Source organism: Saccopteryx bilineata, chromosome 6 (genome assembly GCF_036850765.1).
Source record: "Saccopteryx bilineata isolate mSacBil1 chromosome 6, mSacBil1_pri_phased_curated, whole genome shotgun sequence".
Taxonomy (NCBI): Eukaryota; Metazoa; Chordata; class Mammalia; order Chiroptera; family Emballonuridae; genus Saccopteryx; species Saccopteryx bilineata.
In genome coordinates, this window is record NC_089495.1 from 149,642,466 (window position 1) to 149,714,554 (window position 72,089).

Genomic DNA, 72,089 nt, shown 5'->3' on the forward strand with positions numbered 1-72,089 from the left:
TGACAGGAATTTCAAGAAAGTAGGTTGAAATACACAATTCCTCTGAAGTCTCAACCTGGAACTGGCCCACAACCACTCTTACCTACACTCCATTAGCCCATACAAGTCTTATCTCCACTGGATGGGAAAATCTACTTCACTCACATAACTAACTGGTACTGCAAAGCCACATGGGAAAGGACATAGACATGGAAATCTAATACAGGGGACAGGAAGAACTGCAAATAATGACTATGTCGACCATGGGCTTCACTTAACACGATGCTTTTCAAAGCAAATTGATTCTCAGGTCCCTCAGAATGATGTTCTAGATCACAGCAAACAATGGCACATAGGTCAATACTCCTGCCCTCCGTTTCTGTATGTCCTGCCAACTAAGAACAGTTTTTATATCTTTAACTGATGAGAGAAAAACAGTCAAAAGAATAATGTTGCAGGCCCTGGCCGGTTGGCTCAGCGGTAGAGCGTCGGCCTGGTGTGCGGGGTACCCAGGTTCGATTCCCGGACAGGGCACACAGGAGAGGCACCCATTTGCTTCTCCACCCCCACCCCCTCCTTCCTCTCTGTCTCTCTCTTCCCCTCCCGCAGCCAAGGCTCCATTGGAGCAAAGATGGCCCGGGCACTGGGGATGGCTCCTTGGCCTCTGCCCCAGGTGCTAGAGTGGCTCTGGTCGCAGCAGAGCGATGCCCCGGAGGAGCAGAGCATCGCCCCCTGGTGGGCAGAGCGTCACCCCTGGTGGGCGTGCTGGGTGGATCCCAGTCGGGCGCATGCGGGAGTCTGTCTGACTGTCTCTCCCTGTTTCCAGCTTCAGAAAAATACAAAAAAAAAAAAAAGAATAATGTTGCATTGGGACACATTAAAATTATATGTTATATGATATTCGAATATCAATGTCTGTGAACAAATTCATCTGTCCACTATCTAAGCCACTTTTGCATGGCAAGAGCTGAGTGGAGTAGTTACAACAGAGATCATCTGGCCTGCAAAGTATTCACTAGCAGACCCTTTAAAGGAAAAAGTTTGCTGACCCTTGGTTTAGATCACTGCTGTCCAAGAGAAAAATAATGTAAGCCACTTATGTAATTTTGTGTTTCTACTAGGCACCTTATAATGTTATGATTTATAATAAGAAATATATATATTTGGTTTTCATCTCATTTCTGGCACAGAGCTTCTGAAACCATTGGCTTTCCTACCTAGTAAGAGTCTGAGAGCAAGAAAGGTGTTTGGTATTCATAACAAGCCACTTTCAACCAAAACTTAGTTTATGTTAATGAGGTGATGTTGGGAAAGCATTAAAGGGTGGAGGCTGACATCCAAGGGAACCAACCATGTTGTTAGAGGGTTGGAGTGTTCAGCCCCCAGACCTCCAGAGCAAGGAAGGGGATTGGAGACTGAATTGATCGCCTCTGACCCATGATTTAATCAATGGTGCCTATGTAATGGGATGGGGTTTGGAGAGCTTCCAGGTTACTGAGCATGTGGGAACTCGGGGGCGCAGTCAGAGAGCACGGGTATTCCTTACCCCTCCCATATACATGCCCCCTGCATCTCTTCGGTCTGGCTGCTCCTGAGTTCGATCTTTCTATAGTGACCTGGTGGTCTAGTAAGTAAAATGTTTCTCTGAGTTCTGTGTGCCACATCAGAAAAGTAAGCAAACCCAAGGAAGGGGGTCATGGAAGCCTCTGATTTGCGGCTCATCAGTTATAAGCACAGGTAACAACCTGGACTTGTGATTGGCATCTGAAGTGAGGGCCTTCTTGTGGAACTGCGCACTTGACCTGTGGGATCTCATGTTATCTCTGTGTAGACAGAGTCAGAGTTGACTTAATCTGTGGTGCACTCAGCTGGTGCCAGAGAATTGCTTGGTGGTGTAGGAAAAACCGCTATCAGAATCACACATATTAAAAAAGCAAAAAGAAGCAGGGAAAATTAATTGTAATAATATATCTATTAAATCAAATATATCTAAAGTAGTACATTATAAAAAGTTATTAATGAGAGACTGTTCACTCTTTCCTCACACTGAGTCTATAAAATCCAATGTGCATTTTATACTCACAATACAGCTCATTTCAGACTAATCACATTTCAAGTGATCAATAGCCATATGTGGCTGGTGGGAACCACACAGGAAAGCAAACATACAGACCACTTTTATCTCCCCATTGAGAAGCCTAATCCTGTTTTCTTTTTACACATCTCTTCTTAAATCAACATATTCCAAGTAATCTCTTGGCTTGAATGACTACAGAACGTCTATCTACAGCCAACATTATGCCATCGTGTGCCTTCAAAAGAGCCCTACCCACAGCAGATGCTCAAAAAATGTTTTGGGGGATAAATAAAAATATGTGAATGAATGATGTTCTTGTCCATATCATGTTGCTGGAGTCATTCTCTGGCTTCGCACTGTGTTGGCTTCCTGCCCCGCTAATGAAAGAGTCTTCTCCATAATTGTTGATGACCAGGTGTCTCCCTATTAGAACAACTATTGTGCAAATAACAACTATGAACTGTGAAAAACACTTGTAAAAGAGCAAACATAAAGTTATCAAAAACAAAAGGAAACTTAAAGACCACATGGCACAGGGTTAATTCGCCATTTTTACATTTCTTTTAACATGCAGGCAGACTTCAGTCAACAGCAAGTGGGGTGGCTAAAACGTGGTAGAATTCTCACAATCGTACTGGCCTATAGGACCAGAGGTCAGAATTTGGGTGCCAAATTCTGCTGGAAAGAGAAGAGTAACCCAGAAGAGAATGAGCCAAAGAGGAAGTCCTCTATACCAGTGATTTTCAACCTTTTTTTTTTTCATGGCACAAACACACACTAATTACTAAGATCAGTGCCCCTGACTAAATACAACCATTTTTATCTCATGGCACAAATAAATTAGTTACTAAAGAAACAGAGGTCAGGGCCCCTTTTTCTAAATTCTGCCCAAATCTCTGGCTGTCCCTTAAACAGCATATATGCGAGATAGACATGAAGATGCCCATTTGGGACTGAAAGAACTGGGCAGAGAATTGTACCGCTGCCTACAATCATGGAGACAGAATATTCCCAAGTGTCTATAATGCATCATTTAGAATGCTCTGGATACAACCCAAAATGACTAGACACTTCACTCCTCCATATCTTACTGGAGTACTCCTTCAAGACCCAAAGCAAATACCAATTCTATTAAGAAGCTCTTCCTACCCTTCCTCTTCAGCCCAGCCTCTGGATCCAGGGCATTCCTCTCCATCACAGTATGACTCACCATTCTGAGTAATTTACTACTGTATTAAGCTCTCTCCCTCATTAGACTGTGAGCTACACAAAGGTAGGAACCTGATCTTGTTCTTCCTGACTTGCCCAGGGCTGAACCCCAAACTAACTGTCAAACAAATGTGTCTTTCTGGGCATGGTAGCACGTGCCTATAGTCCCTCCCTATACTCGAGAGGCTGAGGCGGGAGGATCGCTTGAGCCCAGGAGTTCTGGGCTGTAGTGCACTATGCCGATCGGGTGTCCGTACTAAGTTCGGTATCAATATGGTGACCTCCCGGGAGCGGGGGACCACCAGGTTGCCTAAGGAGGGGTGAACCAGCCCAGGTCAGAAACGGAGCAGGTCAAACAAATGTGTCTTGCATGGAAGAAGGGAAGGAAGGAGAGACATATTTTTCTGAAAATTAAAGGTCTAAAAATAAATGGTATTGTCTTAATTTTATTGAATATACTGGGGTGACTTTAGTTAATAAAATTATATAGGTTTCAGGTGCACAACTGTATAATACATCATCTGTCTATTCCATTGTGTGTTCACCACCCCAAATCAAAAATCTTATAAAAATCCTTCTGACCTAGATTCAAGCTTTATGTAATTCTCACAAGGCTAGAGTTTTAAGTAACAATAACAGCTCTTCACATTTCTGTACCATCTATAATTTACACAGCACTGAACATAATCTTACTTGATCCCTTTGACAACCCAATTATGCATTTTTATTACCCCAATATTACAGATGAGAAGTGCAACAATCAAAAACATTGACTTTCCTACGATCTCTGGCATCTAACTAAAAATGAACAAAACTTTGACCTGAACCTAGAACTTTGCATTTAAGGTTTGTTTTGTTTGCTTGTTCACTACAGATAAGCACTGAGGGTAGAATAAGCTCACCTTCTCCTAGTGTGGGTGCAGCCTCAGGGCTTCACTCCCCCCGACTGCCAGCCTTCACCCGGGCTGCACACCCTACCCAGCCTACTGGGTGTGCCAGGGCTGGGGGCTCCAGAGGCTCTGACACACCAGCTCCTGGCTGAACTTCAAGACCCAACTCTACTTCATGGGGCCAGTACTGTTCTCGGGCTCAGTTGTACAGGACTAGCTGCTCGTTTCCTCTGAGTCCTGCCACCCGGCTCTGCATTTGAGACTCGCATAGGAGACCTCGTGGAGGATGGACTGTGAGGTGAGTCTTTGGATGGTTAAGTGTATAGACAGAGAGGAATGTGCAAAGTGCTTACCGCAAGATTCTGTAAAACAAAATTGCCCAGGCAGGAAAGTCCACAGTTTATCTTCAGGTTTTATCAAGACTGGCACAAGAAGGGCTCTTGTGGGTTAAAGAAGCCCCGCCTCCACTAGGGCCTCTTTCTCTCCAAACATGGGTCTGCCCCTCACCTGGGACATGAACCTGAACATGGCTGTACATCCCACGGTCAGCTTTGGGGGACAAGAGGGATGTCTGCAGCTGTCAAATCAAAGGGAGAGAAAGTCTCTGAGATTATCCGGTCAGCCTGACCCCACCCACGAGCAACACACTCTCAGGGACATCTACACACGTGTTTGCTAGGGGCCCACTGGTGAACAACAGGTTCCACCTGATTCTTCACAAAGCAACTTGAAACAGCCGTTCATTTTTGGAAAATTCCGATCTGTGCCCTGGGACCTGCCTGAATCAGAATCACTGTGGGTAGTTTTTAAAAATAGATTTCTCCCCATTTCTCTTGTGGTAATAATTCTTATTCCCTAGGTATAAAATGGATTGTTAAAAAAAAATGACTCCCAGACAAGCTCTGTACCAGACAAGCTCAATAAAAATGACCTAGGGAGGAGTCCTTTTAAAAACTCTCCCGGTGTGTCCTCAGCAAAGAGGGTTGGGAGAAATGAATTGCAAAATTCTCATTTCCAGCCCAAATCTCCACCTGGCCCCTCGGCCTGTCTACCCCTGTGCTGCCCCCTGCCGCCGCCAGAGCTTCCGGGGTTTCTCCTTAAGACACCGCTCAATGTTTGAAAAATAAAAGCCATCATTTTCCCCTAAGTCTTTTCTTTTCAAGACTAAAAGGAATATCACAGCAAGAAAACGAGTGATTTGCCTGCTAGGAGCCTCCAGAAATTAGTCTCAAAATAGTATTTGCTTCAGGGACTTTTTTCTTATCATTACTCAGAAACAAAGTCTTGCCAGAGTAGAGAAAATTCAACCTGATTTGTTCCACCTATGTATCAATGTATTCAAAATGCTGAGGAATTTCTTTCCTGAGAGCAGTTTTGTCATGGCAAAGATGGAAGTTCTTCAGGCAAACCCACGAGTGCTCTCAGGATTGGGGCCCCTGGCTCCTCTGGGGCCCGTGCTTCAGAGGCCGCCCTGAGCAGGGGTGCGGTACAACCAGGAGAGATGCCGAGCCAAGCTGCTCTCAGGATTGGGGCCCCTGGCTCCTCTGGGGCCCGTGCTTCAGAGGCCGCCCTGAGCAGGGGTGCGGTACAACCAGGAGAGATGCCGAGCCAAGCTGCTCTCAGGATTGGGGCCCCTGGCTCCTCTGGGGCCCATGCTTCAGAGGCCGCCCTGAGCAGGGGTGCGGTGCAACCAGGAGAGATGCCGAGCTGAGCTTCGTGGGGCAGGCTGCGGGTCGGGGGAGGGGGATCACCTGCAGGTTCACGTCCTGGGAACCCCCTGGGAGCGAAGACCGAGGACCCTCAAGCAGAGCCTGGTCTGTGAGTCAGCCAGTGCCCAGAAGGGAAGACTGGAAAGGCACAGTCACCCGGGCGCGATAGTACAACATAAAAAGAGGTGCTCCCAGCTTAGACTGGGTTTATCTCTTCATTGCCCCGGTGTTGGTCAGGTGAGTCCTAGGCGGGAAGTAGGCTTCCCACTGTGCAGCCCCTGTGGGGGCCAACTGCATCTCTTCACTACAAGTTGGTGTTTCAGCAGGGCCTCAACATGCAATGTGGGAAAAATAGAGAGAGGACTCAGGAGGTCACCAAACCTAGCTAATGTTCATCTCTCCTTGGTAGAGCTGGTTGGTTCAGAAATGCTAGGCCTCAAAATTGTGTTGTTGCCTGAGAGAGAAGAGGAAAGGGACAGGGTAAGGATTCTTGCCACGGGCATGTGTACCTGTCACCTAATACTTCCACAGCACTCAGAACGCTTTCTCATGCTTTGCCCCACGTTAGTGTCTAACAATCCAGTTCTATAAACAAGGTAGCTACCGTTATTCCATTTTACAGACAAGAAAGTTGAGGTTCAAGATTTATATTACTGCTGCAGGAGGTAAGCACAAGTTTCAGCTTGCTACCTCCTAATCTGAGACTCTTTCCAAAAGACCTTCTTCCCACAGGCTGAGGGACCACCTACCAGAGCACACTGGGACCCAGAAGCCTCTGTCCTCACCATTATAGAGACCTATTTCTTTATTATTATTAATTGAGAAGTGGGGAGTCAGAGATAGACTTCCACATGCACCCTGGCTGGGATCCACCCAGCAAGCCTCCTACCCTGCGATGCTCTGCCCCTCTGGGGCCATTGCTCCATTGCTTGGCAACCAAGTTTATTTCAGCACTTGAGGCGAGGCCATGGAGGGAGTTAGCCTCAGGACCCGGGGCTAACTTGCTCAAACCTTTAGAGTCATGGCTGCCGGAGGGGAGAGATAGAGAAGAGAAAGAGAAAAGAAAGGGAGAGGGGTGGAGGGGCAGATGGTCACTTCTCCTGTGTGCCCTGTCTGGGAATTGAACCCGGGACATCCACATGCTGGGCCACACTCTACAGCTGAGCCAACCAGCCAAGGCCGACACCTATTCTAAAAGTATTACCCTTCATGTGTTTAGCACGGCTTCACTTCTGAGAATGACCTGGGATCACAGCCTAGATGGATCAACAAAGCCCTCAGGAGACAAAGCTGGGGCCTCCCCTCGCCATCAGCAAGTCTCACCTGAGAAGTCTTCCTCCCCAGGCCCTGCGGTAGGGCTCACGCATTAGTGGGCCTCCCTCCTTTAATGCTCCCTCCCTCCTCTGCCATCGGGACAGAGTGACGCACTGCACACGGAGGGTTGGAGGAGAGGAGACTAAGGTACCCTGGCCCCAGGGACATTTGACAAGCAGGACTGGAAGGGGGAGAAGGCATGACGACTTAGGAATCCAGAAAGGGGAGGGGTTTGAGCTGAAACCTCTCAAGAAAGGGACAGCCTCACCACAGCCCACCTCACCGGAGCAGCCGAGCTGGGCGCGCTTACGGCTTCTGGCCCTGCACCTCTCCCTGCGGCCGTCCATGCCCCTCGTTCCTGCTGTTGCTGAGAGAACTAAATCCCAGGGTTAAACTGCGAGCAGCGGACGTGAGGGAACAAGAAGAAAGTCGAGGGAGGGCACCTAGAAGGCCACGGGACGGCAGGAAGCCCGGCTGGAGGGGCCGCAGCAGGAGAGGTCCAGCACCACGCGCCCCTCGCTGGCTAACACGGTGACCTTGTACCAAGGGCAAAAGAAGAACTGGACTTTGCTTTCTTAAGATACATTACGACCATCTGCTAGAAAATTGTCGTGAAGGTCATATAAACAAAGGATGACTGGGTGCTCGTCGGGTTATACAGACGAGCTGCACAACCAGGAGTGGACCCCTGGCCTCTGTACCCATCAGGGGAACTGCATGGCTGCATTGCTAATTAGGGGGACAGCACCTGGGAAGCTCCGCCTCTCCCTTCGTCCTTCCTCAGATAGGACACCTGTCCCAACAAAGGAGGGAAGGGGTATTGGAATAGTGAGCCAGGACCTAGAACCCTGAGGTCCCTGTCTCTCTCCGCCGACATTGGTCCTTGCCAAGCTTTCTCACCCGCCCACCCCGTCTCACACACTTGCCTCAGGCTCCCTCTGACGTGCACGGCTACCACTGCAAAGGCAGAGCAAAGAGCTGCTCAGAGGACAGTGCCTCTGAGCTCCCCAAGCACACATCACTCATTCTTCCTTCCTACCTGCAAGGACAGCCCTCTCTTCTAGAGGAGGGGAAGAACGGGACTCTTCAGGGCCTGGAGGTAAGGAACATGCAGGAAGAAGAGACCAGTTGTGTGTAAGAACTTAGAAACCATGAGACCAGCATGTGTGAGCTGGGAGGGATCTGGTCCAGCCCCTGGTTTACAAATGGTGAAACTGAGGCATCTGGAGGGAGAGCCTTGCCCTTTCCCCATTTCCTGCTGGTGGGGAGCCCGGATAACTTGAGTCTCAACTCTGTGACCAAAGCTCGCCTTTGAAAATTGCATTTTGGGGCTTCAAGGTACCTCAGGCAACTCATTTCCAGGAGGTTTGTAAGCTGGAGTCATGAACAGGACCCAACCAATTAAGCCTCAGGACCCCAGCCCACAGGCCCCTGCCAGCAGACACGTTGCTGATCTACAAATGCATGGAAATCATACACAGACCGAAACATAGCACCCAGACACAGACAGCACCCACAGGCACGCCACACGTGTTTGTGCGGGTCAGTGAAAACCACATTAGCACCCTCATATTCCCAGGTGCAGCCTCTGTACTGAATAATTTATACTCATTATCTCATTATCCTCGCAACAATCCCACTCGCTAGCCCCACTTCACAGACAAGTAAATAAGGGCGGGAGAAATTAAGTAACTTATTAAAAATCACACAAATGCTAAGTGTCACAGTAAGATCTCAGATTGCCTGCCCCTAAAAGTCATGTTCTTTCAACTACACCACGATGCCATATATATGTATAGCATATGGTATAGTATAGATAGAATAATATATATTTTATAATAATGATAATATGTAACATCAATACAAGGATAATGATAATATAGATGGTTAATAATGATGATAATGATGATGATAATAATAATAGCTTAGTTTCTAAGATACTCTTTTAAGCCATTCATCATTCTCAACCGTTTCTATAAATTAACTCATTCAGTCTTCACAGTAACCTGAACTAGGTACCAACCATTTTGGAGATGTGAAAGCTGCAGCCCAGAGAAGGTCGGTAACTTTCCCAAGGTCCCCAAGCTGGTAGGTGGGAGAGCCTGGTATGTGAACTCAGCCACTGGGTTTCACAGGGATAAGATGAGATCCAGGCCCATCCTGAGCTCTGGGCCTGCCCTAAGGACAGCCCTTGCCTTCCTTCCATGTGATTCTCTTTGGAGAAATCACTCCCACGGGCCCTCCATGCTTGGCCCCGCTCACCTTCCCCCATTTTACAGCTCCAGTCGGCTCAAAGGCAGAGCTCCGGGTCTCCTGGGAGGCCCGCGGCAAAGGCCGGCAGCAAGAGTGGGCTGGAGGAGTCTGCACCCCCAGGGAAGGGAGCCAGGCTGCTTGTTCAACACCCGAGAGCTTGTGCTCCAGCACACCAGGGCCCAAGGCCATTTTCCACATGGGTTGCTGCCCGTCCTTGTACCTGGACTCCCAGGTTGTGTGCCTCCACACCACCCCTCTCCTCCCAGGCTGGCCCCTCTCTTTCAGCCGATCAACCCATTTTGTGTGAACAGAGGAGTGAAGAAGAGATCAAGCTACACACCCTGAATGCACGACCCCAATAAGAGAAACAAGAACCACCATCTGTGGCACGAGGGGGTGTGGAGGGAACAATAGCCCAGACCCCGTGTTCTGCTGGGCCACACAATGGGCCGCATTCAGCAGTCACCCTGCCGGCCTCTAATCTAGAGGGAAGGGCACAGGTGCGTCTATTAACATTTACTCTCCCTTTCTGTATTGTACTGATAACCCACTTTCTGACCCAACCTCTCGCTTTCTTTTCACTCCACATTATAATTCTGCTTTCTTAAAATCCTATTCAGCTATATTTGAAAAAGAAAGAAAGAAAGAAAGAAAGAAGAAAGAAAGAAAGAAAGAAAGAAAGAAAGAAAGAAAGAAAGAAAGAAAGAAAAGGAAGAACTCTCTACCTTTTCAAAGCACATCACTAATTTTTTTTTCCACCTGAACCGAGTGACTCGTACAAAAGATTTACAATTCTGGATGGTAATGACGGTTCAAGAGCTAAGGGACAGGTAGCATTCTCAGGCCGTATTTGTAAGTTCACTAATAGAAATCAAACACAAAGGATGAGCCGGACAGCGAAACACACAGTGTCACACACACCAGATACCAGGACAGGTTAAAGGCTCCCAATCCGCTCCGCCTCTCGAAGAGCCTGAAATTGACACCTCACAGGCAGACTCCGAGTGGACTGTCCAATAGTCACCCAGTGGTCAGCACTGCCAGTCACCTTGCTATTTGTTTTTAACACGATTGTGCTCAAAGTAAAATGGAGAGTTTAATCAATGAGTAATGATTCTGGAAGCAGGCATTGCCTGAAACCTTCTTTAGCTCTTCTTCTGAGAAAACTAGCAAATTGCTGGTCAACACAGAACGTGGCGTCCTGTGCAGCCAGTGCCCTTTGCTCACTACCAGAGCCCCCCAGACAGAGGTTAACCATATTGATCGTTAGAATGTCCTAAAACAACAAGTGGATAAATGAGAAGATGGCTGGGAGGCAACCGTGGAGCAGAATGCAGAGGGTGTGGTCTAGGGCCAAGTGTTATGCCAGGCATGTGCTAGTTTGGTGTGGTCTCTTCGTAGTCCCTCTGGGACTTAAAAATAACCCGCGAGCAGAACAAAATGAATAGGCATTTCTAACCCAGGGGAAATCTCCCGGACTCCACGGCTACACTGTGTGGCCACGTAAACATTGGGAGAAATTCTGATTCACAATTTTATCTTAGGGAGTAATTGCTCACAAAGCCTGACCTTTTACCACCCTTGAGAAAAATTAAAATCTCCAAGAAATTGGCCCCATGTACAGGAGAACAAGAACATGGGATAAGTGACATTCCAATTCTGACCCAGGCAAGCTGTTTCTTGGTTGAAAGGCCCCCAGCTTCCTAAGTACAAACGTGTGAGAAAGATGAGGGATTGGACTTCAGCCTCCGAACGAACATGTGATGCTCCTGGCATCAGGTTTGCTGAGGGAAGTGGAGGAGAAAATGTTCTGGTTGTGGGTGAAGAAGAAGGCGTGACTTTTGGACCACTACTTCCTGCAGTCATTATGGCCCTAGGCTGAAAGCCTAAAGACCAAGTCAGCGGAACTCAAGTTTGGAGTCATCTCCTCAGGAATGGAGGCTGTATAGTGGCCACTCTCTCCTCACCCTGCTTTTATAAGACTGTCTGGGAAATACAGGAGAACAGGGAAGTCCCAGGCTGTGCTGTGACATGACCAGACCCATGCAGGAACCAGGCACCGGCCCTCAAATCTCCATGTGCCCATGTAGATCTGGAGAGCGACCCTGGGCTGGTGATAAAAGCAGGGTGTGAGGAATTGTCCTTGCCACGTGCCTGTACAGAAGGATGATCTGTAGTCATCCAAGAGGCCAGGATCTCAAAGTCAGAGGCCTGCAGAGACCAGGCAGACCATGCACATGAGTGGAGTGGGCTGAGAAAGCCGTCTGTGGTGACTGGAGAGCACAGGTCCTGGCTCGCGGGCACCCGCTGCTCGGCCGATCATCAGTGCAGTGCCACACGGGAACACACGCCCAGCACTACCGGACAACCCTGACTTTCCAGAGACATAGAACATCTATTTTTTATGTCGTCCAATAATACAAAAATGTTAAAACACTATGCAGGCCCAGATCTGGACCTCAGACTGTCAGTGGCAACCTTGATCCAAAGAATGTTGAATCTATGGTCTTTCTCATGACCAGGCACCTTCCGGGGTCTGCTTGGACCCGGGATTTGTTTTTCAAGTGAAATTAGGTACATCATTCTGCCTCTCTAGAGTTTGGTTTATTGTGTCAAAGGCATTTAATTCCCAACTGCAATACCAGATGTCTTCTTCCAAGGTTCATTTAGGTATTTGGAGGAGTGTCCTAAGCACCAAAAGTACAGAGCTCATAGTCAAGATACCTGCTCTCATAGAGTTCACATGCTAGTTGGAAGTGTGGGAAGAGACGCATAAAATATATAACCAACCATCCACATATATATATATGTAGTGTGTATATATATATTACATATATAGTTTATATATATACATGCATTCATAAATTCATGCACACCTATACACATGCATATCACACACATGAACACATTCACACTGCAGATAAATTGGGGTATGTGTAGTAGGTAAAGGCAACAGCATTTGAAAATGGTTTGTATATGGAGACTAAAGGAGAAATGAACATCAAAGATGATGCTTACATCTGTGGCTTTGAAACAGGTGGATGAGGAAGACTGAGGCATAGAGGTTCAGAGAGGAAGGAAAAAGTCTATATAGAATGTGTCAAGTCAGAGTTGTGCATTAGACACCCAGGGTGGTACCGTGTGCGGCTCGGCAGACGGCCGCTATGAAAACAGAAACATGCTATGGGTTCCTCAAGATGACTTAAGAAGTCAGAGGAAGTAGATCAAAAAGCTACAAAGCTGCTTGGACTAGCATTGACAGTTGCAGGTCAACCTGCAAAGCTGGCCCGGGAGTGGGCTTCAGGCCCTGCATCACCAGCGTCTCCATCGTGGTGTGCCAACAGTGCCACACAATTATGTTTATGATCTTATAATAAAGTCATGGAAAATGTACTTCAGTAAAGCTTTTATAGCTCTGTTTAGACATCTTACTAAAGAAAGTGTGTCTATCCTTCACTAGAAAACAGACTTGGAGTTAGCTTTCCCTTCATCATCGTCACAGGCTAAAGCCACATCACACAGAGTGACCTTGCCGCTGAGAGCCCTGGAACCCGAGTGGAGGGAGGTGGCGCTGCAGCCTGCCCGCCCCAGGGGCACACACACCCTCCTGGTGTATCACGGTGCGTGGTCACCCGTGAACAGAAGAGCTAACCACTGATCCTCACTAATTAAAATCATTATTACTATACCATGAAAAGTGGTTCATTAGCTCCGGCATGGTGACTGCGCCTACGGTGCTTCTACCTAACAGCTCAGGGCTTTGCGACAACTGCAGCATTTTCGCAGTAGCTGCAATTTTTGACAAAGTGCACACTCACCATCTCCTCCTGATTTCCTGAGTCCTTTGGCCCTCCAAGGTACTTGTCAGTGTCTAGTAATTTCCCAGCCCTCCTCCCAACGGATGCTGTGAAATGTGAAGGTACCACAAGGAGGAACAGAGCCCCGGACTTAAACAAAGGCAGCCTGAGCCTCCAGCAGAAATCAGACCCAGACAGAGTAGAAGGTGTTCTTATGTCAAGTGGGTGGTAAAAATTGGCAATCATTCAGACCAGTAATTCTTGATTACAGAAAAGAGAGAGAAGAGGACTTGGACAGCTCCTCTATTTCGTGAAGCTCCCCCCACCCACCCAGCCCCAGACAGCAGGTCTACCATTAGCAGAGGCAGGGAAATGCTGCAGATCTGGATAGAGTCACTCCTCAAAGTCATAGAGAAAATAATTGCCTTATTAAACAACCCCCACCCCCATCAAAACCAACCTACTCAGATTCATAGTGCCTCCCAATATTGTTTTCCAATGGCCTGGAAGAGTGAAAAGCTTTATCTGAAAATGTTGATGTCCCTACGTGTTTGGATCTTTGGATATCAGAAGATCATAACAACCATAGGTTGGCGTTTAATAATCTTTCACTGTCCAGACATGACATTTGCTATTGCCCCAGTGAAAGCTTGTAGAGAGCAAAGCTATAGAAAACATGGGCGTTCAGTTTAGAATGCAGAAAGTCACAGGGGAGTGTCACTCCTATGCCCACATCAGGAGGCAGATAAGCTGTAAAGTTGTAGCTATTAAACCTATCAGAGAGTTGAGGATGCCAAAACCTAAATGAATTAAATTCCAGAAAGCAATGAGTCCACCTTTGGAAAGAAGAGGCCCACCACTACTCTCATGCTGGTGAGTGGCAGAAGAGGAAGGAATTAAACATAGGCGAAGGTAAGGAGAAACTAGCCAACATTTTATACCTCCTTCATAGACAGGAAGCCCACACATCTCTTCCACACAACTCAGTACCCACATTGCATTTCTTTCCCATCAGCCCTTACCAAAGGTATGGGAGGAGTATATTAAAGACTAGGGAGAGGGCAGAGACCTGAAAGAGATTCCCACCCCCCAAAGCATATGGGACTATCCCTAAATGCAAGACAGTGGCCCACTGCAGGGTGGGGGCAGAGCAAGGGAGCTGAGAAAATCGCCCTGAGACACTACAGACTTACATCCAGTGCCCAGGAGTAGTCCACTGAACCCTGGGATTCATGAACTTGAAAACAGGACAATAGAAATTACTGCACATGGGGAAAGTTTTGGAATGATAGAAACATTTTTTTATTTATTTTTTTAGTGGCAATTACACAAGCATAAACATCTGTCAAAACCCATCGATTTGAACCCTTAAAATCTATGCATTTTATTTTATATGAATCAAATATCAATAAAATATGAATGGATGGAAATATGGAAAGCTGTTATTTAACACATTTATTAAGCATCGTAGGTGGCAGACACTTTACTACTAGATGGGAATAAAAATAGGCTCACAGTATAGATATTGCTTTATAGAGCTTACACTCCTTGAAGGAGTAAACAATTAGGGCATTTTTTTTTCTCATGTGAGGTTTAAAAAATAAAAACAAACAAACCCATAGGAAGGTAGGAGTCGATCTGAATGGCACGTGGCAAAGTGTACTGGTTCATCTGCTCCTCAGACTCATTCTGCCAATCGCATCCGTGACCACTATTTCCTGTGTCCTAAACACAAGGGACAGGGATGGTAAAGCTCCCTGTTCATTGCCCTGGGCAGGAGCCTCTGAAGCTCTGGCACCCGGGTCTGGCCTGACCCCTGCACAGAGGCTGACTTCCCCTGCAGCTTCCAAGAGGGGCTGCATATGCAGTCCTGAAACTCCGGGGACTCGGCGCCCCATGGAGTGAAGTCTGACCAACCAGAGACAGAGCTAGAAAGAGCCCATAAAAAAATAAATCAATTTCTGCCCTGGCCGGTTGGCTCAGTGGTAGAGCGTCGGCCTGGCGTGCGGAAGTCCCGGGTTCGATTCCTGGCCAGGGCACACAGGAGAAGCGCCCATCTGCTTCTCCACCCCTCCCCCTCTCCTTCCTCTCTGTCTCTCTCTTCCCCTCCCGCAGCCGAGGCTCCATTGGAGCAAAGTTGGCCCGGGCACTGAGGATGGCTCTATGGCCTCTGCCTCAGGCGCTAGAATGGCTCTGGTTGCAACAGAGCAAGGCCCCAGATGGGCAGAGCATTGCCCCCTGGTGGGCATGCCGGGTGGATCCCAGTCGGGCGCATGCAGGAGTCTGTCTGACTGCCTCCCGGTTTCCAGCTTCAGAAAAATACGAAAAAGAAAAAAAAGAAAAAAAGAAAAATAATAAATCCATTTCTTCCCTTCCTCCTCCCCCGAACCCACACTGCCACAGGACTCTTCTCGGCAGACACTCTATCTGCCCCTCTGGAGAAATCACCGTGACAGAGACATAGGCTGTGTTTTCGTAAAGCTGGGTCAAACGGGAAAGCTCCCCTGACTCCCCCCCAAATAGCTCTCCTTCTTTCCCTCCCACTTCCCTTCTCCCTTCCCCCCTCACTCTTCCTCTTGAGGATTAACCCCCACCCCACCCCACGCAGTAAACCAAGAACACAGGAGCTTGTCCTCAGGCTCTGTTCCTAGGTACCCAGGCTCATGCGAACATAAAACTGTTTCCCAAAATAATAATACTAGTAGCAACTTTCAATAATTATTGAGTGTTTAACCATGTGCATTTTTCTAAGTGCTTTGCCCGAGTTAACCCTATCTAATCTTCACAATAGTCTCGAGCAGAAAGGATGTATTATCATCCTTATTTTATAAGTGAGAAAACAGACGCACAGTGAGCAAGTGGCAGAACGAGACTCTGCCAAGCAGCCGTCTCTCGAGCTCACCTGTTCACCACTGTGCCAGCCTCCCTCCTTAATATTAGATGAGATCCAATCCGTGAACACGCCTGGCATGATGCCTGTGGCCAAGTGAGCTGATTGAAGACTCCGAATGTCCAACAGGAAGCTAGAAATACGAGTTTGATGCTCAAATGGGACTGACATAGTGCAGCCAAGGGCCTGTAAGTGTTTCCCCTCATTTCTTTAAAGCAGCTGCATGCGCCCCTGTGCACAGGTGAGTGTATGCACACCCGCGCACACTCTCGTTCGTAGGAGTCCCACGAGGTGCCCCAGCACACTGGCTAGGGGAACAGAGCACACGTGTCCTCTTCACTCTGTCCATCCCTCCCCCAGCCCTACGGTCCTTGCAAATGCGCTGAGAGACTTGTCACACGATAATGAAACCCTGAAATGTGACGGTTGCAATTATAATTTATATTTTCATTTAACAATCAATTACCCTCCCCTTCTTGGAGGAACATCGCTAAGCTATGATGCCAGCTCTAAGGAGTAGTCGTCTCTGGGAGAGCTGGACAGGGCTGTTGCCCCCCGCCCCCCGGAAGCTGGCCAGAGGAGGAGGGAAAGGTACTGGGCAGGAAGAGTGGGTGACAAAGGGCTGGCTTCCCGGGCCCACAGAGGTGAGCAGGGACCACTCTCTGCCCAACTGTGCCAAGACAGGGGGGAGGGGGGAAGACCCCTCCTTCCTCCTGTCATCCTTCATGTGGCTGTGGGTACTTCCCAAGCTCTAAAATGAGCAAGAAAGGTAGAGCCCCCATTGCAAGTCACCCAGGAGCAGCTCTCTGAAGTTCAGTGTTCGCAAAGCAGGGATGAAGGACGTTTGAAGCAGTGCTAAGCAAGCAGACCCTCTAAGGGCCAGGCGAGGGTGCGGGCAGCAGGCGGAGGCTGCTTCTCTGCGCAGCTTCTGCTGAGCTCTCCAAGAGGTGTGGGGGATCGATGTGCACGCGCTCCCCGGGGGGCTCCGTAGAGCTCCAGAGGCTCTCCGGGGTGCTGTGTGCTGCAAGCAGCAGCAGCCGGGCACAGTGCGGCGCCGCCCGTACAGAAGGATGGGAATGGAAGGCTCGGCTTTTCTCCAGGAGGACGCGTGGAAGGGGAGATCCGAGGCAACACGCGTTTCTCGCTCGCTCTCTTCTCCGCAGGGGTGGGAGCCAGACTGGGACCAGCCTCCCTGCTTCCAGCCTCTACCCTTCTAAATCCTCCCCGTACTGCAGCCAGAATGCTTTTCTCAAGCGCGCCCATCTTACCATTTCACTTAAGGCCTTAAAATCCCTCGTCCTGTAAAATAAAGCCCAAATTCCCTATCATGGCATTTGAACCAGATCAGAATAAAACACCCCAAAACAGATGCCACTTTGACATAAGGATTATTTTTACCTTAAGGCTGTTGAAAACCAACAGGTGCAAAAAGAGTTCTCTGCCCTTCCCTTCCCTGACTCACCACAGGACCTAAACCCCCTCCAGGGAGGTGTTTACCACCTGCTCCCGGCCCGGAAAGAAAACAGCAACTCTTGTCGCTGGAGATGAGAGCCAGTGCTGAGGGGAGTCTGCATAAGCAGACCTTACTAAAGTAACCCTCATCAGTTCCCTCTGGTATTTCCTAGTTACCTCCCCACACTTCTTTGTTCCTTGAAGCCCACGCCCTCTGTCCTTTGTTAAAATGACATATAACTACCCAGTCTACCCACTTCTCTGAGTTTCACTTCTTTTCTGTGAATTCCCATGCATAGAAATATGAAGAACTATATGCCCATTCCTCTATGAATCTGCCTTTTGTTATGTTAATATGCATACCCCAGGTGCTGAACCTGAAAGGGTGGAGTGTTTCCTCCCAGCACTGTCCCAGAACTTCCCAATCCTGTCCCCATCGCACACCCCTCCCGCCCTCCCCTCCACCACACTTAACGGGTTCCCTAACCAGTGTTACTGCTGACTCACCCCTAGAATTCACATACACTCCTGCTTCTCCACTTAGCTTCTCCTCTTGATCCTACTCTTACTAAACTTTTGAAGTTGTTTTGAATATTTCCTTTTCTGGAAGCTTCTTGCATCACCACCAGGCAGCTGATGGCTCCTTTGTCTTGTCCCCAAAGCCCTTCGCTCATACTATGTGCTCACACACTATTGTGATGATTGTGGTGGATTGTGGTGTAACACGTACCACCGATGACTGGAAGCGGTGGGAGAACACGAGGAGGAAACTGCCTGGGTTCAAATCCCAGTTCTGCCTCTTCCCAGCTGTGTGCTCTCAGCCAAACGCTTATCTGTTCAGTACCTCAGTTTTCTCACCTGTAAAATGGGAGTGCTGTCAGCTGCCTTCTCTCAGTAAAGTGGCTGGAAAGATTGAAGTTCTCCAGAATAAAAAATAAGTAAAAGCACGCTGAGTGAGTGAGCAGTCACTATGCGAGATACTGTGAACAAGTAGCTGCTTGTATTCCCAACTCTGAAAACAGAGTTTCGTGAAACATCTCAACTGCTGATCCTGTCAAACGCGCTTACCTGTAAGTGTTGTGAAAACATGTTAAGGGCTGGTACTGTCAAATGCGTTGAGGAACCACTGTGAGCGTTGACATTGTCAAATGAGGTGTCAGATATGGTTATATGAAGACAATGTAACAGCAAGGTCTGTGACATGTAGATCTATATTAAAGATATTGCACCAAGAACAACGGGAAAACAAAGCATAGTCCAAATAAAACACAAAGTTCTGCCTTTCAGCTGGTTGTCTTACAATGGCGGTGAATCCAAAATTCGGCATGGGCTAATTCTTTATAAGCTTCCTGTTGTCCTGGGTGCGAGAGGGTAACTTAGAATAAAGGGTCCCCTAAGGGTGGAATCCCAGGAGGAAAACCAGAGGCTCAGCCCCATCCGCTGTGAGGAAGGCCTCCCCTGAGTGCAGCTGCTGCACCCTTCCCTGCTGACTTCATGCAGCTGGGTCCGTGTGAGCAATGAGATACATGCGGCCGACATGCTCACGTGCAATTTGGGTCATTGGACACAAACACTGGAGTGTTCCATCACTCACATCAGCCCCAGGGAGGGTCAGAGGTGAGACACCTGACGTGGCAGCCATTGTAAGTCTCCTGCGTCTGACCTGGATGACACAACCCACACCCATACCTCGCCCAGAGCCCCACGGTGCATATCCCAGACAATAGGATTGTGTCTTACATGTATGTTACTCAGTGCTGTTTCTGAAAGGCTGCCTCTACTTTGTAGCTTAAAATCAAAGTAAAAGATAAAAAAAAAAAGTACCCATGTGTTTAGAACTGTATCAACTTGTCTATTGAATCCAGGAGGGGAAAAAAAAAATCTTTTTTTTTCTTTTACATCTGTTGGTCACATCATGTCTGAAATTGAGTGCCCAGTTTAGGAAAGGAATAATAGCATTACCTAAAATTTTTGGCAATATGTGTCATAAAAATGTTTACATTCTCTGCTCCACTGATTCTTAATCTGGGAATTATACACAGTGTCTCACATTTCAACATTTTTCAAATTTGGATGCAACCTTGAAATTGATGCTTGCATGGAATGTAGTGTTTTTGTTGTGTTGTTTTTTTTTTAGTTCCTCACAAAAATACTATTAGGTTGATGGTGTATTTTAAATCAATTTATTAGTATGCTCAGACTGCCATAACAAAATATAACAGACAGGGTGACTTAAGTTTTTCTCACAGTTCCAGGAACTAGAAGTCCAAGATCAAGGTGCAAGGCAAATTTGGTTTCTCTCCTCGGCTTGCAGACGGCCACCTTCTCACTCTGTCCACATAGTGCCCTTTCTCTGTGCAGCCACATCCTTGGGGTCTCCCTCACTTAGACGCACACCAGTCATGTTGGATTAGAGACCACCTTTATGACCTCATTTAACCTTCACTAACTCTTTAAAAGTCCTATCTCCAAATACAGTCAAATTGGGGGATGGGACTTCAACACAAAAGTTTGGGAGTCATACAATTTAGTCACGACCAAAGGTGTCTCAGAATCAAGAGAACAAAGCATAAGCTTTCTAATCAACAAAAAGAAGTGAGTGTTCATTGAAGAAAACAAGAGATACCACGTACTTTCTCTGGTGGCTGGAATGCTCTGGGGGCCTAAGACATGGCTGACCACCTGAGAGGCCCAGGATCAGTTATCAGTGGGCAATTAGCCCCAAAATTCCCCTTCACTCCCAGGTCTCCCCCAGTTCTGAGTGGCACCCACCATATTCTCTATTGTCTCAGGAATAATTCAGCTCCTTCTAGCTGATAATTCCCACAAAGAACCTAGGAACCACATTTTGTCCCTGACCATAATGAATCTTCTAATTAATCTTTTCTGAGTAAATCTTTACTTTCTTTAACCACAGGGTAACCTTCTACCTAATTCCTATTCCTCCTTAAAAATTCAGTTATGAAGAGGAGTAATTGGAAGTCTCCGCTTCGGTTGGCGGAGAGGCCACAGCTGTATCTGCCCTGTGATTTTAGCTATGTAAAATATATATGCCTGGCCCAAACACAAACTAGGCCAAGCAGCAGCCAGCTCTCCTGTTAGAAACACAGGAAATTGGGTAATTGCGATTGTGTTTTCCGTCTTTAAAAAATGTCCTCAATGCTTTTATAAGAAGAGTCATACACAAAGAAGCCCTCCCCAGCCAGTGCCCAGGTGCTGGGCAGAGCTCCTACCCCCGAGGATTAAGAGTTTAGATGGCCCCAGTGGCTGCCTTGTTCCAAACATTCCATAAAATCGACAGTCAGAAACAGCTGACTGAGAGCATGTTCTCACACGGGTGAGGCTCTACTCCGGGGTGGCTGCCAGCAGCTGCTTTTAAATTTTCCCGCTCGTAGGTTGCTTAGGAAAACTTCCCCTTAGTCTCCCATTTGTTTTGTGCACTTAAACTATTAACTTAATCAAAACTGTGCTGCCTTTGTGTTTTCTGAAAGCTGCTCCCCTCGTCTCTGAGACTTGGGGACACTCAGTTTTGCACTTTGGTCAGAGAAACCCAAGAGCTTGGCCAGCTGAGATGCGAGGGGCCAGGCAGGAGTCCCTCCGGCACCAGACAGTCACTGACGGTCAAGGTCAGGGCTGGAGCTGTTTGAGTAACCGAAGCTGGCCTGAAATTAGTTCCGCTTCACTAATGTTATAAAGTGTACGCAACCAGTGTATTGAGCAATCTCAACATGATGGGATATAAACATGAGTTGTCTCCACTCACTGCCTTTGATCAAGCCTCCGCTAATCTCCCCTTCCCATCCCTTAACACCGTCCTCAAATTCTATGACTTTCTGATCACTTTTGGTTATGAAAAGTCAGATAAGTTTAAAATTTCCACCTCAAACTAAACTTGTGTCTACTCCCCAGCCTCCAAGTGAGCCTCACAGGGCCTGGACTGTTTGCAGTGGGGATTCTGGCTCCTCAGCGCCCCCTCCACGGCCAGCTGCTCAGGCGCTGCCCGGGAAGGGAGTGGGACAAGAACACAAGCTCCCAGGAGCCACTCTCTGCTGGTGGTCTCGGCAGAGCACAGGCAGATGTGCTTGGGGACATGCCCCTCCCCTGCACACTTCCCTGAAAGGGAGGTCCACCAGCTCTTACTTCTTATTGGGTCTTATGGATTGAATATTTGCCCCCCCCCCCTCCAATTTCACATGTTGAAATCCTAAATCCTAATGCAATGCTATTAGGAGGTGGGGTCTTTGGGAGTTGATTAAGCCATAAGGGTGGAGCCCTCATGAATGGGATTGGTGTCCTTTTAAAAGAGATCCCCAAGAGCTCCTGCACGCCCACCCCCAGCATGTGAGGACACAGGGAAAAGATAGCCATCTACAAACCAAGTAGCAGACCCGCATCAGACACCCAATCTGCCGGCAACTCGATCTTGGACTTCTATCCTCCAGAACTGTGAGAAATTAACGTTTCTTGTTGAAGCCACCCAGTCTATGGTAATATTGCTATAGTAGCACTTAACAACCACACACTCCGCACACTTCGGTCAACTGCTATTAGGGCCCACCACCCCACAGGTGACGGCATGACAGGCATAATACCACAAGCACAGCCACCCCCACACTGCAGGCCAGACCCTTAAAAGCTCCTGCCCCCCTTTAACACCACAGTGCAGACACCGCGGCCTTCCCTGCCTGCCTCTGTGTCTGTTCTGCTCTTCTACACATTCCCCACCTCCCCCCACCCCACTCTTGCAGGAAAGGGGCCGGATCAGAAGGCTGGTGGTCCCGGCAGACATTTAATCTGCAGTTAGACCGTGTACTGCATGTTCTTGTTGTGAGCATCCCCAACTCCCCTGCTCCCCCCTCATTTGAAGTGGAGGTGATGGAAAATAAGGGCTTCACCCTTATAGGGAAACATGTGTGACAGTGACTTCAGCTCACGGTTTTATCCTCTCTAATCCCTTCTCATCTAGAAACCACGGTGTGCAGCTGAGCCCGTGACAGCAAGACTACTGTGGCCCCAGATGTTGGCTGTCCTGTTCACATGTACAGAACTTAGCATCTCTTGGCCCTTGGTGTCAGCCCTTGGGTCACAGGAAAGCCATTCTTCTTCCTGTTACATGTGCAAGTTTAGATCTGGGTCCCAACTGGCCTTCTGTTTCTCTTAGACTTACTTTACATTTTAGAAAAGGATGTAGTCTGTTTTCACTTGGTCCAAGCTTTGGCTAAAAAGTAAAGTCCGAGGACCAGCTAAAACCAGAGCAGAGCAGGGGGAGCTACTCAGGCACAGCCAGGTCAGGTGGGGAGCGCAGGACGCACCAGGGAGCCCCTCACCGAGCCCCCCACCATTCTGCAGGAACTCCTAGCGTGTGCACACTCTGCACGATGCCAGACCCTGTGCGACAGCTGCAACCTTCAGACACACCCGCTGAGTCACAGCTTGGCTCACCTTGGCAGGGCACCCGTGTCCTGCACTGGAACCAGAAATACCAAACTTTCCTTAGCATGGGTGAGGGTGGAGAGTATAGTGACCACGGGGCACCCACTTTTGCCTTTCATTAGCTGTGTGGGCCAGTTATTCATCTCCTCAAGCTTCTATTTTTTTCTTTAAATTGGGGAAAATAATATTTACCTCTACAGGATGCCAGAAGACGGAATGAAATGACACTTTATGTGAACCACATAGAACAGTGCTGAGGACATAGTGGTCAGAATCAATTCCAGTCTTCCCCACTTCCCAGAGAGACCAAAGTGACCAAGGGGTAAATGGTCCCTCTGCCTCCCAATTCATCCACAATCCAGCTACTTCTCACCATGGCCATCGTCCCACTACTTGTCCAAGCCACTATCATCTCTTGCCTGGCCCATCGCAGTGGCCACCAAACTAAACCTCTGCTTCCACCCTTGCTCCTAACCATCTATCAGAATAATTCCAATAGCAAATGAGCAGCTAGTGACCCTGCTGGAAACCCTGCAATGGGTCCTGCCCTCATCAGAGTGAATGCAAGGTCTTAACCACCCTTTACAAGGTCCCTCATGTTCTGCCCCTAGTTGGTCTGCTGTCTTATATCCATCTCTCTTTCTACCTCCTGTTCCTCAGACTCAGCAGGCCTGTGCTTGCCTCAGGGCCTTTGCACTGAGTGGTCCTTCAGCCCGAAATGTTCTCCCCACTGATACCCACATGACTATCCCTCACTTCTTTCAGGTCCTCATCAGATATCCCCTTCCCAGTGGTCTCCCCTGATCCTTCTATGAACACCATGGCATTCCCCCCCATCTACCTCCATAGCTGTCCTATCCCACTCCCAAGAGCATTTCATCTCCTTCTAACATGCCACATAATTCACTGACTTATATTATCACTGGTCCCCTCCTCCCCCATACACACTAGAAGTTAAGTTATATGGAGGCAAGAATTTGTGTCTTTGTTGGCCACTTCTGTATCCCCAACATCTAGAACAATGCCTGGCACATAGTAAGTGCTTAATAAACAATTGTTGGATGAATGACTAAATGAACAAAAGGACAGATGACTCATGAGCAGGAAGTGTATGAGCCAGTTAACTGTCCCAAACACTGGCTCAGCCCGTCCTCACATGGAGGGTTGCTGACAGGGAATCAGAGGCAGAATGAAGTCAGTGCAGGAGAGTCTCCAGGCTGAGTAATTGGTCCCCACCCCTGCTTCGACTCAATTTGGATCCAATGCTGGAACTCCATTTGAAAGCATTCTCTTTAGTCATTCCAAGCACTTGTTTCCTCTAAACTCTAACTTGTCTGGGGACCAAAGTCCAACACTCTCGCAAATAGAAGCTGTGTTAAGCACAAGAAAAGTTCAATAGCACTTTAACCATTTTGACTTCAGAGAGCAAATGTGCTTGCCTCAAAGCTTCCCAACAACTCCCTGTGGACTCTCAGGCACCTGCTGTCTCAGACTCTCTCCACCAGAACCTTGATTCACATGTTCAATTGAAGGGATACAATTCTTTTATGTGTGGGGGTTTCTTCCCCTCACATGAATTGCAAGCACAGCAACAACTGGATGTAAGACAACTCTGATTAACTGGCAAGGCTTGCTCCATCTAAAGACATCTAGACAGTGATACGTAACAGATGGATGGATAGAGGGAAAGAAAGAAAGAGAGAAAGAAAGAAAGAAAGAAAGAAAGAAAGAAAGAAAGAAAGAAAGAAAGAAAGAAAGAAAGAAAGAAAAAAGAAAGAAAGAAAGAAAGAAAGAAAGAAAGAAAGAAAGAAAGAAAGAAAGAAAGAAAGAAAGAAAGAAAGAGGAAGGGAAGAAAGGAAAGGAAAGGAAAGGAAAGGAAAGGAAGGGAAGGGAAGGGAAGGGAAGGGAAGGGAAGGGAAGGGAAGGGAAGGGAAGGGAAGGGAAGGGAAGGGAAGGGAAGGAAAGAAAGAAAGAAAGAAAGAAAGAAAGAAAGAAAGAAAGAAAGAAAGAAAGAAAGAGAAAGAAAGAGAGAAAGAAAGATGATAATAAATTGTTCCTAGTCAGGTCAAACAAAACACTTGAATTTGCCATTTGCACGCTGGTCTTGATTACAAGCTTAGCCCCTATAGCAATGTACATAAGTAGGAATTTAATAAATACCTGTTGGCTGATAACTGACTCTTGGCATAAAGAACCAAGTACGAGGTCATAGAAAGTAGCCTCACCCAGTATTAAAGAGCCTTGTTTCTGGGAGCAATTTTCCCATTTTGAAAACACAGCATGTAGAGCCTTCTCTTCCTCATCCCTCTTTCCTGTGGTTCTGTGTGGGGTAGCCATGAACCTGCTGGTCAGTGCAGGGAGGCGTGCGCTTTCTGCATGGAGACAATGCTGAGCAAAGGACAGAGGGTGATCGGGGTGTGGATGTGTGAAAAAGTGCCAAGGAACTGCAAAAATTGCTAACATTAGTATTTTAAAAGGAAGAGTCAGGCCTCCCTTACCCCTCCTTTCTGAAGAGAAAAAGTCCTTAAAGAGAGAGATTAAAGGGGCAAAAGTTAGTAACTAATCATAGTTTAACTATAGTTCTCTGGAAGGACTGAGGCCACCACTTGCTAGACAACAAAGAAGGTAAAACTTATCTGAAAACTTCCTCTTCCCCTTCCTTAAGAGCCTTTAAGAGACAAGGTTTACATATCTTAATTAAAAATTCCTACACTAATTCTAACTCTTTCTCCCCTCCTGGAGGCCTGAGAGTGACGTGTACCTCTAGACAAAGGGATCACGAGCCCACTCCCCTCGCTTGAAAACCTTGCATTTTGTAACATTTTATATGCTTTCTAATAATCATCCTTTTTTAAATTCTTTATATGTATAAAACTTGTGAACTAAGCAAGCCGGGACTTAGCTCCGACACCTTTAGAAAAGGTAATTTCATTTAGCTTCTCTCCTTATCCTAAGCTAATCATTTCATTTCCCATTATTGTGGTGACAGGGATGGGTGGTAGACCCTAGAAGATTTGGGAATGCCTTTGCTGGATATGTAAAACATTTATCACTACTGTGTTATCTTGTGGTCTTGATGTGTGGGAATGCTTTTTCTTTTAAATAGATCCTATATGGTGAAAGCTTGTTAGTAACTGACTATTGTACCATGCATCCCCTCCTTAGCCACCCCAACCAGTACTTGATTTTGTATAAAAGAAGGCTGAGAACTGTATGAAAGCCTACATGATTTGGGACCGTGCCCCATGTAGCTAGTCAACTAATTAATAAACTCCTCAAATTTCTTCTGTAACCTGCCTTGGTGTCTCTATGTAACCCGCCAACTAAAGTACACTACTTTTCAACAGATAGGAGGAGACTGTGGTCCTCACTCAAACATAGTCTCTGTCCCATGTTGCATTAATGTTTGGTGCTCAAAGCACTTCCATCAGGCCTGTGCAACCCATATGTCGTAGTCACATGTGCGGATACGTGTGAGTGTGCATACATGTGCACACATCCCTGCCAACAGCTCTGTCCAGCCTTTCTCTGTTCCTGTCCTAATTCTCACTCTTGCTTAACCTGCTCAGTAGCCTTTAGAAATCCTCAGGACATTTGCAGCGTTAAAACAAGTGTATCTCCATTTTATTGCACCTGTATTTCTTGTAAAGAGCAATTTCATTTTGTGTCTCCATTGTATTCAGTCTGACTTCTGCACTCTGGAACTTCTTCAAACAAAGCTCTCCTTGTGAAGCAGGAAACACAGCTGACAGCCTCCTGCTCTTCGCTGTTTTTTTCAGAGCGAGCAGAGTGCACAGGGCTCCTCCTGGAGCACACAGCCTGGTAGCTGCTTCGGCCCTGGAAAGGGAAGAGAGAGCAGCCTTCACCAGCTGAGCCAGAGGGACAGGGCGCCGTCCCCTCTCCCAGCTCCATCTCCTCTCCATTAGCCCAGAAAGGAGGCTGAAAAGCTGGTGAGTGGGTGAACATTTGCATTATTCCAATAGCCCTTTAAATTGCTTTTTGTCTCTAATGTCACCTCCACGCAGTCATGCTCCACACACTCCAGAGTGATCTCTCCTGTCCCTCTCAGACTTAAGGCTATTCCATGCCCCGGGCTAAATCCAGTCCTGTTAGTGTGGACTCCCCTGATGGTAGTGCCACATTTGAGTCTTCATCTCCTGCCTGCACTGCCCTTCACTCCTCCACCCCAGCCAGATCCACCTCCTTGCTTAGGCACGGTGACATTCTCCGCCCTTTGTCTCCATGCCCACAACACTACCCTCTCCCCCACTTACCCCTTTATCGCCAAGCTTGTCCTTGGTTGAATGAAGAAATAAGTGAATAAATGATCAAGTATAAATGTCCAGTGTGGGAGCTCAAGAGAAAAATCTGGGTCTCGGGTTGAGTCTGGGGACACGCCATGTGGCCCTAAGACTTCTCATGATTGAAGAACAGCAGCTGCTGGTTGGGAGTGGAGACCAGCAGGTGCTCTAGAAACTAAAGGGTGTACCCCGAGAGAGCACTGGTGACGCACCTACCCCCTCACCTCCCAGGCTCCCCTCTTTGCCAGCCCTCTGTGTTAGGAATAGACAGACTCATTTCTCAAACAAGGCTGATCTGCCTTTCTGTCTCTAGCCACAGCAACCTAAACCCACCGAAGTCCGGGGTAGAGCGTTTATTCCATCAGCAGAACTACCCCTTGGGGTGAAGCTTCTCATGGCCCAGTCAGCAGCAGCCAGCACTTTGGCCAGAACTAACCAAAGTGTTTCACATCTGTGCTCGGTGTCCTACCTGCGGGACACAGAATATTCAGAATATCAACATCTGGAGAAAGCCTATTAGAGAAGAAAATCCTGGGACCCCGGAGGCAAGCAGCTCATATCAATGGGACAGGTAAAGAACTGCGGATGTGTGTGGTCTCACCCCATTCAAGGGACAGGGCCCTGGAGAAGCCCTTCTTCGTGCTCAGAGGATGACACACCCAGATGACCGATGGAGTTGCTGTAAGTGAGGGTTAAGAGATGGGAATCAGTTCAGAAGAGAAAGCCCATGTCTACTTCATTTTGGTCAGAAGTTTCAGTGCAGTAAGTGTTTTATAACAAGAAATGGAAAGAACAAACATTTCCCTTCAGTGGTGTTTCTTAGCTTGACAGCTAATAAAAACAAACTTGTTATGGGTTGAGCCGTGTCCTGCCTCCAACACAAATTCCTATGCTGAAGTCCTAACCCCTCGTACCATACCACAGCAGAAGGTGACCTCATTGGGAAATAAGGTCATTGAAGATATAATTAGTTACAATTAGGTCATCAGGGTGGACCCTCATCCAACATGACCAGTGTCCTTACAAAAGGAGACAACGGGACCCAGACACGAGTTCTCAGGGAGAGCAGCACATGAAGATGAAGGCAGAGATCTGGGTGATATCAAAGCTGCCACCACCGGAAGTCAGGCAGGAAGCCCGGACCAGACTCCCTGCCCCCCAGACCTCAGATGCGCCCAGCCCTGTCAAAACCTCCATCTCAGGCTCCTGACCTCCAACACAGTGAGACAAGAAAGTTCTGTGGCTTAAGCCACCCAATTCATAGTACTTTGCTACAGCAACCCTAGCAGATAAATATAAAAAACAAGCAATGTATCTAGAAAAGACCTTTCCTGCTCAATGTTCATCCCAAACACAGTAACTCATCTCTAAAACCTCCATGCACACACCCTGGTTCCACTAGCTACTGAAAGCCTCCCAAACCTCCATGTGCCACACAGGTCAAACATGACATTCTCTCCTGACCATCATGGCATCTCCTTGACTGTCCCTGTGACAGAGGGCCAGTGCACTACAGTTGTCATGAGAGTGGACTTTGAAACCAAACAGGCCTGTGTTGAGACCCTTCACTTGCTACTTACAAGCTGCATGACTGGGGCACATCGGCTACTGTTCCTTGTGGATGACATGGCGCTACCAGCAACACTTGCTTCATGAGCCATTGTGAGGAGCACCTGAGGTCATGAGGGGCACATCACAGTCTCTGGCACGTTGTGAGCACCCAGAAATGGGAGCTAGTGTTATGCTGGATGGAGAGGGTGACATTGAGGGTCACCCCCTTAGATCAGCTTAGCCCTTTAAAGTCAAAAGGAAAGAAGATTCAAAATGCAACAAATGCTATTTATTGATGCAGCGCCGTGAGCCCCTGTGGCGTACAGTGCCCTAGCAGAGGGTCCACCCTGAGAGCGAGGTGGGGCAAGGGGCAGGTGGTGATGGTCCCTACAGGGCCTGGAGGGAAGGGGAACAAGAGAGGCCAGAGGTCTGAGCAGCTCCGCGTGTATGTCTGACAAGCAGCACTAGGAGGAGTCGCAGCCGTCCCCTAAAGGTTGACCAGCCTCTGCCCTGGCTGAGAGGACAGGAATTCCTACCTTGCAGGGCAGACCATCAGAGCCTGCTGCACAGCTGCCACAGCAGAGAGAAAAGGAGACCCAGGTCACGCCTCATCAGGAGAGAGGTTGCCTGGAAGTCACTGATAGGAAATACATCAATCAAAGCAAGCCTGGACACGCCTAGCGCGAGGCTGAGAAAATCCACCTCCGGGAACTGTAAGCAGTGAAGTGCTGGTAATGTTTAACACCCGGCGGGCGTATTGCCACCGTTCTTGGTCTAAGCATTCCCACCAAACTGTCAACTCTCAAGAAGACATCCACTGGTTCGCCAAATTCCCGAGAATGGAACAGTTGGCTGTTGGGAGCCTAGAAGCTGGCTGCCACACACTGAACCCAAAGTGATGTTAGAGCAAACCGTTAACCCCATTCCATCAGGGTGTCCTCACTGCCTGCCTTCCACACCTGTGCTCTCCATCTGTGCAGGGCCACATGGCGCCTGTGCGCCCCGCTCACTGACTCCCCTCGTCTGCCACCAGAAGGCGACCTGGTCGCTTGAGGTGAGGAGCAGAGCCACTTCAGGCACAAAGCTGGTTCCCAGCCTTACTCAGAGCCTCGGGGAAAGCCTTGCTCCATGCAGGAAGGCACCGGCTCTCCAGGGAGGAGATGTCTGCGGAACTGGGGAACAGGAGCCCTGGGAACTTCTGCCTGAGTTTGGCATCCTTCAGGCCAACTCGGAGGATGGGACGCATACTCAGTTCCCTCCCACACACCATCTTGCTCAGGGATGAGGAGCTACTCTCCAGCCACCCTCATCCATCATCGTGTCCAGATGGGGGCTGGTGTCCACCACACAAACTACAGGTCAGACGGTGCTTCTCTCTGGACTGATCAGAAACCTATGGAGTGACACCCCAAACCCACCAATCAGCATGAGGTCATTTGGCATCTGACCACCTACCCTTGGATTTCTTCCTGGGGCAAGACCCATCTGCAGCTTGATCGGCCTATGGGCTGCTTCAAGCAAAGTTCAAGGAATTTACAGGGAAATGTTCTTTTCTCCTCAGGTCATTAGGTCCAGAGGAAACTGTGACTGCCTGCCAGCTGGTCCCAACAGCAGGCGAGGCACACTTTCAGCTCTGACAATGGTCACAAACTTGAGGCCACCTGCAGCTGGCCCACCGGTCAGCACACATCCCCATGCAGGGGGCCCAGGGCCAGGTCAGGAAGCTTCTCAGCCCTGAGTTAAGTGAGAGGCAGGCCAAATGCCCTGGGCCAGAGGCTGTGAGGCTGGGATTCCACCTGCTGCCACCCACCTCACTGTCACCTTGGGCAAGTCACCTGAATCTGCTGGACTTCAGCATCTCCACTGCCTCCCATGTGACGCTATTAGAAAGACCGTATGGCAGGAGGAATGGAGGTGCCCTGCAGACGACTTACAATCAGCATTCCTTAAGATGTTGCTTACAAAGGCAAAGTAATGGCGGGAATTTGCAGAAGGCAAAATAAAGTTTAATCTGAAATGCTGTATTGATCACCCAACCATTGCTGACTTCAGTAAATCCCCAACCTGAAGAGCTAGAGCCAAAGTGTTGAGGTAGCAAATGCATTTCCCAGCCCAGTCACACTGTCAGGACCCTACAAATACCCTCAGAGTGCTTGACACGTCCCAGCGGAAGGATGGGAGTGAGGTAAAAGGGGTTGTGATGCAGTCTGAATGAATTTCTCCCACCCGGCAAGCATGCCACCCCAGCTCCACCACCAAAGCAACAATGGCCATTCCACAAGCTTGCAAGTGGGGAAGCAGGCTGAGCTAAGCAAGAATGAGGCTTGTTTAGGGGGATGCAGAGAATGCTTTAGTCCTGGCTTTAGGAGTGAGCTGAGCAAGGACCAAAAGCCTGCTGTCTCTGTGCTGGAAGGTTAAGAAGCCAGAGGAAGGCCACCAAATGGCATTCATGGACACTGCCCAGCTGCAAAACCCCACCCCTGCTCCCTGAGGCCAGTCATTCGCCCAATGCCTTGGTTGGATGTGGGCTGGCCATCAGATGTTGGCGTAGTGAGGATGCGCCTATGTCCACTGCCAGAAGCACCTCCTCAGCCTGCGGATGGCAGGGACACAGAGGACAGTTGTACAGCCCCAGTCTCACTGGCCGCTGGATTTTCTTTAAGGCAGCTGGCACCAGAGCTTTGCCTTGCAGGCATGTCCCAGCTGGGTCCCAGCATGTCTCCATAAATCAGAAGGGAAAGTTGTTCTGAACCAAAAAGTCTTTCCCACATAACAGAGCTCAGGCAGATGGCAATTATTTATCTTAATTAACAATAAGAATATATAAGCTTAGAGAGCATGTTCTATGGGCCAGACACTGCTCTAAATGCTGAATGTGGAGAGACCACATGTGTTCATTTTAATAAACCTATGAGATAGTGACTTTTTTTTTATTAAATTTAATGCAGTGACATTGATAAATCAGGGTACATATGTTGAGAGAAAATATCTCTAGATTATTTTGACATTTGATTGTGCTGTATACCCCTCCCCCAAAGTTAAATTGTCTTCTGTCACCTTCTATCTGGTTTTCTTTGTGCCCCTCCCCTCCCCTAACCCCTCTCTCCTTCTTCACCCCCTCCCCCCTCCCTCCACCCTCCACCTCTGTTGCCATCACATTCTTGTTCATGTCTCTGAGTCTCATTTTTATGTCCCTTCTATGTATGGGTTCATCTTAGTTTTTTTTTTTTTTCTGATTTACTTATTTCACTCCGTATAATGTTGTCAAGGTCCATCCATGTTATTGTAAATGATCTGATGGAGATAGTGACTTTTATGATCATCAGTTTATAGATGAAGAAACTGAGACAAGAAAGGTTAAGTCATTTCCCCAATGTTATAGAGTTAAAAAGTGATTATTTCTATTAAAGTAATGCTAGCTGTTACAATAAGCAAAGCCTGAAACCTTACAGGCTTGACACAATAAAGCTAGTATCTCATTCACAGGAAGTCCTGTTGGTGGGAGGGGCAGACACTCAGTCCCATGGTCATTCAGGACCCCTCGGAGAGAGCTGCAGCCTACCATCTTCCTATGTCACATCGAGGATACTCTGGGAAGCCCCCTCCAGGCAGCAGAGGGGGAGGAGAGACCCAGGGAGTCACATGGGAGGTGTGTACGGGTCACTCTCAGAGGGGCATATGTCACTTCCACCCCATTCTGGGGGCCAAGCCCAGTCACACAGGCCTGCCGGGGTGCAAGCAAAGACTGAGACCTTCAGTTACCACTCTACACCAACACAGAGCTCGATGGCCAGCAGGCCACCTCTGCCATGGTTTAGAGCTGGGACTCAAACCCAAGCAACCTGCCTCCAGAGTCAGTCTTCTTTATCATTGTGCTGCCCGACCCGGGCTCGAGAGCTGCCGGGAAGGTGGTCACTGGGCTCCGGTGGAGCTGGGAATCTGGACGGGGCTGAGACTGGGAGGGAGGTGGCAGGCACCTCTCAAGTGCCTGGCACTAAGCGGCCTTTCTCAAGAGTCTCCTCCACACACATGTCACCAAGTCTGAAGTCCACCATTAGCAGAATGACTGTCTCAGTCATAGGCTCAATATGTAGTTCTTACAAAGTAGCAGCTATCTCTGGGAAGAGTCAAACTCTAAATGTTCTTTATTTTACAATGTCCCTGAATGAGTTTATCAAATGCTTTCCTGAAAGAACCCCTGGGTGAGCTCACAGTCCCGTGGAAACTGCAGATTCTGGAGGACGAAGTGAAAGTACTATAGGTAGGAGGTGAGGGGAAGAATCAAAGACTAGGCTTCATGTGGTCGGGTGGGAAAGCAGCCCAGTGTATCTCAGCAGAGAAAGCTTTGTGCTTGGTGACATGATGGCAAACATGTCCACAGTTCTTTGATACTCCTCCCTTCAAGAGGTGAAGGCCAATTTTCCTACCCTTGAATTTGAGCTGAACTGAGTGCCTTGCTCCTAATGAATGGAGTGAAGGAGAGGTGATGGTGTGTGAGCTCATCGACAAGTCATAAAGGACACTGGGGCCTCTTCTGTGGGTCACCTGCTCCCAGGAAGTTTGCTGCAGTTTGTGAGGACCCCAGTCCGCCTTTGGAGAAGTCCGCATGGCGTGGCCCTGAGACCTCCTTCCAACAACCATGTGAGGACCCTGCCTTGGAAACAAATCCCCAACCCCACTCAAGTGTTCAGATGACAGCGACCCTGCCCACATCCTGACTGCCACCCCAGGAGAACCGCCCTCAACCAGAACCGCCCAGCACAGCCACTGCTGCATTCCTGACCCGCAGGAACTGAAATATAACAAAGTACTGCTGCTTTAAGCCACTAAGCTTTAGGGTGACTTGTTGTGCAGCCACAGGTCACCCATATATGGGAGAAGGGAAGAAGCCAGCAGAGAACAAATTTCCACTCACGGAGAGCCTTGAACGCCAAAAAGCCAGCTTTGGTCCTGATGTATTATAAGGAGACAATGAATGTTTCAAAACATGATATGAACAAAGAAGAAACCAGAAGGCATTCCTCTGACAACAGAGTAGAGGAAAACTCCTGCTCCCACTGTCTCTGGCTGGGTGCTTTCCTTTCTCCAGCCCAAAGGTTTTCAACAGCAGTGATTTTAAGCCCCAGACAACATTTAGCAGTGTCTTGAGATTTTGATTGCCACACCTGGGATGCAGTACTGGTGGGGAGAGGCCCAATATGCCGCTAAGCAGCCTTCAGTGCACATGCCAGCCCCCAAAACAAAGAACTGCCAGCCCAACTGCCAATAGTGCCCATGTTGAGAAGACCCACCATCAAAGCACCTGTGTCGGGGCCTCTCCAGATGGGAACCCTCATCTGAGCTCTCACACCGAGACACTTCCCAATTCTGAGGACTCAGAAGAGGAGAACAAAACCCTGGTTAATCAGAGAGACCTTGGCCAGATTCCTGGAGGCCCAAGCATAGCTGTGGATATTAGACTAACCTTTTCCAAGAGTCTCAGAGCCAAGACATCAGAAAATGATAGATTACACTGTGCTAACAAATTAACTCTGGAATCTCAGTGCCTTGACACACAAAAGATATACTTATTCCCATTATAGTCTAGAGCAGGGGTAGTCAACCTTTTTATACCTACTGCCTACTTTTGTATCTCTGTTAATAGTAATATTTTCTAATCGCCTACCGGTTCCACAGTAATGGTGATTTATAAAGTAGGGAAGTAACTTTACTTTATAAAATTTATAAAGCAGAGTTACAGCAAGTTAAAGCATATAATAATAATTACTTACCAAGTACTTTATGTCAGATTTTTACTAAGTTTGGCAGAATAAATCTTTATAAAACAACTTACTATAGTTAAATCTATTTTTTTATTTATACTTTGGTTGCTCTGCTACCGCCCACCATGAAAGCTGGAACGCCCACTAGTGGGCGGTAGGGACCAGGTTGACTGCACTGGGCTAGAGTCATCGGGAACCTCTCCTCCAAGCAGTGACTCAGCCTCCAAGGCCACTTCTCTCTCTGGTTATTCTGTTTGCTTGCATTGGCCTTGACCCCTGGCAGGTGGTGAAAAGAGAGAGATGGGCTAGCTCATGGCAGATTTTATGACCCGTTTTGGAAATGTCTATGTTCCATTGGCCAGAACAAGTCACATGGTCCCATTTTACTACAGAAGGCTAGGAAACGTAGTCCAACTATGAGCCTAGGAAGATGAGGAAAGTGGACATTGGTCAGCACTAGTAATATCTGTACTCTGTTCTAGTCCCTTCTAGTCCTCGCTATAAAGGCCCCACACTCAGGACACAGGCCTGACCCAAACCCACTGATATAATTCCAAGAGAACCCACTATTAAAGAATCAGGCATTCCTGAAGTCACTGTCAAGCTGCCGTGAAGACAGGAGGCAGCACAGGACTTCCTCTGCATCGTCTTTGCCTCTACAGTCAACTAGACAAGGGTCCTCATCACTCTTTGGTTCAGGAAAAGAATGGGGAACCTACTTTCCTAATTCCCCAATCATAGACCCAAAGCAAGTAAGCTCTAGTTAATGGAAGAACCCTCTTATCAGCCAGACTTGGTTACTGTACATATATATTTTGTATCTCAGTTCTCAAATCCACATGAAGGGTTTTTAAACTTCATATATTGTACCAACAAGAGACCCAAGTCTGAAAGTTACTCCACAGCACAGCCTACTTGAGTCCTTTACACCCTTTGCACCAGGACACTGCGGTAAAGACACTGGCTCAGTGATGGTCACCTGAGCCTGTGCGAGGGCTGAACGCTTAGTCATCTGACAAAAAAGGAGAGAGTTAAGGATAAAACGGGAATTCAACTGCACACTATTTATATACGTTCTTGTGAATATACATCTCATTAAAGATTTTTTTAAGAGCCAGTTCTGTATCTCAATTTAAAATAGTCAAGTGAAGACAGCATTCTTGGGATAAAAATGAAGGTAACTCCATTAGACGCGTGTGCCCCAAATGGAATCAACTCACCCAGCCCCATTCTTCTTAGTCTCTGTTCAGGGACCTCGTTTCTTTTTCCCTTTCCTCTCAGGCCTGAGAAGCCGCCCTCGGGCTAGCTGTCACCCATGTGGGTGTGTCCTCCAGTCCTGTAGAGCATGCTGGAATGCAGTTTGAATACAAGATGCTACAGGTAATAAAGTTTATCAGAATGGCTTGTCATTATTTTTACATCATTATACAATTACTGCAGCTTTGGAAGGTAATAAATCACAGCACAGGTGACAAATTGAGAAGCTAAGAAGGACAGTTATTCTCACAGATAAAGCAACTGCTGACACTAACGAGATGTGGTGACTTGGGTGTTCAACCTTTTAAAAAGCGTCTGTGGTCCTTCAAGGTGTCAGTGGAAAAGCCCATCCACACCTGAAAGCATGCCAAGTCCATTACTAAGACCACAGAGGAGCCTGAAACTCCAACGACTCCAAAAACGAGTGTCCCAATTTCACTCCTGGATGGCCCAGAGGGAGCATCGTATGACTCCACAGCCAAACTCCAGCAAGTCTAAGCTTCACTGGCTCTGCCAGAAATGCCTCCACAGCCCATTACTCATTCGCCGCAACCCAGGGATGTCTCTAAAGAAATCTGTGTCATCATGCATGCATGTGTACGTATGTGCACATGTGTGTTTTAACTTGTCTAAGTACTAAAGTACCTCTGCATCATTCCCTAATACACTAAATTTTGATTTTTACACTCCAATAGCAAAAATAGCAGAGCATATTTTCTGAAGACTAGAAAAAAAATAAATGTCTAGACTAAAGTCAAGCAGGAGATACTTAAGCCTAAGAAACAATACTGTAGAAGGAATTGTGAAGGGTGGGAGGGGCTGGAAGAGAAAGCCGGTGCAGCGCCACTCGGATGCCGACAGCTGGGCAGACTGCAGACTGTCTCTAAAGTTGGCAACAAGGAATGATAACAGAGTGAAGCCATATATCTGGAACTGAACTGCACCACCAAGTAGGAAAGCAGCCTCGGTTTTGGTAAGCAAACCAGGCAACCAGTGGCTGGAAGCAGGAAATTCTGGGTCAGGGAATTATACTCTGGAGGAGTGGTTCTCAAAAAGAGACCCCCAGACCGAGGGCAGCAGCATCACCTAGGAATTTGTTAGGAATCCACTCTTGGGTCCTACCTGAGACCCAGGACACTAACTCAGAAACTCTGAACTACTAACTCAGAAAGGATGCACAGGCGTATGCACTCCTCCGGGGCACTGGGTCAGCCTACTGGTATGTGTTTTCCCTTTGCGCAGGGCCACCACCTCTGCATGGGCAAGTTGGGCACTGAGCAAATTCTCCCTGATCAGAGGATAGTGAGGGGCTAAATACAGACCATGTTTGCCCCTGAGTCAGGAGCTGAATGTGCTACATATGGACTAAAAAGTGTGCTTTTCAAGAAAGTATATGCAAAGGCATCATATAAGCTGGCAGTTCGTGTTGCCTTCATCCCTTTAGTCAAATAAATCTCCACCTTCAGAACGAAAAGATGATCAGCAGGTGGAAATCAGAACCTCACCTTTCCAGAGAGATGGAGGAGCAGCCTGACCGACAATGGTGATGCGCTCCCCACAGAGTGCATCAGAACGCCCCCCACAGGGTGCATCAGAACGGCCCCCACAGGGTGCATCAGAACACCCCCCACAGGGTGCATCAGAACGCCCCCCACAGAGTGCATCAGAACGCCCCCCACAGGGTGCATCAGAACCAGAGCCAAGTTCTCACGGCCAGTCTCCACTGACATGGAAAGGGATTACAGAACTCTGGAGCTCATGGCCCACAAGACATTCTTCAGCCTGCACCCAATCTATAATCAGCGTTCTTCAAATGATGAAATAACGTTTGGCCCTGTTGAATTGGCTAAGTCCGGCACCAGAAAAGCACCCCAGATAACAATCAGGCCATGATAGGCTCACACGGAACCAATAAAGAGATTCTTTTCCACATGGGGAAAGGCAACAGGATATATGTTCTAAGCCTCGGCAACTTCTAAACTGTCCATCAGTCCTTTCATCCACACAAGTTCCCAAGGTCCCAGCATCTGCCAGGATGGACGGGAGAGTATCCTCCAAATCAAACAAGGTGAGGAAGGGCACTAGAGTCTTCCTCGGCCCCAACCTTCCAGAGAAAAAGGCCACCAAGAGGCAGCTTGGCTTGTGCCTTCTCACCACGAAGACTTCACCACATCCTGGAGAAAAACTCATCAGATTAGAGAGATTGGGGTGGGGAGTTACTTCCATGCCATTGTCCACCACATGCAGAAAAATGATCACCTTGTATGTTGCACATGGGTGATCAATTACCATGCCCGGGGCATTTCCTGGGTCTGCTGAGCACATGCATTTTCTTGTTTCTAATCTATTCCTTTAATTTGCACAACTTGAACCTACTGTCATCATTTTAAAGGAGGGGAGAGAGGAGGAAATGAGGAAGCAAGGGCAGAGAGAGCAGGAGAGAGGGAGGGAAAAGGAGCTTGATCCTGTCATTCCCCAGCTAGAAATTCCCCTTCATCTGTAGGACAATATGCCTACGCCCCTCATTCGAGCCTCCGACAGCCTGGCCCCAGAACGTGCCTGCACCTGTCTATGCTGGGTTTTCAAGGTGAAGTGTAATGACAATGATAATATAACAGTATTACCATTATCATCGGAGCTGGGCTGGTCTAAACCAAATACTAGAATATGCCTAACTGGCTTGAAGACTCACAGAAATCACATGCAGTTAGGTACTACTGTTATCACTACTTTCAGAAGCTAATAACTGGAAAACCTGGGATTTGAGTTCCAGCAATCTGACCCCACCTCCTCATGTTCCTAATCATTATGTTAAATGTTAAAGATTTTCTGCCTGACTTGTGGTGGCGCAGTGGATAAAGCGTCAACCTGGAATGCTGAGGTCACCGGTTCAAAACCCCGGGCTTGCCCAACCAAGGCATATACGAGAAAAAACCACTACAAGTTGCTACTTCCTGCTCCTCTCTCTCTCTCTCTCTCTCTCCCCCTCTCTCTCTTTCTCTCCTCTTTCTAAAATCAAGAAATAACTCCTGGGTCCTTTTGGGCCCTTCTCTGCCCTGTGTGCCTTACACAACTGGTAACAAAAGACCAGGTTTAGGAATGAGATTCCTTCCCCCAAATCATGACTGATTATCCTTTTCTCAGCTCCAAGTTAGAAGAAAGCTGGATAAAAAAATAATTGAGAGATACAGATAATCTCTGTTCCCAAGAACCCCTAGCATCTAACACAAGATTTCACAGACTAGTTGCTCAATATTTGTTGAATGAGCATGTTCTCAGATTCATGTTTAGTAAAGTGTTGTACACGACAGGGCAGACACATGCTGGATAAATCCTTGACTTTAGGCTCATCAAAGCCTCCCAGGAATTCAGAGAACTATTTATATCCCTGTTTTCAGATGAGGGCACTGGAGTTCAGAGCAAAAAGTGGCTTCTATCTTGCCTGGTGGTTGCGATAGTCCACAGCTTCACAACTGGAGGAAGGAAAGACTTGTGGGAAGCAGGAACTACTTAGGGAAGCCAGACTCTCGAGCAGAGTGAGCCTGGCTACCTTATACCCCACTCGGCTCAAATACTTTCCCCCATCGCCCAAATTTTTACTTCACTGCTGAAATTTGATTCCTTGAAAGGAAATATTGTAGCTTAAATAGAAACACCTCCAGGAGGTTTATGAGCCGTTGTAGTGATATACCTGCGAAATAAATGCCCTCAGTGCTTCAAGGCTTTAAAATAACCAATTTATTTCACCCGCCATGCTGTGGGTCAGAAGCTTGGGAAGGGCTTGTCTGAGGGGTTCTCACTTGGGATTTCTCGGTAAGTTGAAGTTTGGGGTTATAGAGAGATGTCAGCTGTGGCCACGTCATATGAAGTCCCAACTAGACTGGAAGTCCAAGATGGCTGATTCACACGGGGGCGGGGGGCAGTCAATGCTGGCTGTTGGTGTGAAGCTCAGCGGAGGTGCAAGCTGGATTTCCTATATGTGGTGTCCCCGGCATGTGGCCTCTGGACTTACGTGGACCTAGCTCTCCCCTGAGTGAGTGTCCCAAGAGAGCCAGGCAGAAGTCTGCACGGCCCTTTTGACCTACCTCAGAAGTCACCTAGCATCCCTTCCACTATATTCTTATATGGGGTGGGGAAAACGTGGGTTTACAGTTCTTCATATAGAAAATAGTAATTAATAAGAAAAATACAAGAAGAAACTGTGTCTCACATATTCACAATGGTAAACCTAATTTTGCCCCACCCTATCTACTCCAAACCAGATTCTAGAAGAGAAGGCCACCTCTCTACAGTGTGTCAAAGAATTGACAGCCATTTTTTTAATGCTACATGAGGATATCAATCAGTCACCAAAAGATAAATCTGAGTCAACCTGATTCGCTGTGGGGAAGCCAGTGTTCCCGCCATTGATGCTTTCCCCACTGTGTAACACACACGCTGCTCCACTCACCAAAGGCTGCACCTCTTTCCCCTCCCATAATCGGGGCTGGCCTTCTATCAACACAGCACACGGTGGCACGGCTCTCAGTAACTGGCTCAGCCTTTCAGAGGACCAGCTTCTGCTTCCCCTGAGGGAGGAAGTCAATCTGCAGGAAGCAGAAGCACTCAGAGTCCTTCATGTTGTGAGAAAGCCTGAGAGAGCCTTGTGAACAGGTCCTGTTCCCACAGAGGAAAACCAGAGAACCCATCTGGCCCTAGAAGCAGATCCCCACAAATGAGCCAGTGGAGCTGCCCGGCCGGCCCCTGACCACACAAGCCTTCCAGTCCACACCAGACATCAGGGAGCCCACACAAACCGTCAACTATCCCCATAGACCCTCCCCAAGTTCCTGGCCCAAAGACATGTGAGTAAATAAAATGACTGTTGTTTTAAGCCATTAAGTTTTCAGATTGCCTGACCAGGTGGTGGTGCAATGGATAGAGCATTAGACTGGGATGCAGAGGACCCAGGTTCGAGACCCCAAGGTTGCCAGCTTGAGCACAGGGCTCCTGGCTTGAGCAAGGGGTCACTCGCTCTGCTATAGCCCCCTGGTCAAGGCACATATGAGAATGCAATCGATGAACAACTAAGGTGCCACAATGAAGAACTGATGCTTCTCATCTCTCTCCCTTCCTGCCTGTCTGTCCCTATCTGTCCCTCTGTCCCTGTTTCTGTCTCTCTCTGTCTCAGTCACACACACAAAAAAAAGTTTTCATATAATTTATTGAGTAGCAACAGATAAATCAATCACTTTCTAACCACTTCCCGAGACTGCCACACTGTAGTTTCCGAGGGAAGAGCTGAAAGCACGGTGTCCGGAGGGCTGACCGGGGGCTGGGACTGTCACGTTCAACGGGTGAGGTCGCAGAAGAAAACTTAGGAGGAAGCCAAGGACATATCTACCTTGTAAAGTTTTTCTCCCAAAAGATAAGAGAATGGAAATTTTCTGCCTTCTTTAACTTCTCCTCCCTCCAGTGACCCTCCACCTAGGACACAGGGAGGTCAGAATATCGTGTATTAAATTAAAAGTTTAATTTATTTTATTTATACATATGAAATATTTTACACACACTGAAAGTAACATAAAATAATCCAACGCCCTTGCACTACCATCCAGCATTTAAATAGACTTTTTAGGAGCAGTTGAGAATCTTAATCAGTTTTCATATCATTGCTATTTATAGGAAAATATGTTCTATGTTCTAAAAACAACTATCAGAGGGACGAATTCCTAGGATACCCCTGGCAGTCAGCAGTAGCGTTAAACATTTGCCTTTCAAGGTCCTAGGCTTGGGAAGGCCCCAAAGCAAGGCCAGCAACTTCCATCTTCCATATCCATAGCCCCACCACCACCACCCAATGTCCAGAGTAGTTACACAAAGTCTCCCAGTGCAGAGCTTGCCTGGACTGCTTCTCAGTGAACCAGCTCACCCTGGACCATTAACCTCCCATCACCACTATTTCCAGCTTACCCATAAAATGTACTTGTCCTGATAATACATAGTCAACCAAGTTGATGGACACCCCAGACCTTTTACTAATGGCTAAGTATGCCACTTTCTCAAGGTTAGATGCTTGCAAGTTAATGGCTGCCACCTAGAAATAGTGCAGGGTAGCCCACAGCAGGAAGGTCATTACATCGGGATCTTCCCTCTCACTTCCACATCCACTCCCCATTCTTCTCTCCCTGGGAGGCTGGCCTATGTGGATCACATTGGGGGCTCCCTCATTTCTAGCTTTCTGTTGGGTTTGGTCAGTGCAGGAGCACCCACAGGGCATGAAGAAAAGGAAGGAGAATGCAGTCCAGGTATTTATCTTGTTGGTCCCCTACCTGTGGAGTCAGCACAGGCTGTCTCCAACCAAACCCTGAACTCCCATTAGAGAGCCAGTCTACACAGCTCTCTCTTTCCTGGGTTCCAGAACTGCTTCTAACCCTGTTTATTCATGCCTAGGAGAGGTAAGGGACCCTAATGTCCCTGCCTGGGGACTCTGCATGATGCCCTGTGAGTTCTCTTCATCCTGCCTACACCTTTGCACAGTTATATCAAAATCCCCTCAAACCATCTAATTTGAGCCTGCTATCCTATTTCGGCTAAGACTCTGACAACACGGGAGGGAACTGAGACCTCTGGCACCCCTCACATCTTGCCACCACCCCCCTCTCTCTTGGACAGATGACTCAGGCAGAAGCCACCAACAGCACAGGCAGAGGAGCCCTGTGCCCACACCCAGTAAGGGAGATCCATTCCAGAGGCCTCTTACAAACGCGTGTGCCCTGAGCCTTCCACCCTCAGCTATCCCAGGTCTAAGCATGGGACTGCAGGTGAAGCTGCTCCACCCTACTGCTCCCCCCAAGTGAAGTCACCCCTAATTCTGAACTGCTTTCTGAGGCTTTATGCTTCTTCATAAAAGGACAGGACATATTATAAACAAAATAGGCTTGCTAAATATAGTCTATTCAGCCTAGGGAAGGCTAAATTATTCATAACCAAACCAGGATATACAATGCACACTAAATTCATTTTTGATTTTGGTGTTTTTTCTGGGGCCTGTGTATTCAGCGCCTCTGCACTGATCTATAATGGACCCCGATGCTGCATTTGCTTAGGATGAAGAGCTCAGCATCGGGGCCAATTACCAAGCTGTGAATAACACTGGTCTCGCCCTCTGCAGGACAGCGGGGACCACAAGGTCATCGATTGTCCATCCTGCGCAGTGCGGATCTGGAGGCATGTGCGTCCGTGAAAGGACCATCGGCTCCCCACAGAGCCGCAGGATACACAAGCCTGAAGAAAGACGTCAGCGAGCCCGGGACAGCTCAGTATCTACTGTGCCATGAAAGACAAGATGGGACCGTGTGATGGCGACAGCTAAAGCCACTGAGCCATTGATATGAGTAATGCCCAGAAAACAACACACGAGTCCCCTCCAAACGGAGGTCTCATCTGGCTTGTGCATTTCAAATTACTTTCAATCCAAGCTCCCTTCACACAGAAGCTGCTGATTAGATTTTTTCTGTAGTATGAGATTCATTGTTAAAAATACAGATGTCTCTGAGACATTCTTCTTTTTCCTCCTAGTGTTTTCTAAACAAGACAAGGTAGAACATAAGATAAATCACAGATATCAGCTGTTCTCTTCTTTCTGAATGTCACTCCAGGAGCTAAAGATTTAGGTAACTGAACATGACCTAAACACTTTGTGGGCACCTCAGAATATTCCATGGAAAGGTGGGGGAGGGTATAGTGGAGCAAGCTATAGATAGATTACTAAATAATAATCAGCCAAGATATGGCGCGTTTCTGTCCTAAAAGTACGGAGAAGTCTGCCGTAAATAGATCATCTCACTACTAAAACGGATACAGATTTTATGAAGAGCAGTTAGGAAGAGGTTGTTTTTGGGGACAGAATGTGACATTCAGATTGAAATGGACAGCAAGGTTGGTAACGTTTCTGTTCCCAGGTACCCCACCGTTACTTACGGCCCTTGGAGGATGGGGTAATTTTTACTTCCTAGATGTAGTCACAGGTTGGATATCTTTAAAGGACAAACCTCATGTCCTTGATGTAAGTGATTTGAGCAGCACCCCTGGCCTTCTAGAACGTAAGGTGAGAGGGATGACACTGGATAGGTCACCTAGCGAGGGACAGTGAGCAACAGCAGAACTCAGCACACCTCGTCTCCCCCGACAGCCCAGCTGCTGCTCACAGCGCTGCCACAGGCCCGAACTTCAGGATGCTTCATCTTGCAAATTATTGCCTGGATTCCAAATCTTCCCATGTGAGAAGAGTGTGCTTTATCGATCAAAGAAAAGAGCCTGGGATGATAGATTCTGCAGGACTTCATGGAGCAATCAAGCTTCCTGGAAGCTGGTGAACATCCTGTTCCATTGTCTGAATCGCTGAATGTAGAACTCCTCGAAAATTTATGATCCCTGAAAATTCAAACCAGCAGAACAAGTTCCATCCAAAGACAAAGTGCCGGGGGCACTGGAGCGGGGGGGGGGGGGGGGGGGGGAGGCGGGGGGGGGGGGCCTGGGCTCAGACTCCAGTTTGCCTGCCTATCAGCTGGGGACCTCAGCAAGTCACTCACCCCCTCTGTAATGAGACAAGAATCAACACACAACTTGTCTATTTCCTGGGAAGGTTGCGAAGGAGCATAAGAAAGCGTCCTGTAAACAGTAAAGCAGTACAGCTCTGGGAGGTAACTACCATTTCACTTTGGGAGCCGCCACACCCCTGAGGCCATGACAGGCCCATGTGATTTTTCCTCACACCAGCGGTCCCAAGCATGGTCCCCATACCAGCATCACCTAGAAACTTGTTAAAAATGCAAATTATTAAGACCCAGACCCACTGGCTCAGGGAGAGGAGGAAGGTGGGGAAATTGATGTTTAACTGGCCCTCTCAATTATTCTGACACCCATCCACATGTGAGAGCCACCACTCAAAGGGATTCGCGCCTGTCTGATTGAAGTCCGTGTGTCTCCTCCCACGGTGGCTGAGACGGCCTGGCCAGCCCTCCAGGCTTTTTGCGGCCTGAGACAGAAGAGGGGATGAGAGAGGAAAGAGAAGAGGAGGGCCCATCCCCTGCCTGGCTCTGGGGGAGGGTCAAGCCAGATGGAAGCAGGAACAGCCTCCGCAGACAGTCTGCACGGGGTCAGAGAGCCCTGCTCTGGATGGGCGGTGTCTCGCTTGCTGAAACTGGCACCGCCCCAGGGGGCGGCAGAGGCTGGGGAGGGGATCAGCGACTCCCCAGGGATGGTTGTTGGATGTGAGAAGGCAGAGAGGAGGAGGAGCACGGCTGGGCGTGCTTGGGGGTGGGGGGCGGATGAGCACCCCCACCTGCTCCTGTAGGGCCCCTCCCAGCCCAGAGCTGTTTTCCCTCACTCAGTACAGACACGGGTTCTCTTCAATTAATAAACCGCATGGGCCCTTCCAAGTTCCATACTGTGCTTAATTCTCAGGCCTCCCCTAAACCTATCTCCCCCCTGCCCCTCGCCAACCACATCAGGCCTATAAATAGAGAAGCTTCAGGGAGAGGAGTGGCTGGAATTGCATGATTTATTAAGATGATTATATATTGTTTATATAATAATTACATACGTGATTATATAGCATTATAATCATGCCTATATTCTAGCTTTAGTAACCATAAAACATCATTTTTGCTTTTAAGGCTTTTATAGGGTGTTTTTTTTAAAGATTTTAATTATTTGTAATTTTATTTGAATGCACCCTGAGGTTTTAAAATAAAGAATGCTGCTCTAAAAATCTAATAGATAAAGAAATATTTGGTATCTGCTATAATTTCAAGAGATTTAGCCCAGTGTTAAAAGGTTTGGCTGTCCCAACGTGTGGTTGAGAAAGATACTATGGTTTAAAACCATCATTCATTTATTCATTCATTCAATCAGGAAAAAGGTACAGAGAACCCAACATATGCCGGGCCCTGAGCAAGGGACGGCTTGGGATATGCTTTTTCTGTACCGACAGGGAGGCGTCTGCGACGTGTTTCCAGAGCGCCCCTGAGCTCCAGAGCAGACCCCGTGACCAGCCCCTGCAGTCTGTATTATCTCAGCTCGCTGGGAGTAAGGGTGTTTGGTCATGGTAGATGGTGAGACCATGCTTGCTCCACGAGCACTGGATTGGTAATGGGTAATCTAACATAGGTCACCGAACACCACAGAAGGAAAAGTCAGACCAAAGGATTATCTCCTGGACCCCGGGCTGTGCAGGGACCGGAGCCCAGGAGTTCTAAAATGTGAGACCAGTGACCCCACCCAGGGGCTATCAGTGAACTCTCATTGCCTCTACTGAGCATGTTCTCCCTGTACATCCATCCCATTTCATGCCTACAGCCCCAACAGAGCTCCCGTCAGCCAGTCTAAGCCGTGAGCAAGGCACTGACGAAATGGAAGTGCCAACTGCGACGTCTTGATCGGGCCAGGATTCACCATGGCAATGCCAGTGTGCTCGCCCGTGAGCCTCCATGCCCACAGAACCTGACCGGCAGCTGGGACGCCTCTCCCCTCAGCCCAGAGAGCCAGACCTCTCCCCTCATCTAGGGTCTGCTCCCCACACTGCCCTTCTCATTCCTGATCAAACAGCTAAATCCTTTCAAAACTTTTCTGAGGGGATGACTTATTTCTTCATGTGCATTACAAAAACTTATTTTTTAAATCAAAGAACAATCTTTAGGGGAAGCAGCTTCCTCACCAGTGACCTGTGTGTGCACCTTACCCTTCGGAAGCACCTGTCTCGAAGCAAAGCCAGCCATGTGATGGGAAGGGGGCTGTGGAGCCCTCCTGCAGCCCGCCGGCAGCCCACCGTCAGTGGGGGGCCCAGACAGCCAGGGATGGAAGTGGTTCCTGGAGGGGTGGGAGGGAAGACATGCCTGAGACCAGCGGCAGTCAACCTGGTCCCTCCCACCCACTAGTGGGCGGTCGTTCCAGCTTTCATGGTGGGCGGTAGCAGAGCAACCAAAGTATAAAATAAAAAGATAGATTTAAATAGAAAGTTGTTTTATAAAGATTTATTCTGCCAAAGTTAGCAAAATAAAGTATTTGGTAAGTGATTATTATTATTATATGCTTTAACTTGCTGTTACTCTGCTTTATAAATTTTATAAAGTTACTTCCCTACACTATAAATCACCAATCCTGTTGAACCGGTGGGCAGTTAGAAAATTTTACTACTAACAGAGATACAAAAGTGGGCAGTAGGTATAAAAAGGTTGACTACCCTGCCTAAGACGTTCCTTCGAGAATCTAACCCAGGGTATGCAGAAAGTGCAGGACCTGCTGGGCACAGTGACCTGACAACACCTGGAATGACTTTAGTGACCCTGTGCCTTCCTCCCAGCACTCAGCAATGCCACCGTTAGCGCTTCTGCCCAAGACTTAAGAAGAATCCCCAGGAGGAGACAGTATTGTCACCCCAGGTTGAAGAAAGAACTAGGCACAGGTCGTAAAGGAGGGAAGTCCAGGGGAGAATACAGAATGACACTCAGGGCAGAGTGGGCCAACGTGCTAGGTGTCTCTCAGGGCCAGCACAGCGCTCCGGGCTGGGCACACGAGATCAGGTGCCAGTCCATTCTTTGGGATTCATTGGGCCCTCTCAGAGCCAGCTAATGGCCAATGTTGGCCTGACTTCTCCAGCACCCATGGTAGAAAACCAGCAGCCTATGCTAAATGACAAGGCCCCGACGGAGAGGTGAACAAACCCTACGGTTACCAATCAATCCACTAGTCACATGTTCAAACAGATGTGCAATAACAACCAAGGTCCCTGTTAGCTTCTTAAAAAGATCATCTACCAGTTCTTCACTGCCTGCATTGCCGAGCATTTGTTGTATAAACAAGGTTCTGTGGGAGCACAGAGCACAGAGGAACTAACCCTATGGAACTGTTGGTCAAGACATCAGCACAATGTAGACATAAAAGCCGGCTCTTCAAGGTTAGGTAGGAGTTTGCTATGCAGAAAAATGAGACAGGAATAGCACAGGCAAGGGATACAGTAGTTGTAAAGTCACAGGGCCAACAGGACACAGTAGAATCCAACTTTAAAGACTTCACTCGCTGTCCCAGGCCAGCTCAGGGAGTTGACCTACACTCAGAAACTCTTGACTTTTGTTGGTTTCCTTTGGCACGTGGCACAGCTGGAATGTATTTTTTCTCTTCTATACTGTCACTCACAAACATCAGATTTCACATTATTTTTTTTCTAATGTGGTATAAAAATAACCCCCAAAACTGATGTGCCCAGACCTCCCTATCAGCCCGTCTGTGAGCCAGTTTACACACAACGTGACTTTGACATTCCCACGAATGCCACTGTACACTTTCGATGTTGACAATCCTATGTCACCCTGGGTCTGAGATACTCTTCCAATTAAAACCTGGTTACACTCCTCTTTCCAAGTGCAAAATAATCCAATTAAAGTTAATGAAAGCAATCAGTCTGTAAGTCTCGGGGTGTTCTGCCCCATTTGTGAATACAAGTAATAATGGCCCTGACCTTGTGGAGGGAGAGGCAGCGCCATCATTCCCTGCGAGTGAGTCAGGTCCGAGCCAGCCAGGGACACCTGTGATTTAGGAAGGCACGCTGCATGGATTCCCCCACAAAGCTCAGGATGCCATTAAGCATTGCCTGGGAATCTGTCCTTTCAGGAGCTTCAGACTCGTTTGGCTGCCATATGGCTGGTGCTTAGCAGTGCCTCCCATTAAAGCCTGAGGTCCTGGGACACCCTGCACCTTTATTATCAAGAAGCTATTTATTGCATTACCCTTGACTTTCCACCTGGCTTCCATGCAGCAGCTCTTGATCCCAGAATACCACCATTAGGACAATGCATGGAATCAGCTCAAGGCTGCTGTCTGACTTGCTAGGACATCCTCCAGCAAGTGCTAATGAGATGGACATGCTGGGTGTCAGTGCAGAGGGCTAGCCTAGGACCCCGTCATCAACCAGACCCACATTTCCAGCCAGGGAAGCTATGAGGACACACCCTTCAGGTCCCAGACACCCATGTCATGAGGGCTACTTGTCACCATACATTCCCACTGGGGCAAGTCCTCCCCATGCCACTCCTTCAGCTCAAGTTCAGCTGAGAAAACCACTGTCCCATCTAAGCTGCACTTGTTCCTCAGGGTTCTGTATTTATTTCGAAGGTTGACTCACTCGACAGTCACATCTTGGCAGAATCATGGAATTTGACTTTAAAGCGATTGTCACATGATATCTGTTTCCTCAGATCACTGTTCTTATGTGAGAATCTGCCCCTGACCCTGTCTGACATCCATGCATGAGCCGTCCCTGTTCTCGGGACGCTTCAGCTCTGGCTAGGGAGGCAAAGCTGACACTTGTGAGCAGTTGGAAAACCGAACAAGGCAGTAAATAATTAAGTGCTACTCAATTACATAATTGATTAATTATAACTAATTGCTACTTAAATGAACTGCTCTAGTCCACATTGATCCTCCTCAGCTCTGACCTCCTACAGTGGCCACAATCTGAACCACTCACTCTAGCACTTACCCGTCATCCAGAACATTCCTCCTGTCCTGACATGGATGAGTGTCCCCTCCTATAATGGAGAGTCCCCAAGGGCAGGACCATGTCTTTTTAAGCCAAGGACAGAACTGGTTTCTTCCTCCTCTATCTTCCACAGCAGAATCAGCCCATTCAAAGAGTAAGGCTTTTTTTTCTTAATAAACAGTTGCTGATTAATATAAAAAATATGGACTGGTGTTTATATAACCAGTGTGCCCTAGCTATACATGCTTATGAGTATAAACTAGAGTCACACAATCATAATCAATTTACTTCATTATTTAGCGCACACACACACACACACACACACACACACAAACACCCCAGCATGCGCTTGAGAATGGCCCGTCCTGTGTTTTTCTACTCTGTCTTGTTAAGCCACCAAGATAGTGATTCTAGCCATACGTCACTGGCCACACGGGCCTGCTGGAACCTGTCCTGCGGCCACCACTCGTGATTGTCCATGCAAGCCCCTTCTTTCTCTTGTGAGCTGCTTGACGGGTAACGTGAAGGAAGGGGAACCCGAGGAGCTGCTCACCTTCAGGCACCCAGGCCCCCCGCTAGGCTTGAGCAACTGGAGGAGCCTTTACTCCTCACTGGGTCCCCATTACCTAGAAGGAACCCCTGCATCAGTCAGCGGGGGCTGCCATAACAAAATGCCATAAACTTGGCGGGCTTAAACACAGAAAGTGATATTCTCACAGTTCTGGAGGCTGGAAGCCCAAGATCAAGGTGTCAGCAGCTTTGTTTTCATTCTGAGGCCACTCCTCTTGGCTTGTAGAGGGCTGACTTCTTACTATGTGTTCACATGGTCTTATTTCTGTGTGTGCCTCTGTTTTAATCTCCTTTTCTAACAAGGACACTGGTCAGGTTAAATAAGAGCCTACCCATATGACCTCATTTCACCAAAATTAGCTCTTTAAAGGCCCCCCAAAATCACATTCTGACCTACTAGGAGTTAAGACTTCAACATACAAATTGTGTGGAAGAAACAGTTCAGTTCATAACACCTACAAATAGTCTAAGGGCTTAATAAGTGTTGTGCACTTGGTGACATGGAGAAATTACAGAAGATGGGTGCAGAGAAATACAGGAGGACTGCTAACCAGGTGTGGACAGAACAGGGGGAGGGCAAATCGGTTGGAAGAGTCTTTCCCAGCCCTGGCCCTTCCTACTCTGTTACATCCTTTCTTTCTCCCTGGAAGGAGCGTCCTTTTAAGGACAATTTTCTTTATTTCCATACAGAGAGACAAGACACTGGTAAACACGTAGAGAGCAATGCAGGGATGTGACACAGAAGTGACCGTGAATGTGAGAGGTGCCGTGTCCTTGCGCAGGCCTTGGGGCCGTGGCCCGGCTCTCTGGGGACAGAAAACAGGAGACAGAGCCCAGGCCACGGCTGTCTGTGGGATGCTGGGAAACTCTAACTCAGCACTGAAATGAAGACCTTGTAAATAAACAACCCCAAAAAGGGAGACAAAGCGCAGGAACCGGGCCTTTCGCTTTTCATGTTCAGCACAATCGTTACTGTTGTCGAACAGGAGCCGCGCTCCCAGCGGCAGAGCAGCGGGTAATTACGGTGGGGCCGAGAGAGCGCTCGGGGTCAGCAAAACAAAGCGGAGGAAATTGCCTGCACAGATTGGCTCGAATATCAGGTTCAACGAAGAAGAAAACACAATTTGTTCATTTGGAAAATGACTCCAGTGACGTGAACGCCCTACACACTGCTGGAATTCAGGGGAACCAGGACAACAGCCCCCAGGGGAGGCCCCTCCTGGGGAAAAGAGACAATTTGCTGCTTTTAGATCCAGAAACAATTTTGTGGGTCAAGCAAGTGGACAGCAGAAGAGACCCTCTGCCGCACTGGTGAGTTTAGGTAGTTATGACCCGCAAGTCAGCAGGGCTCCACGGGGCCCTGAGCTGCTTTTCTAGACGAAGGTTCTGACAATGCCTGGCCGGAGCTCCCTAAGCAGACAGCAGTGCACAGGGACTTTCAGGACACAGGGACCTTTGAGGCAGAGCTGTGGCTGTCCCCAGAGGGTCTCCTTTCCACCAGCAAAGTGGGGAGCCAGCTCACAGGTACATCTGCATTCACCAACTGCTCAGGGCCTTACTGGGAGTTCCTTTCTCCTCTGCAGACTGGGACACGGTATGCCTGTAGTGACCTGGTACAGAGGAGACAGAGAGAGGCTTGGATGCAGTGAACCAGTCAAACGAGGTGGCTTCTAGTTGGAGGAGCGCCCACCTAATTTGCCCAGGATGGTCCAGGTTTATGCCGATGGTCCCAGTATAACCATTAACATGCAAGTGGCCCCATTTGAATGCCAAATTAAACAGATACCCTTTGGAATATTAGAGGACTGATTCCCCCCTCCCACCCTCATGCCTCTTAGCCACAGCACTCCTGATGAGTCTGAGCACCACCTGGCTCAGGCACTGCAGATCCGGGCCTCTGCACAGCGCCCTGGGACCTCCTGTTAGGAGTTACACATACTGGACAGGGCCAACTAGAAAACAGCACAGTGTGAGACATCACTCGGCTCCAGGCTGCTTTCTGACCAATGGCCCATGCTCAGCACATCCTGCCATCACCTCCAAGATCTGTGAGCCTCGGAGTTCCCCATCCGGGCCTACCCAGCGATGAGCCCCCACGACCCTCTCCTCAGGCTCCCAAGTACCTTGGCAATTAAACCCCATCCTCAAACAAAATCCAGACAGGTCTCTACCATTATCCCTAGCCTGGGCGGAGACCTCACAGACCCAGCCAACATAGGATTAGGGTTCTTGTCATGGCTGGGCAATGAGCAGGAAATAAGAGATGGTTTTGTGCATGAAGTGACCTAGGCTAGAACCTGAGAAATAGAAGTGTCAGCTCTGTGAGAGGGATGAGGGGCGTAGCAGGAAGAGGGGCTTGCTGGCTCCGCTGTGGGGAAGCGAGGGGACTGCCCTGAGCCTGGGCCGGAGGGAGCACCAGGACAGGGAGCTGAGGCTGGGCCCTGACCACATCCCTGGGGTGCCAGTCAGCTCCTGCAGACCCTGCTGCCTTAGTTCTTCCATCTAACGACACTGTCTGGCATTTAACTGACTCTTAAACATAATGCCATTTTTGTGGACAAAGTTTAGTTGTTGCTAATTAAGTCACTGAAGATGGAAATAAAGAGCAAACATAAGCATTAAACTGCTCACAATCATTCGGGGAAGCAGAATGGCTTTGTCATTGTTTAAACATACACACACACACACACACACACACACACACACACAAAACATGGGACCTGCTTCCTGACTCCTCCAGGAGTTTCCAGCCAGGCTGAGCAATTAATGAGTGAGTGGGCTCAGCAGAGCCCAGGGAGGCCCAGCCTATCTGCTCCCAGCATCCTTTGCTCACTGACATGACCTCATAGTTTCCACAGCTTTCTGTGTGCACAGGAACCATTTCTGTGCTTTGGCCTTTAAAATTCCAATTTTTATTCTAAACGTAGTTGTGTTTGTGAAAGGTGCTCAGCAGCAGTGAGGATGAAGTTAGCTGAAGATGGTGTTACCTGAGACCACCTGGAGAAAGCACTAAAAAGTGGGTAATACCTACCCTTTTACAAACAGAAAGAAAACAGAAAAGATTTTTTTAATCCCAGCAGCTATTTAAAAGATAAACAGTAAATACAAGTGGAATTATACCAACTAACCATATTACCAGCAGTCAACTGCTGTAGAATAAACATTCTTATTTCCAGGGCATTCTAATATATTCAAAGACATGGAAAATGGCACCAGAAGAATTTATCACTGACATTTGCTAAATTAGATATTCCCGAGGTTCACCTATATGGATGACAACATTTTTAGCACTTCAAGGTCCTTGCAACAAAAAGTCTCTAAGAATTCAGGACGTTATTCTTATCATCAACACTTTAAAAATGACTGTGATTGTTACAGCAGTTTTAAAATCAAAGAGACCTAAAAAGAAGGGGAAAATTATATGTGTACTCTATATTTCAATTTTTATACATGAGATTCAAAACATAATATTGTGATGTTTATTTCAGATAAATTTGTTTTTACCAAAGACATTTTTTTTTCTGAGCCAAAGTCAAAGCAAAGCTTAGCGAAGATACTCCAGCCAGATAATACCCATCAACAACTCGCCAATTAACCAGGGCATCGTGTTTGACAATTCAGTTCTCAACCTGTTCAACCATGTGTGCTATTTTGGCTGCTGTCCTAATTAATGACTAATCTATAAGATGGGATAAATACACATACCTCTTACATGCCCCATACATAATTATAAGGATTGAATCCGGTCAAACATGGTACCTGGCATGCTTAGTGCTTGGTAAATGTTTAAATTTTGTGTTCCTCTTTATTTTCCTCTGACATTCTGTAAACACTTACGACCTTTACCCTCGTGTTTCCAGGGCAATTTAGAAATAAATAAGAACAAAATACAAAGATCCTAATGTGGAGATTCTCCAGAATCCACTCAAGGGAATCAGAGGTTTTGGCGATCAGTTTGAGGGTCGTTGGCCGAGATGCCCATTCTACAGTGGCTCCAGGCCATGGCTCACTATCACAGGGGTCCATCTCTACCTCAGAGGACTATCAGATAGAAGTCTAGAAATATATGAATTGCTAATGTTTTTAAACTCTTTTACTAAAAATATATTTGTACTCCTGCATCATTTTTGTTTCTTTTCCTACTTAAAATTCCCAATATTCCACTTTGAGAAAATTCTCAAAATTACAGTGGGCATCTTCAGTATCCCCCCAGCATCAGATCTGGGCTTCCTGGTCATCTGGTCCCAATCTTTCTCTCCCACCCCGCCTTTAATGACCTATCCGCTGAAATTATCCTTCTACTAAGTTTGTTTACTAGAAACTATGTAATATGCTTTTCTGAAATCACCAGAAACCTCCAGAATTCACAAATAATGAATTCCTTAGGTCAAAGACCACAGCTTGCATTTGTTCAAAATCCTCTATAAACACTGTCATAGTTAGTTCTCAACTCATAATCTTTGAATGGAACTTAATCTTTTTTTTTTTTATTTATTGCTGCCAACAGATAGTAACAGTGCTACAGTTTGGAGTCTAGATATTAAGCGTTGATGTCTGAGAGAGGAACCTCACCCAGATCGTCTCAGGACCGGCCATGCGGGCCCTTCCCAGTGCCCTCTGCCCAGGCATGAGCGTGGGGCAGGGCACGTGGAGTTCCAGCCAGCGATGCAACCCTCTAATGGGCAAAACCGGTTATTAAGAAGGGTTCACTGAACTTTGTGAACCTACTATATAGCTTAAATAAAAATTTTAACCTTTCTCTTGAAGGTTTTTCCCCCAATTTTATTATATTTCTACTTAGTCTATATATTTGTATACACATATATACACACCAACTGATATTATCTAACACCTATGGACACATGGAACCAGCTCACGTACAACTTTACTTTGCATAACAGTAAACATAAAGCACAGACATGGCCTTAGAATGACATACAGTGAAGTGTGTCACACTGCAGCTATATGCATCAAAGATCCAGTCCGCTACTGTAGCAGGACACGAGGGAATGTGACTCATCCATTACTGTTCTGATCTGTGGGTAATTCCTAACCACAATTTAAGTTTAACCAACCCCATAACTTCTTTAAATTTTTTCAGCAGAGGGCCCACCATGTATAAAAACAAAGTAATTCATCCTGGTTTTTCTCCCCCAGGGGATCTCTTTATGTGAGCAGATATGATATGCTCAGACCCATGAAATGTACTAGAATTCGTTTCCCATAATCATTTTATGGGTTGAGGCCACACTTCTTCCCCACAGAACCTGGGCCCTAGCTATGTTTACCACATCAGTTCTTGTCTTTGACCTCTTCATCTCCAAGCTGCAATATCAGTCCACCAGCCAACCAGGCAGGGAATGTGACATTATCAGTGTGTTGTGGGGATTCACCCCAGAGCATATCTTTTATAACTTTCTCTATAAACCAGACCTTCCAATAAAAAAGAAACCAAACATCTCATATTCCTCCCCACCCAATACTTACCCTTGGTTTTCAACTCTAAGTTGGGGCTTTTAAGGAAAAGCACGTGTGACTCACTGATGAAAAATCAGACCAGGGAAACCAGGAACCTCAGTTAGGTTCTTGTGAGCCACAAACGTCACACCTAGAAGAAGTGCCTTTGGAGCTCACCTTAGCTCCCTCATTTTGCAAACGAGGACACTGAGGCACAAGCATTTCAAGGACTCACCAAGAGGCGCACTCAGTGAGTACTTCCGGTGTCAGCCCCGCCCTCTGGACACTTCACCCTGGGTTCTTCCACCTACTCCAATGCCAACCACCCGCGTAATCAATATGCACTCAAAGCTCTAATGTGCCAAAGTGATTTTTCCACACTGGGTCTGTTATCTGCTTTGCCCAATTAATTTCCCACCTCCCTTGATGAGTAGACACATGTTGGAATTCTATGGTGTTAACTGTTTTATAAAGTAATGCTTTTGTGCAATCCTTCTAAAAGGTGCCGGCAAAGAAAATAACCCCGAGTCACATTCCACATCTTCTTGAACACTTTCACTGACATTCTCTCATTTGATCAGGTAAATAAACAAAGCGTCTCTTTATTTAGGGAAAGGCGAATAAAAAAGGCACAGAAAGCGGAATCACAGAAGAGTCCATCAGGAAAAAATAAAAGAGAGATTCAAAGGTATGAGTGGGAGTAAATGAACACATGCTTTTCCTTTTTGGAGCTGGGGAGCTAAACAGCCTCCCATCCCTTACCCGGCACCATCTCCCTTTGGAGGAGCTGAAGACTGAGACTCTGTCTGAAGAAGAAACCCCCGACCTCTCCTCCGGAGCTCGGACCCGTCGGAGTTCCCAGGCCAGAGCCTGCAAACTCCCATGCTCCAGGGTCTGGCCTCAGCAAGGGTCTGTGTTTAGGCAGCAAGCGGAGATTCTTATCACAGAGGCTGGAATCCAAGGAGATGTCTGTCCTGTCCAGAAATGAATCTAACCAGATGGACTAGTCACTCTCTCAGGGCTGGCTGCAGCTCATGGGTCTGAAGGTCAAAGTATTTTTGTTGTTGTTGTTGTTCATGATGAAACATACTTATAATGTCATGGGAAGTGATGAGACACAAAATCCTACTAACTAATCACATTAAGCTTACATTTCTCCATAATCTCTAGTCCTCCTTACACACACACACACACACACACACACACACTTTTACATCCATAGAGGATACACAGAAAATTGTGTATCCTTGTTAGTCATGGTGTTATTATCTGCTTTGTATTTTTCCAAGTTTCTACAGTTTCCATATCATAATGGTCTTTATTCTTTTATAATCATAATTTAAGGGAGGAAGATTTAGATTATTTTGGAATTTGTAAATAAAGAGAACTTGTGGGTATGAAACTACGAAGCCAGTGTGCCAGGGAAGAGCTAAGCCATTGCAGAAGGGAGCCAGGGTTCCATTTGTTAGCCGCAGGCTGAGGCGCTTGGAACCGCCAGTGTGACTGCAGGCAGCCTCGGGGACCCAGGGCTGGGAAAGAACCACACCAAGGTCAGGATGTGTGTTCAGCAGGCCAGAGAGAGAGACTCAGCATCTGAGACATGTCTGACTATCAGGGATGTGCCCCCGTCTGTGAGCTGTGCGTGGTCATCAGACTCTAGAAGCCTGCCGCTATAAATGCACGATCCGGACCCACATACACAGCAGGCTCACGAGTGGGCATGTTTAATGCCCTTATCCCTGAAGGATGGACCTGCCCTCCTCTATACATGAAGACACCATCAGGTTTCTGGGCACAGAGAACTGAACGCCAGTGACCATACCCAGCTGAGTAACATCAATACAGCCTGGGCCACAGGCAAGATGGCGTCCATCTAGGGTTTGGCAGTCTCTCCAGACATAATATGTGCCACTCTACAGACTACCTTAACCAAGACACAGTCACTATTCCCTGGAGCTGGTTATCTTCACAGCTTTATGCTCTTCTAGACAAGACCCACATATATGCCCTCATGCCTTTGGTTTTTGCATTTGAGGGGTTGGAGGACGGCCAAAGATAATATTCCCACATGTCAGAGGCCTTTTGCCCACAGGGCTGGAAAACCCCAGAATGGAGATTCACAGTGTCAGAGGAATCCAAGAGTGAGTGCTTTTATTTTCAGTTTAGGGGCTTAGACTCTGACACATGAGGGCCGGTGAGATGTAGGCAGAGACTCTGGTATCATGGATTTGGGCCAGCATCCCCACCTGGGACATCACCCAGCAGAACACTGCCTCTGTCCCTCCTCCTGCTCTTGGACAGGCCAGACCCTGCCCACAGGAAAGCTCGGGCTGCTCCAGACCCAAACTACCCAACATCCCTCTTGTCGGCCACTCTCCGTTCCCTATTAAATTTAAAGTCGCATTATGCGTTTTGCCTTCCCTCCAGATAACATTGTCTTCTGCAATATGAAATTAGATTGAAGTAAGAGGAATAATGGCTGAGTTGTTTAAATTTTGATCATTACACTCAAAGAAGAGATGGGAGCTCAGTGAACTCTTCATTAAAAGTCCTATATTTCATCAGAGATAGAACATGTCAGAATAAAGGTTCTTGGGCACATTTTAATGGTGCATGTTCTTAAAACACTGTAAGATTCAAATTTTCCCAATTATATTTTAACGTTTAATAAGATGAAAACCAATATGGTTGATTGTCTCAAGGAAAAAGCCAGTCTTTTATGTCTCAGAGGACAGCAGCCCCTGGCCAGCCTGTGGAAGGTGACCCGAATGAGGCCCGGGGGATGTGGGGAACTCACACGGCATCAGTCCTCCTGAGCTGACTCTCGGCATTACTGCAGACTTTGGCCTGGGTTACTGTCCTGGCTCTTTCCTGTCCTGGCTGACTCACAGAGGCTGGAAGCTCTGAGGAGCTCTGTCCACAGCTTCCGTGGCTGGAGCCTGAACCGTGCCTGGACAGGCCCGAGGGAGGGTTTGGGCTGCACATGCCTCCAATGTAACTTAAGAGGAATGGAATACATCATCTCCACAATCCTTTCCACACACGTGCGCGCGCACACACACACACACACACTTCTATTTCTGTATTCTTTATCTCAACGAATGGTCTCACTATTCTCCTAAGTTGTTCAAGCCAAAACCTGGATAACTCTAGATTCTTCCCTCGTCCATTTCCCAATAGCCACAAAACTCTCAGTGCTATCTCTGCTAACCCCTGAATACTTATCGTCTAACTCATGGCCAGAGTTCTATCATTTGAACTATTGTAGTATCAAGTATTGTATTATTATTTATAATAATAAAAGGGGGGAATTCCATAACACCATAAAGACTCAGGCCATTGAGCAGTACTAGAAGCACTGTGCTGTGCTGATCAGGAACACTCCTGACTTCAAGTGGTCCACAGCCTACTAGACACGTGCTACCTAACCACAGAGCAATGAGAAAGGGAAGCTATGCAGTGATAAAGTGACAATCTGATATAATAATATCACCAAATGAGTCAGCTGGAAGGGAAAAGACTGATGGGGCAGGAGTTATCAGGAAAGCTTCCTGGAGGAAGTAGGAATTTGAGCTAAGCCACCAAGAATGAACAGAACTTGAATCTGTGAAGTAGAGGAATCATGTCATAAAGTTTTGAGAGCCAGGAGAACCATGGGCTACCCACAGACAGAGGAAAGTTGACTCCATCTCGGGCTCATAAGAAATGGTAAAAGTAGCCTGACCTGTGGTGGCGCAGTGGAAGTGTCAACCTGGAAACACTGAGGTTGCCGGTTCAAAACCCTGGGCTTGCCTGGTCAAGGCACATATGGGAGTTGATGCTTTCTGCTCCTCCCCCTTTCTCTCTCTCTCTCTCTCTCTCTCTGTCTGTCTCTCTCTCTCTCTCTCTCTCTCTCTCTCCCTCTCCCTTCTCTATAATAAATAAGTAAAATCTTTATTTAAAAAAATTTTTTTTAAAGGAATGGTAAAAGCAGGATGAGTCAAAATAATGAGGTGGGTGCTTCTGATTTCAGGTCCTGGCAGTTGGAAAGGAAAGGAGAAAGCAGGGAGGCTTTTTGGAGTTCTCTGAAATGTGGACTCTCCTACTTGCTCAGTTTAGACAAAACAAAGTGCATGATTAGCCAATAAAACTAGGCCTGGAATCAAAAACTATTGTCTTTGGCTAAGGCCACCTCCTTGGCTGAGACCCCAGCATCTTGTTTTGCCTGCTGCCAGCCTGTCCAAACCACCAGGGTGAGTGTCAGGGTCAGGCAGCACTTTACCAACCAGTGGCCAATTTCTCCAGGGATCCAGCAAGGAGTCTACTTACAGCTCTAAAGTCTATAAATTCCATAGTCATAGGTGGGGTTAACAGTGGGGGCAGGCAGAAACTCCCAACAGAAACACTCCTTGTTGATTCAGGAGAAGAAAGGGTGCCTTACCCTGCACCAGGAAGCCCGGGCCAGAGCCATACATCCCTTCAGGCTTGGAAACTGACTAACAGGTTCAAAGCATTCAAGTTAGCCCCCAAGCAATAGCAGAGGGGAATCATGGATTCGTTTCCTGGGACCTGGAGAGGGTGAGCCAGTGATGAAGGGTGTGCTTAATTTTTTGAGCAGGTACACACTTAATGTCTTCCAACCCACAGGCAAGTGATCCATGGGGAAGCATGTAAGGCCCCAGGCGTGTGTTCACCTCTAAGCCAGAGAGAGAGGGGCCAGAAAAAGCTGGAGCCAGAGGCTAAAGTCAGACAAGGCGAAGGGTGGGATGGAAGAGCTCAGGCTTGGGATCGGGGCCCCATGACTATTATCCAAAGCCACTGACAAAACAGAAAGGACCCTGGGTGGCACTTGGGACACCTATAGTTTAATCCCTGCTCTGCTACTTGCTGATGTGGCTTTCAAGGAAGTTGATGACCCAATCTAAGCTTCAGTACAGTTCCCTACAAAATAGAGGTGACAAGACCCCTCTCTTCCAACTATCACCACTGCAGAGGGTTTGCTAAAGAGTTGAATAAGCCAACAGCCAAGGAAGCAGTCTTTGACTGCGTGGCCCTATGCTGAAATGAGGGCTTGCTATTATCAGGGTGTGTTCAACAGGGCCCCAGGCCAGAGGAGCGGAAATATGATCAGGTGGAGTCCGTCACTGCCCTCAGGGGGTTCATAATCAGACTTGGAATAGAGGGCCATCACTCAGAGACGATGGGTTAAATAGTCTTAACCAGACTGCTATGAGCTACAGAATAATGACAGTAGATGTAGTCAGAGAAGGTATCACTGAAGGGTTTGAACAAGAGCTGGATCACAGAGAATGGAGCAAGATTTGAGAGGATGGAAAAGAAAATTTACAAAAATGAGAAATGTAGGTCAAAAGCCAAGCTTTTAGATCTCATGCATGGCTAATGTACATGGAAACACCTTCCTATTGATTTATTTTTCTTTATGAACAACATCAAGATATCTGAAAACTCTAAGGAACAAAAGAAAATCAAGATTACCCATGATTTTAGCACTCAGAAAACCGGTGTTATTTCATTATATGTCCTCAAAGTTTTTTTTCAAATATTCTTCTACAAAATGATTTTTAAATATTTGCATCAGTTTCACTACATAAATGTATAATAGTTAACTCATTCCACCTATTACTAGAATTATCAGATATTTCTAAATTATAGAAAAAAATATTTCAAAATTTGTGATTAAAACTGTGGACTCTAGGGTAAGAATGTCTGGGTTCAAATTCTGTCTCCAAAATTTATTATCTGGGCTACCTTTGATGAATTTATCTCTATATACTCAGTTTTCTATTCTTAAAAATAGGAATGAAAATAGCACCTAACACAGAAAGTAGAAAAAAAATGTGATAATATTGACATAATGAAATACTATTCAGCCATAAAAATGAATGAATTATAGGTACATGCAATAACATGGATAAATCTCAAAATAATTATGCTTATTGAAAGTAGCCAGACCAAAAAAAAGAGGGGGAGGGGTACACACAGTATGGTTCCATGTATATACAATTCTAGAAAATGCATTCTCTGATGACAGCTGATCAGTGAATGTCTGGGATAGGGATGAGACAGGGAGGAGCAGGAGGGAAGAGTTGCAAAGGGTAGGAGAAAACCTCTGGGGGTGAACTATGTTCAGTAGTTTGTTGTGATAGTTTCATGAGTGTATACGTGTGTCAAATGTTCTCAAATTGTACACTTTAAATAGTTTACACCTTGTGTATGCTATATACAGTGTACTGTGAACAGTTTTTCTATCAATTATACTTCAATAAAATTGTAAAAACCATATTTTTAACAATGCGTACTAAAATAAATCACCACCAGGAATGTATGTGCATGCCTTTTATCTTCATGACTATTTATTAATTTTAAACATTCTTACCAAAATAAAGGTATTCCATTGTCATTTTAAATGATGTTTCTGTGATTACAAATGAGGTACAAAATGTCCCTTTATTTTCATGTATTTTGCATTCCTTTTTTATGAATTACATGTTTGTATGCTTTGCTTAGTTTTGTTGCTGTGTTTATCCATTTTCTTATTTATTTCTCATTTTAATTATGCAAGTATGTTTTTCCAGATGCACATACATATACTGTTTTAATAAAAAAGTAGGATCATACTTTATATCCTATTTCATAACCCATTTTTCATACTAACATAATGTGAAATCTTTCCATGTCCATAATGTGCAGCTACATCATGGTTTTAATGGCTAGAGCAGCAATTCTTAATGCTGCTCCTTAAATCATATTTCAGTTTCAGAAAATGGCTCTCTCTCATTTCCAAGGGAGTTGAGAGTAACTTCACAAATCACGTTTTATTTGCTACAGCATCACAGAAACTGCAGCAGATTCTTCAGCAGAAGATGGCCAAGAATCGTGAAACACAACTTTTACTCACTTGTTTATAGTTTCCCTAAAATAGTGATGATGATGACATTTTCAGCTAGCCAAATTATAAAAAGATCAATTTGTTCCCATTAGTCTCCACTTCATTAATACCCAATATGAGGTCCACTCTAGTAAACAGTGAGCAATCTTTGGCTCAAGTAGAGCTGTCTCTTTGTCAAGGTCTGAAGCAGAGTAAATCAGCAGCCCTTCCTTAAAGTTCAAAAGGAAATACTTGCATTAAAATTAAAAAGCTGTTCCCCTTAAAGGTCAGACCAAAAAATGGTAATGTCCTATGAGAAATACAATTATTATTCAATGCAGTGCATTGCTATGACATCGGGGTTGATCATTTAAAAGGAGCACAGCTTAGGCGTGAAAAGTTTTGGTTTACCTAGCAATAGTAATCTATCTGCTTTGCAAAGTTTCCTTTGAGATTGACACCTAATATCAAGGACCCACCCTTCAAGGGTCTGTAAGACTCTCTCAAATTGGAATCAGTAAAACTTTACTTTAAAATCGCCATTTCGTTCCTTTTTAGATGGTGTTTCAAACAAGTCAGCCATGTAAGTGAGGAAATATTCCGTCTGAAGGTCAGATCGACTGACTACACTGGCTGAGATGTTTATGTTATGAAACCACTGATCAGAAACAAAGCATTATTTTTGAAAACCAGAAATTGGATTGCAATAACCAGTCCATGGCAGCCCAGGCATTTCCAGAGGTCCTCCCACACCCCCTCCGTGATTAGAAAGCTATTGCACACTCAGCGGGCTCTCTACCTAGGGCGCACCTCCTCTGCGCCTGGCCCAGTCTGGGAGCTGGTAAGAGTGTGTGACATTGAACGCTCGTGTCCACCCTCATCAGCTGAGTGGCTGAAGAGAGAGGCACATAAACAGCTCAGTTCCTGGTGAGGCCAATGGGGTTAGGTGTGATCAGAAAGAAAGAAATTCACTGGACCAGCAGGATATAGGAGACGGGTCTTTGCAAGAGATGACATTTCCACCTGACAAAGGAAGGAAACACAACTACCAAGCTCACCTATCTTACTACTTTGGCGTGCATAAAACCAATGCAGGAAATAACTATTGTGAGGGATATTTTTAAATCTCAATGATGCTTAAAATAAATTGTATGGTAAAGTGCATCTCAAGTAGCTAGGCTGACGAGCGCTTTTCCCGTAAAGGTGATAAAAGCAATTACACCTTAACAGAAAAGCTCTCAGTTTGTCTCGGGATGTTTCCTCCCCCAACCTAACATTTTATCAAGCTCTGAACAAATATTAGATGTTTCTAACAAACTAGAGATGTACAGCTTATTTGAGAGTGAGAGGAATCTTTCATAAGGGCCAGAGCTAGCCGGGAGGGAAAACGCTGATGGCCAAGGAGCCGATGCCCTTCAGAGGAGTCGCCAAGGTGAGTGGGCAGCAGCGCCCCGAATGACAAGGACAGGCGCTTCACTGGAAAAGAGCCACAGGGGTTAAGGCTGGAGATAGGAGACTAATAGCCTGTGAGAAACATGGGTGGGAATAGGTTTCACCACCACCGTGTGGCTGTAGTCGTGGGTCCTGGAACTCTCCTCCGCTCCCCACACCTTGGTCTGGGGCCTGCAAGCACGGGGAAGGGTTGGGCTCCAGGAGTTAGAAGCCCAACTTGGGACAGGAGTCTTGATGGTCGATTTCAAGCCCTCTTCTGAGATCTGCGTTTGGCATGAGGACAGAACCTACAGGAAAAGGGAGCTGACATGATGGACGAGGAGACCTAGGGAAGCCTGACCCATCCTGCAGCGAGGCTGTGGCTGTTGGAAGCTTGTCTTAGAGCTTGGCTGGGTCCCCCGGGTGGGCGTCAATGGTCCCTCTGCAGACAGGTGGTGCCTGGCCAGATCCTAGCATGTTGGATCGTCTGTGAGGCCTCCTTTCAGAGGCCCTGAAGCTGACAAAGAGTGGGAGCAGCAGCAAACCGGCGCCTGTGTAGCTAGGAGAAATGACATTAAAATAATTTTAAGATAATAAATATCATCGAGTGATGACAATAGAACAAAGGATAACTGCTGTCCCTGAAGTAGAAATACAACAAGTAGCACAACATAAATTAAAGATATAATAGGAAAAAATCTTTCCTTAAATGAAGGAAGAATTGAATCTATATAATTGAAAGAACATTCCAAATAGGAAATCTGAGAATGAATGAGCACTACCAAGACCAATCCTGGTAAATTACTAAACATCAAAAGAAAAAAAAATTAGAGAATTTCTTAAGCATTTAAAAAGAAGAAACAAAAAAGAAAGTTACTTAAAAGGCTGATAAGTATGGCTAGCCTTATGTTTCTTTATAGCAACATTAAAATAGAGAAAAAAGAAAAAATACAGTATATGTGAGTTTCTGAAGGAAAACAGTGTGATCCAAAAATTGTACACTCATCAAGGTGTTGTTCATGTATAAAGGTATCAGACATGCATGCACAGACTTGCAAGAACTCAGGAAATTTGGCACACATTAGTCCCTTAGGTTAAAAAAAATCTAGCCATTCAAGAACGAGTGAAAAAAGGTTTGGTTAAAGAACCTTACTGAGCACTGGACCCATACATTCAAAAGGAAGCTACCTGACCAGTGGTGATGCAATGGATAGAGTGTCGAAACCCTGAGGTTGCTGGCTTGAGTGAGGGCTCACCAGCTTGGGTGCAGGGTCTGTGGCTTGAGTGTGGGACCATAGACATGACCTCCTGGTCACTGGCTTGAGCCTAAGGTCACTGGCTTGAGCAGGAAGTCACTGGCTCAGCTGGAACCCCCCAGTCAAGGCACATGTAAGAAAAGCAATCAATGAACAACTAATGTGCCACAACTACAAATTGATGCTTCTTATTTCTTTCCCTTCTTGCTGTCCCTCTCTCTCTCTTTTTCAAAATAATAAAAATAAACAAATAAATAGATAAAAGCCAAACAGTTTTCTATATACATAAGTATATCTTTTTATAACTTAGAGAAGTGCTATAAAGGAAATAAACAATATAGTTATCTCTAAAGGTAATGGCAGTCAAAAGAGATGAGAAGCAATTTTATTTTTTCTCCCATACTTTGTTTTTAATTGAGGTGTAATTTACATGTAATAAAATTTATAAATTTTGAGTATACAATTTGACTAATTTTGAGAAATGTGCAAATCCCTATAATTACTACTCCAATCAAAAAATATATAACGTTTCCATTAACCCCAGAGAGTTCCTTCATACCTCTTTTGGTCAACTCCTCAGACTCAAGAAACCGTTGTTCTGATTTCCATCACATGTTCAAGAACTTGATGTTAACTGAGTCCTGTGTGTCTGGTTTTTAAGATTCATCCATGTTGGCCCTGGCTGGTTGGCTCAGCAGTAGAGCGTCGGCCTGGCGTGCGGGGGACCCGGGTTCGATTCCCGGCCAGGGCACATAGGAGAAGCGCCCATTTGCTTCTCCACCCCCCACCCCCTCCTTCCTCTCTGTCTCTCTCTTCCCCTCCCGCAGCCAAGGCTCCATTGGAGCAAAGATGGCCCGGGCGCTGGCGATGGCTCCTTGGCCTCTGCCTCAGGCGCTAGAGTGGCTCTGGTTGCAGCAGAGCGAAGCCCTGGAGGGGCAGAGTATTGTCTCCTGGTGGGCAGAGCGTAGCCCCTGGTGGGCGTGCCGGGTGGATCCTGGTCGTGCGCATGCGGGAGTCTGTCTGACTGTCTCTCCCCGTTTCCAGCTTCAGAAAGAAAAAAAAAAAAAAGATTCATCCATGTTGCTGCACATATCAGTAGTTTGTTATTGTTGAGTAATATTCCATGTATATACCACAATGTTTTTAAACATTCTCCTGTTAATAGATACATGAGTTGTTTCCAATTTTGCCTGTTATAAAGTTGCTATATACATTCTTGCCTATTGTTATTCTCTTGGATAAATACCTCAAAATGGGTTAATATATATCCCAGTTATACTTTTTGTTGTGTATTTACCTCTATAATAAATAGCCTAACAGTTCAAAGTGGTCATATGTCATATCATTTTACCACAGAATGCCAGATGTTCAACATCCTCTTCAACACTATTTAAAATTTAAATAGTGTTTAAAAAATTTTAAAACTATTTAATTTAAAAACACTATTAGGTTTTTAAATATTACGCATCTAAGTGGGTGTAAGTTATATCTCTTTGTAGATTTAATGTACTTTTATCTAGTAATGGATGATGCTGAGCTTTATTTTTCATGTGATTATTAACATTTTACATATTTTCCTTCAGAAAGGGTCTGTTCAAATGGTTTTGCAAATATTTTCACCCAGCTTGTCACCCTGCCTTTGAACTTTCAGAAGAGTGTCTTTTGAAGAACAGATGTTTTTCATTTTAATGAAGTCCAATTTCTCATTTTTATCTCTCTCGTCAGTCGTGCTTTCTGATGTCCTTTAAACAAATTATGCTTTCTGTTGTCAAGAAGAGATTCTTTTATGATTTCTTTTAGGAGCTTTATAGTTTTACCTGTGTATAGGTATGTACACATCTTGAATAACTTTTTGTATATATTATATTTAGAGTTTAAGGTTTATGAGATTTTCAATATCTAGTTGTCCCAGCATTGTGTATTGAAATATTTTCCCTCCCTATTAAATCACACTGTCTGTCATCATTGTTGCAAGTAAGTTGACTGTATTTGTTGGACTTATTTTGAAATTTTCTAAACTGTACCGCTGATCTATCTGTCTACCATTAAAAAGTGACTTTGAACCTGGTTTTATAATAAGTCTTAAGATCAGGTAGGGTGTCCTCCAACTTTGTTCTCTTTCAGAAAGTTTTGGCTATTCTAATCCTTAGCATTTCTATGTAACTTTTAGAATTCTCCTGTCATTTACTTAAAAAAAAAAAAAAAAGACTGGTGCAATTTTGATTGGGATTATGTTGAATCTACTGATCAACTTAGGGAGAATAAACATTTTAATAATATTGAGTCTTCTATATCCTTTCTTCTTAGTTTTATTAAAATTTGCCATTCATATTCTGACTTTTTTAGATGGAAGCTTAAACAATTGATTTCAAACACTTTTCATTCCTACGTTTATTTTTTCACCTAAAAAGTTTGTAGTTTAGCTCTTATATTTATAATCCATTTCAAGTTAATTTTTGTATATGGTATGCAATGAGGGTCAAGATTCATTTTTCTGCATATTGTGATTATTTCAGCACAATTGGCCAAAAACATCATTTCACCACTAAATTGTATTGAGCCTTGTAGAAAATCAATGGGCCAAATTAATGTGCACCTAGCTTAACACTCTACTCTGTTTCATTTATTTAAATGTACATATTACGTTTATATTATATATAAAACTGTAGTTCTATAGTAAGTCTTGAAATCACACTTTGATCTTTCTCAAAGTTGTTTTGGCTAATCTAGGTCTTGCACATTTCCATATAAACTTTAGAATTCACTTATAAATTTATAGAAAAAGAAGACTGCTAGCATTCAGTAAAGCACATTTTAATTGTAATCTATACATCATTTGGAGAGAATTACATTCCTGACCCATAAACATGTTTACATCTCTAATTATTTGTGTCTTCTTTAATGCTCTCATTATGTTTTTCTGTTTTCAGGGTACAACTTACACAATTTTTGTCAAATTTGCCCTCTATGTACAGTGGTCCCTCATCTATTGCAGGAGTTAGGCTCAAGAACCCCCCACAATAGGCTAAAATCCATGAAGTAGCAACCTTATATTTATTTTATTATTTATATATATTTTAAGGCTTTATAAACTCTCCCCACACTCTTATAAACCTTTCCCACATGGTTATTAACCTTTCCCACACTTATTTTGTTTTTTTACCACAAAAATTGTTAAGATAGATTCATAAAACTAATTATCCGGTGATGTCACGGAAATGGCGCCGTGAGAAGCGCGTCCGACAGCTCTCCCCTAAATCACAACAAATTTATCAACTAGAAACAGAAAAATTTATCCTCGGAGCATTCCGGAGTTCCACACAAACTGAAAGCAAAAGGACTGTTATCACTTGAATCTGAGAGACGAGGGTGTGGAGGAAGCTACTGCAGCGACGCTCATTCAAGCTGCGATTATCCTCGGAGCATTCCGGAGTTCCATACAAACTGAAAGCAAAAGGACTGTTATCACTTGAATCTGAGAGACGAGGGTGTGGAGAAAGCTACCGCAGCGACGCTCATTCAAGCCGCGAGGGAGTGCGCCTGCGTGCTATCAATAAGACCACCCTCAGATGCCGATAAGAAAGAGGAAATCGAATATTATGGATACAAAAGAAAGAGAGGTAACACAAATAGATGTGGAAAAATCTATGGAGAAAAGACTTAACATATTGGAAGCCTTGGAGCTAAATGACAGAGAATTTAAAATAGAAATCTTAAAAATACTCAGAGATATACAAGAAAACACAGAAAGGCAATATAGGGAGATCAGAAAACAACTCAATGAACACAAAGAATATATTACCAAGGAAATTGAAACTATAAAAACAAATCAAACAGAAATGAAAAACTCAATTCACGAGCTGAAAAACGAGGTAACAAGCTTAGCTAACAGAACAGCCCAGATTGAAGATAGGATTAGTGAAATAGAAGACAAACAACTTGAGGCACAACAGAGAGAAGAAGAAAGAGACTCAAAAATAATAAAAAATGAGAAAGCCCTACAGGAATTGTCTGACTCCATCAGAAAGAATAACATAAGAATAATAGGTATATCAGAGGGAGAAGAGAAAGAAAATGGAATGGAGAATATACTCAAACAAATAATAGACGAGAACTTCACAAGCCTGTGGAAGGAACTAAAGCCTCAAATTCAAGAAGCAAACAGAACACCAAGTTTTCTTAACCCCAACAAACCCACTCCAAGGCACATCATAATAAAGATGACACAAACCAATGACAAAGAAAAAATTCTCAAGGCAGCCAGGGAAAAGAAGAGTACAACATATAAAAGAAGGCCTATTAGATTATCATCAGATTTCTCAGCAGAAACTCTACAAGCTAGAAGAGAGTGGACCCCAATATTTAAAGCCCTGAAAGAGAAGAACTTTCAGCCAAGAATACTATACCCATCAAAGCTATCCTTCAAGTATGAAGGAGATATAAAAACATTCACAAATACAGAAAAGATGAGAGAATTTGTCAACAGAAAGCCCCCACTCCAGGAAATACTAAGGGGGGTTTTCCAACCAGATTCAAAGAACAAAAGAAAACAACACCACAAGTAACAGCTCCACCAAGAACACAATAAAACCAAACTTAAACTGTGACAACAAAGGAAAAAAAGGGGGGAGAGGATGGAGATTAACAGTAGGAAAGGATGATGAAGTGCAGAAATACTTATAAGATAGGGTACTACAATGAATATGGTAGGTACCCTTTTCATTACTTAATGGTAACCACCCTTAAAAAAAACACCACAAAAACACTTGACTTAAAAAAGGTAGCAACAGAGGAAAGAAGTATGGAACACAAACAAACAAAAACAAATGATAGAAAAACAAAAGAGAAGAATCAAACTAGATACAAAACTAACAGAAAGCAATTTATAAAATGGCAGTAGGGAACCCACAAGTGTCAATAATTACACTAAATGTAAATGGATTAAACTTACCAATAAAAAGACACAGAGTAGCAGAATGGATTAAAAAAGAAAATCCAACTATATGCTGCCTACAAGAAACACATCTAAGCAACAAGGATAAAAACAAATTCAAAGTGAAAGGCTGGAAAACAATACTCCAAGCAAACAACACCCAAAAAAAAGCAGGCGTAGCAATACTCATATCTAATAATGCTGACTACAAGACAGAAAAAGTACTCAGAGACAAAAATGATCATTTCATAATGATTAAGGGGAAGTTGAATCAAGAAGACATAACAATCCTTAATATATATGCACCAAACCAAGGAGCACCAAAATATATAAGACAGCTACTTATTGACCTTAAAACAAAAACTAACAAAAATACAATCATACTTGGAGACCTCAATACACCGCTGACGGCTCTAGATCGGTCATCCAAACAGAGAATCAATAAAGATATAGTGGCCTTAAACGAAATACTAGAACACCTGGATATGATAGACATCTACAGGACACTTCATCCCAAAGCGACAGAGTATACATTTTTCTCTAGTGTACATGGAACATTCTCAAGAATTGACCATATGTTGGGCCACAAAGACAATATCAGCAAATTTAGAAAAATTGAAATTGTACCAAGCATATTTTCTGATCATAAAGCCTTGAAACTAGAATTCAACTGCAAAAAAGAGGGGGAAAAACCCACAAAAATGTGGAAACTAAACAACATACTTCTAAAAAATGAATGGGTCAAAGAAGAAATAAGCGCAGAAATCAAAAGATATATACAGACAAATGAAAATGAAAATACAACATATCAGAATCTCTGGGATGCAGCAAAAGCAGTAATAAGAGGAAAGTTCATATCACTTCAGACCTATATGAACAAACAAGAGAGAGCCGAAGTAAACCACTTAACTTCACACCTTAAGGAACTAGAAAAAGAAGAACAAAGACAACCCAAAACCAGCCGAAGAAAGGAGATAATAAAAATCAGAGCAGAAATAAATGAAATAGAGAACAGAAAAACTATAGAAAAAATCAATAAAACAAGGAGCTGGTTCTTTGAAAAGATCAACAAAATTGACAAACCCTTGGCAAGACTCACCAAGGAAAAAAGACAAAGGACTCAAATAAATAAAATCCAAAATGAAAGAGGAGAGATCACCACAGACATCATAGAAATACAAAGAATTATTGTAGAATACTATGAAAAATTATATGCCACCAAATACAACAATCTAGAAGAAATGGATAAATTCCTAGAACAATACAACCTTCCTAGACTGAGTCATGAAGAAGCAGAAAGCCTAAACAGACCAATCAGCAGGGAGGAAATAGAAAAAACTATTAAAAATCTCCCCAAAAATAAAAGTCCAGGCCCTGATGGCTATACCAGCGAATTCTATCAAACATTCAAAGAAAACTTGGTTCCTATTCTACTCAAAGTCTTCCAAAAAATTGAAGAAGAAGCAATACTTCCAAACACATTTTATGAGGCCAACATAACCCTCATACCAAAACCAGGCAAGGATGGCACAAAAAAAGAAAACTACAGACCAATATCTCTAATGAATACAGATGCTAAAATACTAAACAAAATACTAGCAAATCGAATACAACAACATATTAAAAAAATAATACATCATGATCAAGTGGGATTCATCCCAGAATCTCAAGGATGGTTCAACATACGCAAAACGGTTAAAGTAATACACCATATCAACAAAACAAAGAACAAAAACCACATGATCTTATCAATAGATGCAGAAAAGGCTTTTGATAAAATACAACACAATTTTATGTTTAAGACTCTCAACAAAATGGGTATAGAAGGAAAATATCTCAACATGATAAAGGCCATATATGATAAACCATCAGCCAACATCCTATTAAACGGCATAAAACTGAGGACTTTCTACCTTAAATCAGGAACAAGACAGGGTTGTCCACTCTCTCCACTCTTATTCAACGTGGTGCTAGAAGTTCTGGCCAGAGCAATCAGACAAGACAAAGAAATAAAAGGCATCCATATCGGAAAAGAAGAAGTAAAGCTATCACTTTTTGCTGATGATATGATCCTATACATCGAAAACCCGAAGGACTCCACAAAAAGATTATTAGAAACAATAAACCAATACAGTAAGGTCGCAGGATACAAAATTAACATACAAAAGTCCATAGCCTTTC

At 45.9% G+C, this 72,089-nt stretch overlaps 1 protein-coding gene across 1 annotated transcript; it reads right to left on the minus strand.

Annotated features, from left to right (window-relative positions):
• Nucleotides 1–13,183: 13,183 nt before the first annotated feature.
• LOC136309400 (uncharacterized) lies at nt 13,184–56,304 on the minus strand. Its single transcript, XM_066237556.1, has 5 exons — nt 56,183–56,304; nt 26,637–26,840; nt 16,131–16,251; nt 14,845–14,953; nt 13,184–13,335 (listed from the first exon to the last, which is right to left on the minus strand). The coding sequence occupies exons 1-5, from the start codon at nt 56,302–56,304 to the stop codon at nt 13,184–13,186; spliced, it is 708 nt and encodes a 235-aa protein (XP_066093653.1).
• Between the last annotated feature and the right edge of the window lie 15,785 nt (nt 56,305–72,089).

Coding starts and splice junctions, on each gene's coding strand:
- LOC136309400 (XM_066237556.1), bottom strand. CDS start 56,304: ATGGGAGTTTGCAGGCTCTGGCCTGGGAACTCCGACGGGTCCGAGCTC. Junction 16,252..26,636: donor GCTCTTTACAAGAAATACAG/GTGCAATAAAAT, acceptor TCGTATTTCTAG/CTTCCTGTTGGACATTCGGA. Junction 13,336..14,844: donor CGACTCCTACCTTCCTATGG/GTTTGTTTGTTT, acceptor CACATTTCACAG/CATCCGTTGGGAGGAGGGCT.